At 38.3% G+C, this 70786-nt stretch overlaps 9 protein-coding genes and 1 pseudogene across 9 annotated transcripts; 5 read left to right on the forward strand and 5 right to left on the reverse strand.

Moving 5' to 3' along the window:
- Positions 1–1710: 1710 nt before the first annotated feature.
- On the reverse strand, positions 1711–2468 carry LOC121760272 (17.8 kDa class I heat shock protein-like). The gene has a single exon (XM_042155920.1). The coding sequence runs from the start codon at positions 2322–2324 to the stop codon at positions 1854–1856; it is 471 nt and encodes a 156-aa protein (XP_042011854.1). The 5' UTR covers positions 2325–2468; the 3' UTR covers positions 1711–1853.
- Positions 2469–5416: 2948 nt separating this feature from the next.
- Positions 5417–6188, reverse strand: LOC121761368 (18.2 kDa class I heat shock protein-like). Its single transcript, XM_042157027.1, has one exon. The coding sequence runs from the start codon at positions 6084–6086 to the stop codon at positions 5616–5618; it is 471 nt and encodes a 156-aa protein (XP_042012961.1). The 5' UTR covers positions 6087–6188; the 3' UTR covers positions 5417–5615.
- A 1001-nt stretch (positions 6189–7189) lies between these two features.
- On the forward strand, positions 7190–8007 carry LOC121761486 (18.2 kDa class I heat shock protein-like). The gene has a single exon (XM_042157130.1). It carries the CDS (start codon positions 7234–7236, stop codon positions 7699–7701), a length of 468 nt encoding a protein of 155 aa, XP_042013064.1. The 5' UTR covers positions 7190–7233; the 3' UTR covers positions 7702–8007.
- An 8823-nt stretch (positions 8008–16830) lies between these two features.
- Positions 16831–17587, reverse strand: LOC121761466 (17.3 kDa class I heat shock protein-like). The gene has a single exon (XM_042157111.1). The coding sequence runs from the start codon at positions 17483–17485 to the stop codon at positions 17036–17038; it is 450 nt and encodes a 149-aa protein (XP_042013045.1). The 5' UTR covers positions 17486–17587; the 3' UTR covers positions 16831–17035.
- A 2489-nt stretch (positions 17588–20076) lies between these two features.
- LOC121760901 (receptor-like protein EIX2) lies at positions 20077–21146 on the forward strand. The gene is made up of 2 exons (XM_042156494.1): positions 20077–20266; positions 20317–21146. The coding sequence occupies exons 1-2, from the start codon at positions 20077–20079 to the stop codon at positions 21144–21146; spliced, it is 1020 nt and encodes a 339-aa protein (XP_042012428.1).
- A 1453-nt stretch (positions 21147–22599) lies between these two features.
- On the forward strand, positions 22600–28586 carry LOC121760902 (annotated as a pseudogene).
- A 1298-nt stretch (positions 28587–29884) lies between these two features.
- LOC121760331 lies at positions 29885–32358 on the reverse strand. Its single transcript, XM_042156010.1, has 5 exons — positions 32022–32358; positions 31706–31948; positions 31317–31605; positions 30599–30736; positions 29885–30507 (listed from the first exon to the last, which is right to left on the reverse strand). The coding sequence occupies exons 1-5, from the start codon at positions 32178–32180 to the stop codon at positions 30389–30391; spliced, it is 948 nt and encodes a 315-aa protein (XP_042011944.1). The 5' UTR covers positions 32181–32358; the 3' UTR covers positions 29885–30388.
- Positions 32359–56347: 23989 nt separating this feature from the next.
- On the forward strand, positions 56348–59198 carry LOC121762836 (rop guanine nucleotide exchange factor 5-like). Its single transcript, XM_042158841.1, has 7 exons — positions 56348–56836; positions 57038–57154; positions 57243–57397; positions 57588–57662; positions 57769–58059; positions 58142–58480; positions 58550–59198. The coding sequence occupies exons 1-7, from the start codon at positions 56641–56643 to the stop codon at positions 59042–59044; spliced, it is 1668 nt and encodes a 555-aa protein (XP_042014775.1). The 5' UTR covers positions 56348–56640; the 3' UTR covers positions 59045–59198.
- A 1184-nt stretch (positions 59199–60382) lies between these two features.
- LOC121762838 (putative lipid-transfer protein DIR1) lies at positions 60383–61283 on the forward strand. The gene is made up of 2 exons (XM_042158843.1): positions 60383–60793; positions 61093–61283. The coding sequence occupies exons 1-2, from the start codon at positions 60466–60468 to the stop codon at positions 61107–61109; spliced, it is 345 nt and encodes a 114-aa protein (XP_042014777.1). The 5' UTR covers positions 60383–60465; the 3' UTR covers positions 61110–61283.
- Positions 61284–61571: 288 nt separating this feature from the next.
- Positions 61572–63261, reverse strand: LOC121762837. The gene is made up of 6 exons (XM_042158842.1): positions 63025–63261; positions 62408–62480; positions 62198–62307; positions 62033–62108; positions 61849–61903; positions 61572–61739 (listed from the first exon to the last, which is right to left on the reverse strand). The coding sequence occupies exons 1-5, from the start codon at positions 63163–63165 to the stop codon at positions 61887–61889; spliced, it is 417 nt and encodes a 138-aa protein (XP_042014776.1). The 5' UTR covers positions 63166–63261; the 3' UTR covers positions 61572–61739; positions 61849–61886.
- Between the last annotated feature and the right edge of the window lie 7525 nt (positions 63262–70786).

The raw sequence follows: 70786 nt of genomic DNA on the forward strand, positions 1-70786 counted from the left end.
CATATTGTCGATAATCCAGGAGAAGACTATCAAGTCTATCTCCTCCCAATCGGTATACCCTTTCTCCCCCGGCTGTGGTGGAGGTGGGACATCAGATATATGGCGGTAGACTCCTCGGTCGCCTATGGATACCTTCATTAAACGCGCCCATAATGCATAGTTTGAGCCGTTTAGTTTGAAGGCTACGGTAACACTCTTGCTCGATCTTAATTTCTCGGCCACTGGTTCGACCGTCTCTGGTTTGTCTTCTGACATTTTGGCTGGTTATTGTTCTCGCCTTCTTGGTCGAGAAAGGTATAGGTTTGGGCTATGATGATAATTTCCTGAGCCCCTGCTCGGAGTCGGATGCCATGTAGAAATTGAGTATTAGGGATAATTCTTGTATATTTACACTAACATTGGTACACTGTTAATATAGGCCTAATGAGAGCTATACAAGGTAAGCTTAATTATGGTAGAACCGTGTATAATATCCCTAATTGGTGTGATTGATTTCCCCTAATCTTCTCCCTTGATTCTATGTAATCTTTGCTTCAATTGTGCAGGATATTTTGGGGATCTTCCTTCCAACACCATCAGATAAACTTGATTCCACCATACTCAAAACAGAATGAGGATAGTAAAATCTGTTGTCGGAAAGAGATATTGTTGCATATGCGTCGGAATGTAGCTTCGTAGGTTTCAAAGCCACCTGAATCATACCGACATGAATAAGCCCATCCCCGGTACAAATTTGATGTGCTCTTTTACGACACTTGGTGATGAGGGGAAAGGCTGCGCTCCCTTCATGTAATAAAACTTCTTTCTCAACGGTTTTGACTCTACAATCAGGGAAGAAGCAGCCACTACTGCTTCGCTCAAAAATATCTGAGGCTGAAGAAGGAGGAAGTTTCCAATCTTGAAGAGATTTTTCGAGATTTCGAGACAACATTTTTTACAAAAATTGGCTATGATTTATGCTACCTGAGCATCAATCTAACAGCATTTGAGACCTAAGTAAGTGAGCTAGAGAGAGTTGGAAAATGAAATGATTTGCTTATATGGAGCAGATACTATCTAGAGGTACTTAAATTAGGCCATTTTAAATTTCATGATCAATAATTGTGTCGAAACAATACATACACTTGTTAATTGAATATGTTGAATTTGAAGCAAATAATTGGAGAGCGCACTAAAACTAAAGAAAATGAAAAAAAGGTGCTACTAAGCTAGTGAGACTTTTTACAAAAGCGAAGTCTTGGTCATTCTATAAACTATAAATTTTCCATCATTAGCATGACAAGGAAAATCGTACTATCTAGGAAATTTCTACACAACATACATGAAGGAATAGAAGTACAGAACCAAATCAAAGAAAAAGACAAAAAAATAGAGGAAAATATACTCTTATTGTATATAATTAACCTAACTTAAATAGAATGAATGCATTATCCACGTATGTACCGTGTGCTACATAATATTAGAGTGAATCATATTGTCAAGTATTATTTTTATATTCAATAATCTCACTTTTTAGTGTAGAAAAAATTAAACATATTTTAAAATTTTCGAAATTAGACTACTTTTTCCCATGGCTGATGATATTATCAATGAAGCCAAAAGATACTCGGTATTGATCTCGTATAGCCCATAGTTACTGAAAATCACCATTTTTTTGATAAAATAAGAAATGACCGTAATTCATATACATGTTAGGAAAAGGGCAAAAGGTTACAAAAATAAAAAGGTGGTGGATGTATTAAAATTTCATCAATATCACTCTTTGATCATAAGAAATTACATTACACAACTTCATTATTTCGTGGATGGATTATGGATACAGAGAAGCAAGAAAACCAACAGTTGATATGTGATTAACCAGAGATGTCAATAGCCTTCACTTCATGCTTCTTCACTTCCTCTTTCGGAAGAGTAACCGTGAGCACCCCATTCTCCATGGCCGCCTTCACCTGCTCAAGCTTGGCATTCTCCGGCAGCCTGAAGCGGCGGCAGAACTTGCCGCTGCTCCTCTCAATGCGGTGCCACTTGTCATTCTTCTCCTCCTGCTCCTTGCTTCTCTCTCCACTGATTTGCAGAATGCCACCATCTTCAACCTCAACCTTCACTTCTTCCTTCTTCAATCCGGGAACATCAACCTTGAATAGATGGGCCTCCGGCGTCTCCTTCCAGTCGATTCGGGCATTGGCTACCGCCGTGGTTTCACGCGCCGAGGAGGGGAGGTTGGTGGAGAGAGGAAAGTCCTGAAAGGGATCCCATACATCCAGGGAGAATGGATCGAAGACGTTGCTGCTGCGGCGCCCGAAGAAGCTCGGAATCAGAGACATTTTTGCTTCTAATCACAGAATTTATGTATGCAATTGATTGATTGATGTGAGGCTTGAGATTTGTGATGATGAATCGGGATGAAGGAGGAGGAGAATTTATAATAATCAGAGGAGAAATCGAGCCGTTTCGTGCGGATTCTGGAATGCTCTGTTTTGGGATAGAAATGGAGGGGGAGGTTCTAGATTCTGCTGCCACTTTCTACACGTCTCTGGTTTCTCTACTATTAGGAATAGAATTATAAATTTGGGCCCATTTCAAAACAGCCCAAACTGGAGGGTAATTCTCTTAGTTCTGGCATATATTTGTTGGTTAAATTTTAGAGGAACATCTTTTTTACTTTCCGAACTTTGTCAAAATATCATTTTAAGTTCGTGAACTTTGAAAATATCATTTAAAGTCCGCCAACTACGAGTTAATATCAGTCGAATTTTTTTTTACTATTTTCAAATTTTTTCAGATGAATACCTGATATATTTTTAATAAACTTATCGCATACTCATATTTTTAATAAATATCTTTACTATATATTTTTGACGAATTTTCTAAATATAATTTGACTTTCAATATTATCAATTAATTTTGAGACATGCTAGAATAGTTCCTTCTTCAACATTTTATAATTAAAGAATTTTAATATTTTTAAGATATATATATTTGTAAAAATTAATATCACAGTCAATAACGATACTTGAATATTGAGATATTATTTAAAAATTAAATAATACTCCCTCCGTCCCTGAAGTTTTGTCACGTTTTCCATTTCCGTCTGTCCCACAAAATTTGTCACGTTTCACTTTTTACCATTTTTATTAATAGACTCAACATTCCAGTAACTTATTATCACTCACATTTCATTATAAAACTAATACTTTGAAAGTAGGACCCACATCCTAACAACTTTTCAACCCACTTTTCATTACATTTCTTAAAACTCGTGTCCGATCAAACTGTGACAAAATTTGGGGGACGGGGGGAGTATCACTTAATATATCCATCTTAAGTTTAAACATTAAATAATATCAATATATAAAATTTAATGAAAACATTAGTTAAGCCCAACTTAGTCTGTCTTGAGTAATGAAAAGTATTCAATTCAAATTTAGCTTTTTAAAGTAAAATTTACAAGTGAATTCGGTTACGTGCGAGTTGAATTCAAGATAAAATTCAATAGCCAATTTTGGTTTTACGTGCGAGTTGAATTCAAGATAAAATTCAATAGCCAATTTTGGTTTTAAAGTAACACATAAACTAATGAGCAAGTTAAACGCGAGATAAACGAAAAGGGAAAAATTAACCTTTTAAATACTCTCACCGTCATCCATTTGATCCTGCTGGATTTTAATAAATGGAATATATAAGAGAAAATAAATTGTGAATGTTGGTTGGTTGTTTATATATTAATTCAATAATAGTATGAGTAGAGTGATTTGTACAACATGAAGAGTAGAGTGATTTGTACAACATGAAGAGTTGAGAACCATGCCTGAAATAGTACAAATAAAGTAGAATGATTAATAAGGGATATCTCAAAATAAAAATTTGGGATACGATAACTGAGGGAGTATCTTTTCATTTAAATGGAAAGTGTCTGAACATGATATCACTTATTCAAATATTAATTTAATCAAGCAAAGGAATACAAAATTCTTATGTTTGTATAAATGGAAAGTGTCAAACATGAGAGACTTATAATTTCTGAGATAAAGTTTAAGAATGAATGTTTAGTATATTAAAGTGGGTAGGTAATAAAGTAAGATAAAAAAGTAGAGAAAATAAAATTGAAATATTAATAAAGTATAAAGAGAAAGAATGAAGTAGAAAAGAGAAGTGAGTTAATTATTTTTATAGTATATAAAAATGATTTAATTATAAAGAAACTTTTCAAAATAGAAAAGCAACTAAGCTACTCCCTTCGTTCCGCGGTGATGGAAGTATTCCTTGTCTAGAGGTGCTTTTTTCGCCATGAAGATTAAGAATATTGTATTAAGTGCACAGTGAATAAAGTAAAAGAGAATAAAGTACTATGAGAAGAAAATAGAATAAAGTAAGATAGGGGTTCACTTTTTTGCCAAAAATAAAAAGATTCAATTAACATGAAATTTTTCAAAATAGTAAAATGACTCAATTAACATGGAACGAATGGGGTATGTTTTAATGTTTGTAATTTCAATTTTCGAATGAAGAATGAATTTTCCGTGTTATAATTATTCAACGTTTTTTATGTTACGAGTAAAATAGCTTGTAGTTGCGAACAATTTAATTTAATAGTTGAGGCCCGAATGGGATTTAGATGAGGCTTGCAAGGTTGTGGGAGTTGTGGTCTAGCGCAGAAAATTAGGGAAATGATGACGTGGATAGAACTTGGGGCCTGGAACTAGGATAGGGTTGCGGATGCTCTTACTATAAAAGAAAATGATTTCACTACTATAGAACGTACTCCCTCCGTCCCATGCTACTCGCATTTTTCACTTTGACGGCGTAAATTTAAACATTAGTAATTAGTGTAATTAAATTAGAATTTTAAATATAATAAGACAACACTTAATAAGGGACACACTAGACTGTAATATCTTAATTAAAATAGAAATAGTGCAAATAATTTGGAACAGTTTAAAAATGAAATGTGCAAGTAGCATGGGATAAATGAAGTACTAAAATAGCAAAATTACTCCACTATTATGGAACAGAAGGAGTATGAAGAAACAGAAGGAATATTAATCTTTGAGTACTAATCTTGTTTGATCTAAAATGAATCTGCTCTGATCCTGTATGTTCCTAGAATGGATCTTGTTTAGGGTTATGCTTTACTAGTAGATTGTAAGGTCAGATTACTCCTAATTAAGAAAAGTTGTATTGTCACTTGTATTATCACTCGTGGAAGTATTAGTGGAGTGGATTATACTATTTAAGCCAAAAAATATTATCCCACTAGTGTTTTAAGACTGTCCTAAAAGATAAAATAATTTCATCTTACTCCACTTCATATCTGATATGTACCAATGAGTTTGATGCAACTTTCAGAAATTGGGCAAACAAACTTTTTATGTTGCTAAATTAAGAATGCGATTTGTTTAAAAGAAGACTTTTAAACTTATAGTAATATGTACTGTATTAGATGTTGTTGAGGATAAAAAGTTCAAATATTACATCAGAACACTCTGTTTATTTAACAATATTATACAACTCTCTGAGGATAGTTTACGTTGAAATTAAAAAGAAGACACACAAACAACAAACATCAATCTTCACAAACTGAAAATCAACGAAAACTCAGGCACCAAATTTTCCACTTAACCAGAGATATCAATAGCCTTCACTTCAGGCTTCTTGACTTCCTCCTTTGGCACTGTCACCGTGAGCACCCCATTCTCCATCGCCGCCTTCACCTGCTCCAGCTTGGCATTCTCCGGCAGCCTAAAGCGGCGGCAGAACTTGCCGCTGCTCCTCTCGATGCGGTGCCACTTGTCATTCTTCTCCTCCTGCTCTTTGCTCCTCTCTCCACTAATTTGCAGAATGCCACCATCTTCAACCTCAACCTTAACTTCTTCCTTCTTCAATCCGGGAACATCGACCTTGAATAGATGGGCCTCCGGCGTCTCCTTCCAATCGATGCGGGCGCTGGCCACCGCCGTGGTTTCACGGGCGGAGGAGGGGAAGTTGTTGGAGAGAGGAAAGTCCTGAAAGGGATCCCACACATCAAGAGAAAATGGGTCGAAGACGTTGCTGCTGCGGCGCCCGAAGAAGCTCGGAATCAGAGACATTTTTGAATTTATGTGTGCAAATGTTTGATTGATGAGGAAATTTGTATAACTCGGATTGTTTGAGAGGGAATTGGGTGAAGGAGGAGGATAATTTATAGCGCGAGGAGAGAATTCTGGTGATTCTCGAAGAGTCGAGGTTGGTATAGAAATATGGAACTCATGATTTAGCTAGTCGTTTCCAGATGCATCTATTTATTCTAATACGAGTAATAATTTACTTAAATATTTCTTAGTCGATACACATTAACTATTTTAAGCATTCAGCAATATTCGGGACTTTTAGAATTTTTTTAAAAGCTGCTCAATATTGCAAACTTTTCGGTTCACTCGGATTCGGATTTAACTATAAAAATAGTCAATTTAAGATATTTTGGATCGATTGAATTTATATTCTCTTAAAATTCTCCTTTTGTGTTTATGATAATCAGTTTGCAAAGCAAATCAATTGTTATTGTCAAAAACTATGGAAGCAACTATCGTAGTTGAATATGAGAAATTTGGCATCTGAGCCACTAGATCATGATCATTCCCGAGGAAAAATGTATAAAAGAATCATGACTTGAAACATATGTAAAATGATTACTTCTTCATTGTTCCATATTTTAAGAGTTCCAATTAAGGCTAATACAAATTATAAGAAATGTATGAAAAATATAATGTTGATATAATATAATAAGAGTCATATTTTATATATTAATTTTATAATAAAATATAATTAGAAAGAAGTTGGTGAAATTTGAGATGATTGTTTATAAAAAAAAATTGGGACTCTAATATGGGATGAAATAAAATTAACAATCAGACCCTAATGTCAGACGATTGGAATATTATATATTACTCCAACAATTTACATCGTTAAATATGTGAATAAATTAAAAGATGGGCTCATCAAACGGGCCTTACTCTTCATGGTCTAAAAATAAATATGCTGATACGAAAGCCAATTTTGTGATAACTATGAACCGAACATCCGAGAATTGTCCAGAATCTCCCGATCTAAACTGATAAAATTTGCAATTCGCAGATATTACTAGAATTATCTAGAATGATCACTAGCTGCTATAAATGACATGTTCACTTGACGATAGATTATCATCAAATTCCGACAACTTCTTCAATAATCAAATCCAACTATCAATTCTTCAAAATGTCTCTGATCCCAAGCTTCTTTGGCAACCGCAGCAACGTGTTCGACCCTTTCTCCCTGGATGTGTGGGATCCCTTCGTAGGCTTTCCTCTCTCCACCAACTTTCCCTCCTCCGCCCGTGAAACCAGCGCGGTGGCCAACGCTCGCATCGACTGGAAAGAGACGCCGGAGGCACATCTCTTCAAGGTTGATGTTCCCGGATTGAAGAAGGAAGAAGTTAAGGTTGAGGTTGAAGATGGTGGAATTCTGCAAATTAGTGGAGAGAGGAGCAAAGAGCAGGAGGAGAAGAATGACAAGTGGCACCGCATCGAGAGGAGCAGCGGCAAGTTCTGCCGCCGCTTTAGGCTGCCGGAGAATGCCAAGCTGGAGCAGGTGAAGGCGGCGATGGAGAATGGGGTGCTCACGGTGACTGTGCCCAAGGAGGAAGTGAAGAAACCTGAAGTTAAGGCTATTGATATCTCTGGTTAAGTGAATAATCATCTCAACAGAATTTCTAATTTCATGTATTTGATGTTAATAGAGTAAAACGACGATGTAATAAATTGTGTAATGTGTGTGTGAGATGTTAATAAGAAACTTTTTTTTTAAAAAAATCTTGCTTTTACTCGAAATATATAGTAAAAATTATTACGACTATTTACTTATTTAAAGTTGAGGGTCTAGTCAATTTTGAAGTTTATGTTTAATAAATTAATGGCATTAGTCGGCATCTACTGACTACCTATATCATCATCAATTTAATATTTTCCACCCTAGATAATTCATGACATATAGGCCACCAGAATTTACTTTATATGAAAATTGCAAAAAATTGAAATATCAGATTGAGACACGTATGTGCCATGTGTACAGTTCTAAGATACATAGGCTACTGGACTTTCTATCGTGTCATAATTGCAAAAATTGAATTTTTTTTATCGCGGGACAATTAAAAAATATCATGACAAGTAGCTAATACCAAATTTATGAAACTAAATAGAATTTTGAGATTTCTTGGAAATTTGTCAACCAATAGGAAATTCATTGACTGTTACCAAATTTGCAGAATTCGTTTTAGAAGAAAAAGACGATATCAAACGACGTGGTTTGAGATTTTTTAATTTTGATTTATAAAATTAAATATTATTAAAATGAAATAACTATATGTACATCTCGTTTATTCACTTCTATTAATTTCGCTCCTTCTAAAATGTATACTAGATTCTCATGTAGCATTGTTAACAAAGCAAATCTTGTTTGATCCATCCAAATTGCAACTTAGGGTGCGATTGATTGGTATGAGAGTATAGTGCAAGAAAACTAGATAGAGATAGTATTTTCGGACCGAAAATAAGATAGTGTCAAGATAGTCTTTTTAAAATGTTGTTTGATACACAAATTAGTTTTGTAGATATAAAATTGTAAGGACAAAATTACCCTTTTATATTCAATTTCTTTTATACATCTTAAATATCTATTTTTGTAATTACTTTAATTATATAATTGATTATTTAAATAAATTAAATGACTCACGATTGATTGATAAATATTATTATTAATTACAGCAAAATTGATTTGATTATTCTTAAGGCACATAATTAAAGCTTACTTATATACATCTTAATATATTTAATAAAATATTACTACAAAAATTGCATAAAATTAAATGACTCACGATATTTAGTAGGAGTATTAAATATCTAATGAAATGAATCTCAATTCCCAAGTTCCAACAGTATACTGTATACCCAAAATCCATTATGCAATTTGTCTCATTTCCCACTCCTAACTCTCCCTCCCTCCCTCCCTCCCTCTTGCCCCATTTTCTCGTTCAGCCCATTCTCCACCGCTTCGACTCCTCTTTATGAAAATGGTCGACGGCACCGGCTAAGCCCCTGCTGGAGGGGCTTGGCCTTAGCTGGTTCCGCCACTGGATGGAAGCACTGTGGTCTTCTTGATAAGGTAGAGAGAGGGTGAGAGGAAGAGGGAATTACAGAAGAGAGAAAGTGGAAGTGAGAGTGGGTGAGAGAAGAATGTTGCAGAGAGAGAAAGGAGGGTAGTTATGACTATCATGGACAAAAAGCTTATTATCAGAGGTTTTTTGTGAGATAGTGTATTACCAAATTTCTGGATAGTCCACCGGGCCGAGACGGGCTTTTCACTTTTTTCGGACTTAGAGATATAGATATCATACCAACCAAAAACTACATAGAACCTAGATAGCAGGCTATATCTATGGCTATCGTACCAATCAAACACGCCCTTATGAATAACAATATACACTACAATTCGTTTCCATGATCATCCAACATATAGATGATGGATTAAATTGATTAAAACCTTCATAAAACCGTAGACTTCAAGAACTCAATCAATCGATTCAAATTCATATACGAAGAACCTTCATAAGGCCAGCATAGCATCGGGACCCCAATCACTATACCTTCCAGAGTCGAATTCCATCCACTGTGCGTGAAAAACGCCCCAACCGACTCATGCCCTAGAACTAACTCTTGTGGGACCCATTCCACCATCAACCCCCTCAACCTCGTACCTTCTTCAATCTCAACCGGGATCTCGTTTCCATCCCCGATAACCGAATCCGGTCTATCACCCACAAGAATCTATACCCACTATTAACCAAACCATACCAAAACTCCAACAATTCATCTTTTGTCAACATTGTGATACTCCCAAAGCTCACATATATCACAGATTTGGGAGGTTGAGAATCTAACCAGGCAATGCAGGTGTTGTCTTCCTTCCAGAAGCTACTAGAATGATGTGATGATTCGATTCCTTTTGCTTTCAGTTTAATGCTTTCAAATGGGAGTGTAAGGGGCCGATGGAGTAGAGATTGGGAATGTGTGCGGATTTGATCGAGGATTGGACCTTCTAAATCTTCGAATGTGTTGAGTATGAGAGCGGTGGCTTGAGCTGTTCTTTTGGTCTCTGTTTTGATGGATTGGAAGCCGGGATCGTTGACGTCTTCGACTCTGCAGAAGGCTGGGATGTCACGTCGCCGGAGGAGGTTCTCCATTCCCGGGACGCTGGTGACCAATAAGTCCATCTCTTTCCTTTTCCAGTGTGTCAGTTTGTCTTCATTTTTATCTGAATTAGATTCATCAATAGTTTGGATGTGAGTTTGGAAAATACTATGTTATGAAGTTTAGGTTATCAATAGATTGTGTTTAATGAGAAACGGTATATTAACTATGATATATATAGAAGCATTCTTTTTCCTTGATTAAGTGTTTTTTCCTAGTGTTTAACTCTGAGATCTAGTTTTTGTGAACTTTGTACTATTGAGTTTATTAGACTAAAAAAGGGTTGTTTAGACCTATCTTTGAGCAAAATTAGTTGATTTATTGCTAAAGGTGTTTAGTGTGCATGAGTGATTTATTTTGTAGTTTCCTTTATCCCACGCGGAACATATTTTTACGATAAAACACTGTGTTGAGTAAGTAAAATATATAAAGAGAAAATAAGATAAATTGAATTAATACTCTTTTATTAGTATAAGGGAAATTTTGAGGGGGGTATGCTCCTCCTAATGAAGTGAAGTACGTTGCAATATTGAAATTCAAATTGAATTTTGAATCTCTGATAGTGTTTAATGAGAAATAATAGTAGTACTACTAATGTCTAATCATTATAGTATATAGGTATTCTTTTTCTCTAATCTTTTTGCTCGTAATTTAATTAGAGTGTAATTCTAGTTTTTGCTAACTTCTTTATACTACTACCGAATTTATTTGGCTGTGATGTTGTCGTTTTATGTTGATGATTTCAAATTCACACCTAACTTAGAGGTGATTAATGGATCTTTAGCTAAAGGTTTAGTTTTTTTTTAGAGTAAGGTATTTTGTGGTTCTTTGAATAATTAGTAAGTACTACTATTTTTTTCCATTTGATTATTTGATGACATTATATTTTGGAGCTTTACTTTTTTTTTAAAAGATAAATGTAGCTTACAATTATCGCCGCTTCCATAAAATATGCAAACAAAACATATTAAACAAAATAGAAATGAATAAATACGTAAGAATATACTCCCTCCGTCCACTATTAGTAGTCGCATTTATGGGCGATAAATCGCGCGATACAAGCGGCCTTGAAGCAGCAGCAGCAGCCGGTGGTACCTCGACCCATCCATCGTGGAACTATAGTACCCCGGGACCACATCGCTGCACACCGTCAGTTGTATGAGGACAACTTCAGTCCGGAGCCGTGGTTTGGGGAGAACATGTTCCGGCAATATTTTAGGATACATCGTCCGCTATTTCTGCGTATCGTGGGCACTTTAGAGCGTCGATACGAGTATTTTAAGATGAGAGGGGATGCGGTTGGTAAACCCGGTCACACGCCTATACAGAATGCACTACCCTAATCAGGCAGCTGGCATACAGAGGTGCATCCGACATGTTCGATGGGTACCTCCACATCGGCGAGACGACTGCCCGCGAATGTCTGAAGTATTTTTGTGAGGTCGTTAGGGAGATATTCGGGGATAGGTATCTTCGGAAGCCTACCCCCGAAGATTGCCAGGCTCTGATGGATATGCACATGAGTCAGCACGGGTTTTCAGGAATGTTGGGCAGCATAGATTGTATGCATTGGAGGTGGAAGAATTGCCTCGCCGCCTGGAAATGGGTGTTCTCTACCGGCTTCAAGGGCAAGAATCCCACAATGATCCTTGAAGCGGTAGCTGACTACCGGCTGTGGATTTGGCATGCGTATTTTGGAGTAGCCGGGTCGAACAACGACATCAACGTCCTCCAGTCGTCGCCCCTTTTCAACGACCAGTGCATGGGCGTTGGTCCGGCCGTCAGTTTCGTCACCAACGACAACCAGCACAATATGGGCTATTATTTGGCGGATGGGATATACCTTATGTTGCATATCTTTGTGAAGACGATCAGATGGGCAACAGACGAAAAGAAGATATATTTTGCGGGTCGTCAGGAGGCAGCGAGCAAGGATGTGGAGCTGGCATTTGGTGTGCTCCAGGCTTGATGGGCGGCAGTGAAGGGTGCATCACGGCTGTGGTATATTGACAGCATCGCTGATATCATTTACGCATGTATTATCATACACAACATGATTGTCAAAGATGAAGGTCCAACACTTACTGATTGGGTCAATGATGATGTTGATGCTGCCGGTCCAAGCCACGGCGTGGCCACCGCCAATGTACGTATGGGGATACCCCATGAAGAGGCTGATCGAGTCCGTGTATTTGCCGACATACGCCAACGACAAGCCCATATTTAGACCTTTTTTTTTGTTGAAATGTACTTTTTTATTTTTTTATTTAATGAAATTATCATTGCACTTTCTCCGTCCGTATTCGTGTCGAAATTTTAATTCCGTAAATTGTTTAATTTGGTGAATTGGTGAATTTTTATTATTGTGGATGTCGGTCGGGAGGTCCTTGGGGATGTCCGTCATTGTGCAGTGGGATGTCCTTATGACGTGGCATGAGGTATTTTTGGGAAGTCCGTCGGGATATCCACCGGGACATCCGTCCCACTGTGGATACTATTAGGCAAGCAGTGTTTAATGGAGTAGTATACTTGATTAAATTAAGTGATACTAATGGAGTTGGGAATATACTTGTAGATCTCAATTAATGGCTCTTTTTTTCTTGGTTGATATATGTCAATAGTTTTGGACTTTTGTGTGAGGGAATCTCGTACACTTATATGCTTTTGCAATCTAATTCATGAAATAATGTCTTATTTCTTAGTTTTGGGATGTCCGGCTATTTAAAATTATTTAGAGTTTATTTGGTACATGAAATTGGAATTATAATTCTCTGAAATTGAATTAAAATCAGATTCTATGTTTGGTAAATTGAATTTGAAGAATTTGTGTATACACATATAATATATACAGTAATACACATTTATGCTTGTGTGCTGTGTAAGTATATTGTGTATATTATGTGTGCAGAGTGGGTATTTTATATATAGTGTTAGTGTGTGTATGCACGCGATGGATATATGTGGAATTCCAATTATCTAATTGACATATAAACTTTAAATCGTTACCCAAACATTGGATTTAAATTATACTCTCATTCCAATTCCACACCCTCAAATTCCATATTCCCAAACGGAGAATTTTTTTCATTTTTGTTCGATATAAGGTGTAGTTGGATTAAGTTGAGTCCAACAAGTACGTGGTACCACTATTTAAAAAGAAAATGACCAATCAAAATTCTCACTTGAAAATGAGATTTTCAAAAAGTTGAACTGTCCAAATTACTAAAATACAGACACATGTAAATGAGAGAGAGTACATTTTCAAATTTAACCGTAAGTTCATTGTAAATTAACAAAATCGAAAATGATAAAATAATAAAAACAAACGTTAGGTAGGAGTACTACATTAGTGTTTAGGGTTTAGAGTGCTACAACTACATTAGAGCATCCACAACGGGGTGGGAGTGAAGGCCGCCGCCCGTGCCAGCGGCGAGGACGAGGACCGCCGCCGCTGCTCTCGCGCCGTGCCAGCGAGCAGGCGACGTGGCGGCTTTTGATTGGGCAACGGCATAGCCGTTGCCTTTGAATTATTATTTTTTTTAAAAAAAATCATTTTTAAATTATATAAAATGATTAAAAAAAATATTCCAAATCCCAAAAATATGGCCGTTTTTTCCCCATTTTTTCTGACTTTTTTTTAGTTTTTTTTTATTCCCCCCCCCCAAAATCATCTATAAATACACACATTCATCATCCATTTATCACATCAATTCATCTCCCATTCATCTCTCATTCTTAAAATTCTCATACAAACTATCAACACATTCATCCCTCATTCAAAACCTCAAATGGATTTTACCCATATTATGGCGGAAGCGGAACGCGAAGAACAAGAATACTACGAACAACATCGTGCCGCTTACGAAGGATATGTCGCGGCGAATACCCCCGCTCCTCCTCCTCAACGAACCAGATCAAATCGGCGCTACATCCATCGTGACCGGGAGGGAGCCCACGAAAGGCTCGTTGCCGACTACTTTGCCGACCAGCCGCGGTTTCCGACAGATTACTTCAGGCGCCGTTTTCGCATGTCAAAGCGCTTGTTCATGCGAATTGTCAACACATTGTCCGCACGTGTTGAATTCTTCCAAACAGGTCAAGATGCAGCCGGCCGGCAAAGTATCACGCTGTTGCAGAAGTGTACGTGTGTCATCCGACAACTCGCTACTGGGCAAACGACCGACATCTTGACGAGTATTTGCATATCGGTGAGTCCACTGGAATCCTTTGTCTAAAGAATTTTTGCGAGGGCGTTCGTTCAGCTTTCGGGGATGAATTCCTTCGGGCACCCAGCACCGATGATTGCCAACGGTTGCTGCGTCTTCACGATCAGTCCATGGCTTCCCCGGAATGCTTGGCAGCATTGACTGCATGCATTGGAGATGGAAGAATTGCCCGAATGCTTGGAGGGGGCAACACTTAAGCGGTCACAAAGGCGGCGGCCCAACACTTATCCTTGAGGCGGTCGCCGACTACCGCCTATGGATTTGGCATGCATATTTCGGCGTTGCCGGAGCCAACAACGACTTGAACGTGCTCTATTCTTCACCACTCTTCAATGATGTGATGAATGGTGTAGCATCGTCGATCGACTTCACCATCAACGGAAATACATACCACATGGGTTACTATCTCGCCGATGGTATCTACCCAAGGTGGTCGACGTTCGTGAAGACGCTCCACAACCCGCACGACCCGAGGCGGGTTCTTTTTGAGCAGCGTCAAGAGTCCGCGCGGAAAGACGTTGAATGAGCCTTCGGGGTCCTTCAAGCCCGATTTAACATTGTGAAGGCCCCGGCTCGGCTGTGGTACGTGAATAATATCGCCGACATCATGTTCACGTGTATTATCTTACACAACATGATTATAGCCGACGAAGGGCCAAGGGCGGCTAGCTTCTACGACGAGGATGAAGCCGGAAGCTCAACAGCGAGGTCTCCCCCACGACGAGGTGAGCATACGACGGTTGGCCAGAGGATCGAGACAAGGCACACAATGCGCGATACCCGAACCCACATTCAGCTACAAGAAGACCTAATCAAACACATGTGGGCGAAATTCGGCAACGAGTAGTGGTTTTTTTAATTTTTAGTATTTTAATTATGTAATTTTTAATTTTTAGAATTTTAATTATGTCGTTTTTTATTTTATTTGTCATTTGTAATATTATTTATGTTTTTTTAATGAATTTTAGTATTATGGAAATATTTATGTTTAATTGAATATTAAATTAATTATGTTTGTCCTTGCGGAAGAGCACAATTGTGGGTGTTGTGCTCTTGCCAGAGAGCATGCATGAATAGTACTGCCCGGGCCCATAACCGTGCCGCTGGCAAGAGCACGGTTGTGGATGCTCTTAGTGTTTTCCTTTCTGAAGGAACTGGCAAGTGATGTGATCAAATTGGAACAGAATCACACACGTGACACTCAGTAGATGCATAACATATTGCTATACGCCTATACCATTTTGTCGTTATTGCATTTAATATATGGCTTAAAATATATACTCTATTTGTTCTATAAAAATATGTGCAATTTCTATTTTAGTGCATCCTCTAAAAATATGTGTATTCAATTTTTGAAAAATTATATCAATTTAATAATATAAGTCTCACTATCCACTAACACTACTTTAACTACTATTCTCCTCATCTCTCTTACGTTACCATACCATTCACATTCTTTCTCTTACGTTACTAAATTTATTCATCTCTCTTACTTTACCATACCATTCACATTCTCTCTCTTACGTTACCAAATTTATCTTAATTCTAGTGTCATACTCATTACCCATTACAGCAAAAGGCGATTCTGTCGCCTTAGCGGCCCCCACACTCCGGCCCGACAACATGTGAGGGGGTTCAATCAGGGTACGCAGTAGTCCGTTAAGGGAGAGGTCTTAACCCACTGGCTGCCAGAAGCCTATCTCCCAAAGCCTCACACTTGTGCCTGAGAGATGGAAGCAACTACACATGTGCATGAGAGATGGAAGCAACTACACGACAGCAGTGGGATTCGAACCCAAGCTCATTGCAGCAAGATCTGCCCCTCCGTTGCCAACTGCGCTACGCCTCTGCGGGCGTGCGCTACTCCCCTGCGGACGTCATACTCATTACCCATATTTTTATGAGACGGAAGGAATAGTTTTCTATATAAACTATAGCTTGTTCTTTTTCTACATAAATTTCCCATTAGTTCTTGTCTTATAGTCTAAAAATAGTTTCTCCGAAATTAACGAAAATATGCTAGCCTATGATTAAGATATTCATATAAACTTGGACCATACCGGTATTAATTACTAACCATGCTTTAATATAATCCTTCAAATAATAGTTCTAATAGGGTTGTGGCACATATGTTTTGACCCAACATATTACCCAAAATTCACTGACTCATAATCTAGGAGTACTAGCTTTACTACCAAGTTCTTGCATCTTGTGTTTGTTGTAATGGATCTACTAGATTTACTACTAAGTTCTTGCATCTTGTGTTTGTTGTAATGGATCTATTACCTCATCAAATTACTAGCAAAGAAATTCCCAATAATCAATGAATCTTGTAGATACGATCCTTACAAAAAAAATCATATAAAAATTCTTTCATATCAAATTAAAAACTCCAACCACATAAAACATAGTACGAGTACTCTATTTCATTTCTCTTCTTCATTGCACATTCGACTCAATACATATCCAAACACGATTACAAAATAAAACACACACTCTTTTTTAAATAAAAATTCATACATATGCTTATTCAAATTCCAACCACACTTATCAACCTGAGATATCAATAGACTTAACCTCAGGCTTCTTGACTTCCTGCTTCGGCACAGTCACCGTCAGCACCCCGTTCTCCATACTCGCCTTCACCTGATCAACCTTCGCATTCTCCGGGAGGCGGAAGCGTCGCAGGAACTTCCCAGAGCTCCTCTCCACGCGGTGCCACGTGTCGTTCTTCTCCTCCTTCTCGCGGCTGCGCTCGCCGCTAATCTGGAGGACGTTCCCTTCCTCCACCTCCACCTTCACCTCCTCCTTCTTGAGGCCGGGGACATCGGCCTTGAACACGTGGGCCTCCGGCGTCTCCTTCCAGTCCACCCGAGTCGCCGCGAACTGCGACGTCTCGTGGCCGGAGGAGGCGACGGGCCAGTCGCGGAATGGGTCTAAGAGGTCGAGGGAGAATGGGTCGGAGCTGCGGCGGCCGAAGAAGCTGGGGATGAGCGACATTGTGATTGATGATTTGTGAGAGTGAATTACTATGAAATGATGCTCAAAGTGTTTCTGATGTTGTTGATCGGTGAAGTGGAGGTGCAAGCTATTTATATGTCATGAAATGGTGAATTTATGAATTTTAAATTATTTGCTAGAATAATATAGTGTTAGGGAGAATGTTATGGAGGATTCGAGATTTTAAAAGTTGTTTCTAGAGAAGAACTCGTATGTCACGTATGTTGGCCGTGGCGACGGCCAATCAAGTCTTAACACGTGTTTATTTTTGCCATCCATTTCTTTATTTATAAAAATGACGTGTAATTATTAATTCTTTTTTGTGATTCTTTTTTTATGTATTTAAACTTTATGTTCTCATATTTCATGAAACAGTTATACAGAAACCATTAGTAATTTACAAAAACTCATGAATATTTAAAAATTTGTGATACTTTAAATTTAGTATCTGAAAAAAAATACACTGAAAATCACTTGTGCACTTTCCGTTGTCGTCCGTCCTAAAAAATATATATGCATTCCATTTTTGAAAAGTTATTACTACAATTTAATAATGTAAGTCTTACTATCCACTAATACTACTTTAACTATTATTCTCATTTACTCTCGTACTTCCATATCATTCTCCTTCTCTCTCTTACTTTACCAATTTTGTCTTAATTCTCGTGCCATACCCAATGCCCATATTTTTATGGGACAGAGGGAGTATATTTTTCTCTTTTTTATACTGCTCACTAAACATCTGAATGACTCTAAACGTGAATCTCTACTCACTCAAATTGATTGAGAACATTCGCATTTTTTTTCAGATGAGTTTATGCAATGTTTATTTGTGCTCTCTAGTGATTCTATAATGGTATTATCGATTAGTAACTGAAAAAACTAAATGGAAAGTCTCTACTACATAGGAGTATAAAGCATTTCTAGATTATGCATTCAATCATCAGTAATTGTAGTGATAAATATTGACTAATTTGTTGGGAGTCTACAATCACAAGAATAATTCGTTTTGTGCTCATTGCACATCTACTTAGTTGAATTCTGCATATTAGGGAGACTTTTATAAATTATTTCTCATATCATTGTTTGTATATTCGATGTGGGATACAATGATGAAACTTAACAAAGGACGGAGATGATTCAGTGTTAGTTATCTACGTATAATTAAATTGTATCTTGCTCACAATATGAATCTAGTCTTCATAATAGTTCTTACCATGGTTAATTAAATTATATCTTGACAGAATCACCATATTCAAGAAACAATTTCAGAAACCATGGTTTATGAGCTTCAAGTTAAACTAAATATTTTGGAACACCACCAACTCCATGAAGCAATCTAACCATGAAGCAATCCTTAAAAATCACCAACCACACCCTCTCCTCATGGAACACCACCAACTCCAACTGCTTCTCATGGAACGGCGTCGTTTGCAGCAATCTAACCGGCCACGTTCATCGCCTCCATCTCCGTTCCCAATCCTTACACGGCAAGCTAAATCCCTCCACTCTTCTTGATCTCAAGCACCTCACATATCTTGATCTCAGCCAAAACAGCTTCCAAGGATCAATCCCTTCATCCATAGCTTTACTCAAGAATCTCGAGTATCTCAATCTCTCCAACGCAGGATTCCACGGAAAGATTCCTCCGACGATAGGGAATCTTTCGAACCTACGCACTTTGGTTCTAGAAGTTTCTGGCCAGAAAGTGCATGGGCTCGAATGGCTGTCTGGTTTAGTCCGTTTGAAGCATCTCAACATGAACTTCGTCGACATCGGAAGGGATAACAAGTGGTTGGAAATCATCAACGCTCTTCCTCGTTTGGTTGAGCTGCATCTTCGTGGCTGCAAGCTTCTCTCACCTAGAATTGATCATGTGAATGTCACTTCTCTAACCTTTCTTGATCTCTCTAGGAATGAGAATATGAGATTGCCTCCTTTTCCATTGCAAGGTGAATTTTCAGACAAGGTAGCCTTCTGTTTCTTGATATGAGTCGAAACTATTTCGAAGGCAATATTCCATCTACTAGCAATGCAACCAAATTGCAACACATTGATCTCTCATGGAATAAACTCAGCTCCCCGATTCCGGATTGGATTTACTCATGCCATGGTCTGGAGTTTGTGTATCTAGGAAACAATTTCTTGAACGGTGCGATTTCAAAACACGTAGCGAATCTAACGTCTCTTGACACTTATGATTTGAGATACAATGTGATTTCGGGAGAAATACCAAGAGAGACTGGTAGTCTGTGCATGATGCGAGTATTGGACTTGTCTGGTAACAGACTGGAAGGGAATGTATCTCGTTTATTTGAAAATATGTCCAGCTGCTTCTTAGAAGCAGTCGTGATATTGCGCTTGAGGCAGAATAAACTGTCTGGTCACTTGACGGATCAGTTTGGTGAGTTCAAGAATTGAAGGTTTCTTGATCTCACCAAGAACTCAATATCCGGAGTATTCGTAACAGTTTAGGTAAATTATCGCGCCTAAGGAGATTATGGCTGGGATTCAACAAACAGAGAGGAGAGTTGCCAGTGAGCATAGGGCAGCTTTCGAAGTTGAGAAGTCTTGCATTCGGGCGTAATATGATGGAAGGAGTTGTGAACGAGACTCGCTTCGAAAAACTCACTAAACTGAAGTACTTGTTTGCATCTGGCAACAACTTTACTTTGAAAGTGAGCCCGGATTGGATTCCACCTTTCCCACTTGAGGAGATTGGCCTTGGTTCATGGAATCTTGGGACAGTTTCTGAGATACCCTCATGGATTCAACTACATTGTAAGAATGTTTTAGTTCTTGATTATCTGATACTGGGCATTCTGGTGAAGTTCCAAGATGGGTTTGGGATGTGATTTCACTCAACCTTTCTCACAACCATTTTCATGGAGAAATCCCGGATTTTAAACCATGGGGAAATCGCCTTGTTTTTCCTTATTATCGTCATGTTTATTTGAGTTCCAATCGATTTAGTGGCTCGTTGCCTCAGGTATCATATGATACATTGGAGTTGGATCTTTCCAACGATTCTTTCTCAGGCAGTTTGTCACACTTTCTATGTGATGCCACAAGTGATAGTACTAATATAATGAAGATTCTCCATTTGGTAAACAATTTGGTAAGTGGGGAGATTCCAAATTGTTGGATGAAATGGTCTTCTTTGGAATACATCAATCTAGGTAACAACTTGTTGTTTGGAAGAATCCCTGGCTCTATAGGGTCTTTGTCTAGTTTGTTATCATTGAATCTTGATGGAAACAATTTCTCTGGACAAGTACCTTTGTCAATACAAAATTGCACCAAACTAATGAAGTTTGATCTTGGTGGCAATAACCTTGTTGGGAAAATGCCAACATGGATTGGAACAAGCTTCTCCAATTTGATGATTCTTGTCTTGAGCTCCAATAAATTTAGTGGTGACATTCCTTCAAGTATATGTCACTTAAACACTCTCCAAATATTGGATATTTCAAGTAATGATTTATCTGGGGCGATACCTCCTTGTGTTCATAATCTCACTGCAATGGCTACAAGAAGAGGTTTTGGTGGTGGAAACATACAATATTCTCAAGTGTTTGATGCATTTATAGAGAGTGTGTTAATTGATGCAAAAGGATTAGTGCTTCAATATGATACCATTCTTGTATTGGTGACACTGTAGAAGTGTAGATATATAGCATTCGTTTTTCTCAATTGAGTAATAAATATAGATCACATGATTATGAATTAATCACCAATAAATATTCTAACAAGCGAAACGGACACGTGCCCATGTAGTAACAGTCGATATATCTAGATTCACCCTATCTGGAATTGGAATATGGGATAAACTTCTGGAATCCTAAATTTTGTTTCAAATGAATAATCAAATTGCGGAAATTCCCCTTATTACATAGTATTATCATGCCACGTGTCATTAACACCTATATTCTATTGCGAAAAGTTAAAACAGTATGTTGTCGACATTCAGCATATTGGATATGCGTACGCCTACACATTAGCATTACACATTTCCAAATTATGCATTATCGTCAGTAGTAATAGTAATAAATTTAATAAATTTAATAAATTATTGCATTAAAATCATCCTACTTTTATCGAATTATTTTCAGCATTTGAGCCCAATTAAAAGGGCCTACTTTAGAACAATGCGAGAATCCACTCTTGGTATGATTGAGCCCAATTAGTTTCTTTACCTTTTTTAAGATAATTCCAGTTACCATTTTCCAATATATAGTTACATGTCACTCAATTACACCCATTTGAATTTCTTATATTTAGAACATAGTGATTATAGACTATGGTAGAGCAAACCATATCCCACATCGGAGAATGAACGAGCTTTGCAAGCATATAAATGGGCTACCACAACTCCATTAGTATGAGGCCTTTTGGGGAGTACCCCAAGAGCAAAATCGTGAGGGCTTTGCCCAAAGCGGACAATTCATACTAATGTTGAGTTCGGGTGTGCACCACCGATACCCAACATAGACTTTAGGATAAATTTTAAAGTACATAAGAAACTCCAAATTATGACCAAATTTTCAATTTTATAAGTCATTATCCCTTGATTAATCAGAGATTAATTAGTTGAACTTGAATTATTCGAGAGAATTCTTTTTGTATTTGAGATAAATGTTACTATCTCACATGTTCTTGAACTCTCTAAACTTCTCCACACAACTAATTTTTAAATCAAACAAATCTAAAGCTGCACATATATATAAATCAATGTGGATCTCCTACTCCACTCCTACTCCACACACTTACAATAAAATAAAATAAAATAATAATATAAACATGAGTAATTTTAATAAGTGATGCCGGTCCATTTTATTTTGATGATATAAATCAATGCGGATCTCCTACTCCACTCCTGCTCCACACACTTACAATAAAATAAAATAATAGTATAAATATGAGCAATTTTAATAAGTGACGTGGGTCCATTTTATTTTGTTGTGAATGTGGAGTAGGAAATGTGGAGTAGGAGATCCTCGTGGTATATAAATACCACAATCTCCCTCCTTAAAAATCACTCATCAAATTCGAACATCAAAAATTCATTATTCAAACATATCTCAATCTCAACATCAAATCAAAACATAAAAAAAATGTCTTTGATCCCAAGCATCTTCGGGCGGCAGAGCGGCGCAATCGACCCATTCTCCGGCGACCTGTGGTGCCCATTCCGCGGCGACGAGGCGTAGCAGTTTGCGGCGGCACTCACCGACTGGAAGGAGACGGCGGAGGCGCACGAGTTCAAGGCGGACCTGCCCGGGCTGAGGAAGGTGGAGGACGGGAATGTGCTCCAGATAAGCGGCGAGCGCAGCCGCGACAAGGAGGAGAAGAACGACACGTGGCACCGCATCGAGAGGAGCTGTGGAAAGTTCCTGCGCCGCTTCCGCCTCCCGGAGAATGTGATGATGGAGGTCTTGAAGATGGTAATCGAGAGGGATAAGGGATAAAAGGCTAGACATGGTGAATTGCAGAGAACAATGTTTATGAACTCTTATTTCTGTATTTTTGTGTGTATTGCATTGTATACAATGATCTCCTTTTATAGGAGAGAAATAGAAGTATATTTGGAAACATATCAATCTATTCTAGGTATGATCACTATTTGGTATTCTCCTAAAATAGATTTATTTCTTTCCTTGATTCTTTCCTTGAATTGTGTCTTTTAGGGTTTGACACTCCCCCTCAAGTTGAGTCGCGGCATCTCCGATGCTCAACTTGCCAAGAACTTCTTTGAACACTTTAGAATTCACAGCTTTGGTTAAGATGTTTGCCAGCTGATCATCTGACCTCACAAAAGAAAATTCTATGACTCATTTTTCTAGGTTCTCCTTAATGAAATGTCGATCTACTTCCACATGCTTAGTCTTGTCATGTTGCACTGGATTTTCTGAAATACTGATCGCCACCTTGTTGTCGCAGAATAACTGACTCTTCTGTGTTGGAGGAAATCCTATCTCCGTAAGCAACCTCCGCAACCACATAATCTCCGTTAAACCACTCTTGATTCCTCGAAACTCTACTTCCGCACTAGATAAGGCAACGACCTTTTGTTTCTTGCTTCTCCAAGTGACCAGGTTTCCCCCTACGAACGTGAAGTATCCTCCCGTAGATTTCCTGTCAACTGGATTGCTTGCCCATTCAGCGTCAGTGTATCCATGAACCTCCAAATCTCCTCATTTTTCTAGGAGTACTCCGTATCCTACAGTCCCCTTCAGATATCTTACAATCTTCAAGGCAGCCTCCATATGGTCTTCTTGCGGTTTGTGCATAAACTAACTGACTATACCAACTGCATAGATAATATCTGGTCAAGTATGTGAGAGATAGATCAACTTTCCCACCAATCGTTGATACTTCTCCCGGTCTGCTAGCTTTGCTTCTTCTTCTATCTTCAATCCATGGTTGGGTACCATAGGAATATCTGAGGGCTTGCAATCTAGTAAACCAGTCTCTGCTAGTAAATCCAGTACGTACTTCTTCTGTCTAAGGAAGATTCCCTTCTTCGATCTCAAGACTTCGATTCCAAGGAAATATTTCAGTGCCCCCAACTCTTTCATCTCGAACTCCTTAGATAGATTCTCCTTCAGATTCTTGATTTCCTCTTCATCGTCTCCTGTGATAATCTTGTCGTCCACATAGATGATCAGACATGTCACCTTGTCGTCCTTCTTCTTAATGAACAATGTGTGGTCAGAGTGGCTTTGTTCATACTCATGCTTGAACATTGCCTGGCAGAATCTCCCAAACCATATCCGGGGAGACTGTTTTAGTCCATACAAGGTTTTCCTCAATCTGCACACTTGTCCGTCTCCGAATTCTCCAAGAAAACCTGGTGGGGCTTCCATGTAGACTTCCTTATTTTCTTCCAACTCTCCATGTAAAAAGGCGTTAGTGACATCCAGCTGATGTAAAGGCCAATCTCTAGATGCAGCTATAGACAACAATGTTCTAACTGTATTTAGCTTGGCTACCAGAGAGAACGTCTCTGCATAATCCACTCCATAGACCTGAGTGTATATCTTAGCCACCAGTCGTGCTTTGTACCTCTCGATTGAACCATCTACTCGTCTTTTGATTGTGAAGACCCATCGACATCCTACTGGCTTCTTTCCCTTTGGTAGAGTACACTTCTCCCATGTTCCATTCTTTATTAAGGCATCTATCTCTTTCTTCATTGCCTTCCTCCAATGTTTGTGTTTCATCGCCTCCTCAAAGGATTGAGGAATCTCATCCTCATAGAGGGCAGCTTCAAAAGCTCTAGCCATTTCTGTGAGATGTCCCTACACAAGATTAGTTACAGAATATTGGGACTTTCGTCCTTTCCAGTCTGGAGAGTATCGCCGAGGAGGAACGCCTCTCGTACTCCTTAGCGGTAACTCATAACCCATGTCTGCTTGTTCCTCAATTTCCTCATTCTCCCTGTCACTATTAGTTTCTTCCACAGGAGTAATATTTCCAGAGTTATGACTATTTACCTCAGGATCCCTGACCGGGGTAGATAGCGAGGTGTCGCCGAACTCCTCGTCCTGCACATTAGAACTTGACGGCCCGGGGTTACCGCTAACTGTCTCTGGTGGACCGACGTTTAGAACAGGTTGACTTGGACTCGTCAAGTTTCCCCCCCCCTAACTGTTGTGATTCTCTTCCTGGTTTGGTGTAGGCTCGGGTATTGGTGTAGGTGTAGGTTCGGGTACGGGTGTAGGTGTAGGTTCGGGTATTGGTGTCGGTAGCCAACCTAGTGAGTCATTTTCCAGAATTTCTGGTCGACTCTCCCCCTGACCGCTAGGTTGGCTATAGAAGTATTATCCCTCAACAAAGTCGCAGTTCATGGTGGTATACATGGTTCTTGTTTTAGGATCATAGCATCTGTAGCCCTTTTGATTCCGGCCATACCCTAGGAAAACACATTTAACAGCACAAGGGGAAAATTTAGACCGCTCGTGTTTGAGAATATGGACAAAGACGGAGCACCCAAATATCCTAGGTTCTAGATGAAGAGATGATGGGATAGTGGCTTGGGCAGATAGGATGTCCAAAGGTGTTTTGAAGTCCAGGATTTTGGTAGGGAGACGATTTAGAAGGTAGGCAGCAGTGGCTACGGCTTTTGGCCAAAAAGATTTTGGGATTCGGGATTCGATTAGGAAGGCTCGTGTGACTTCTAGAATATATCGGTTTTTCCATTCTGCTACCCCATTCTATTCAGGAGTATGTGGACAGGTGGTTTGGTGGACTAATCCATTTTCAGTGAAGAAAGACTGCATTTTAGAATTGACAAACTCCCCCCCATTATCGGATCGAAGGATTTGGATATTATGTTTGTATTGAGTTTGTACGAAGGTATAGAATTGGGTGAACTTGTCAAAAACTTCAGATTTTTTTTTTAAGAAATAAACCCAAGTCATGCGTGTATAATCATCAACAAACAACAAAAAATAGCGAAAGCCCGATCCCCCAGTAACAGGTGCAGGACCCCACACATCCGAATGAATTAATGAAAAGGGAGTTTTCACTCTAGTATTATTTAACTTAAACGAATGTCTATGGCTTTTGGCCAAAAAACATGTTTCACAATTAAAGGTAAAAGAAGAATTCAACTTGGGAAAAAGCAGACGGAAATATCCTATAGTTGGGTGCCCTAACCGGCGATGCCAAAGCCAAGCCTGCTTATCGGTCAGTCCGTGAGACAGCAACGCAGTACTCTGATGGGCCACCTCATCCACATAGTACAGTCCGTGTCGTTCAGTGCCACGCCCAACTATCGTCCCCGTTTGGGTATCCTGCAGTAAACAGAAACGAGGTTGCATTAGTAACTTGCAGTTCAATTCTTTAGTCGCATGACTAACTGACAATAATTTGTGAGATAGTGACGGAACAAATAAGCAATTCGAGAGTCGAAGGGTTTGGGAGATAGTAATGGTTCCCGCCCCCTGAACAGGTGCCAGATCTCCACTCGCAGTTTGAACATGGGTTTTATTTGACTTGGAAATACTTTCAAAATCAGACATATCAAAAGACATTGTGTCAGTTGCACCACAATCAAAAATCCAATTTTTATTCTTTTCTCCTATTTCTGAGGTAGATGGCATGGCCAAGGCTTCAAAGGAATTTTGGCATTTTATTGTGGGATGTATCACAATATTTTCACAAGGTTTAGGGGTTGGAATGTGTTTATGAGGAATTTTGGGGAGTTTAGAGGAGTTATTTTCGAAGTGGGGTACGGGGTGCAATATGTGAGGAGTTTTGGGGCTGGAAACAATAAGTCTATGGGGATGGGGTAAAAAACGTGATTTGGCAGAACTTGGAGGGTTCAAATGAGAGAACCCCCTTTTACCTTAACTCCAAACCCTAGACGGGTCCGCCGCGTTTGCTTCTCCTCCAATCTGCACTCTCGCCGCCATGACAGTGGCCACGGCTTTCTCCTCCCCGCGTCCGCCATAATTTCCGGTGGTGGTTGGAGTACCGAAGCCACCCGCCGCGTGCTCGGAGTAGGCGGCTTGGCCTCCGACCGCCGCTGCTGCTGATGCCGATGCCCTCGGTCCGCCGCGATTCGCCCTCTAGAGCTTGGATTTCTTCATTTCATCCCACCATTCGGGATACCCATGAATGTGGAAGCAGGTATCTTTTGTATGCCTCTTTCCTCCGCAATGGCTACAAAACAATTTGCTTTTATATTCGTCGCCTTTGCGGTGATTGGATGGATACCGGGACGGCGCCGGTGGTGGCGGTGGAGGCTGACTGGTCCTGTTGCGGTCGAATACGATCAATCCCGCTTCAATTCCGGAGCCTGGTTGTTCGGTAGGTTTCAATATTCGCGCATTGTCGGCATTGCGCCTCACCATCGCGTATGCCTCTTGAGGAGTCAGTAATGGCTCTTTGTTGATGATCTCCTTCTTGATTGATTCATACCGTTCATCGAGTGCGGTAAGAAACTGATACACCCTCATCCTTTGGGTCCGTTGATTGTCTTTCTCGATTGACGGAGGATGGTCAATCGTGCTTGGATCTCGGGCGTCTATGGATATCCACAGATCCTGTAATTTTTGCCACAATGCTTCCAAGGTCATTCCTCCTTGTTTGATCGTCATACATTGTCTGTGTAGGTCGTACACCTGAAATGGATCTCTCCCGCTGCCATACGTGATTGCCAGGCCCTCCCAAAGGTCCTTGGCGGTCGCGTATTGAGAAACTTCGTTTATAAGGTCGGATTCGATGTTGTTGATAATCCAATTGAAGGTGCAGTGATCTCTCTGCTGCCACCTCGAGTAATTTGGGTCGGTTATCGGCGGTTCGGGGTCTGAAACTCCTATTATGTGAGAGGTCAGCCCTTTACCGCCAATAGCCCTCTTCATCAGGTTGGCCCATAGGGGATAGTTGTTCCCGTCGAGTTTTGTTTTGATGGTTACTTCCCCCAGCGATTCTTGCTGGGTTGAGGGGTTTTTCGAGCTCTGTCCTGATGAAAATTTCTTAAATTTCAGGAATTCGGCAAATTGTGCCGCGAAATCTGGTGGAAAATTGGTTTGGTTTGAAGTGTTTGTGTTATGTGGATCTGTGTTTGAACTCTCGGTGGTTTCTGACATTTTGTTTGCTCACAGGGTTAAGGACAGACGGTCGGGAAATGTAGCCTTGGGACAGTGATGAACTCTCTCTGAGTCCCCACCTTAATAACCTGCTCTGATACCATCTTGAAGATGGTAACCGAGAGGGATAAGGGATAAAAGGCTAGGCATGGTGAATTGCAGAGAACAAAGTTTATGATTCTCTTATTTCTGTATTTGTGTGTGTTTTACATTGTATACAATGATCTCTTTTTATAGGAGAGAAATACAAGTATATTTGGAAACATATCAATCTATTCTAGGTATAATCACTAATTGATATTCTCCTAAAATAGATTTATTTCTTTCCTTGATTCTTTCCTTGAATTGTGTCTTCTAGGGTTTGACAGGAGAAGGTGAAGGCCGGCATGGAGAATGGGGTGCTGACGGTCACCGTGCCAAAGGCGGAGGTCAAGAAGCCGGAGGTGAAGGCGATTGAGATTTCCGGTCGGGACAGCGGAGGCTTGTTTTTTGTGATTAAATAATGAATGTGTTTTTGTGTTTGTAATATACTTCTACTTTGTATTGCAATAAATAAAATTTACTACAGTTTAACTTTTTATTTTGTTTTTAATTTGAATGATTAAAGTGATGATTCGACATGTTAGTTTTAGAGTTTCATATGTTTGAATTTGATTTATTGTTTGAACATGGGATATGATGTTACTTGTATTGAAGAGAATCTATAATGAAATATGAGAAACTTTATTTCAGAACAATGACTTTAGATTTTACATTTACATGTATTTCAGAAATAATGTGACTCGTGTTTAAGATTATTTATAAAATAGAACATGAGAATCATGTTTCGGCATGGAGGAGAAAGGCATTCAAGTTTTACGTGTATGCATATCACGCCTCACGCAACCATAAACGAATATTTCGTATCATTTGAATTGTATCGACGATTTAATGTGACCAAATTACCCTGATTTTGAAAATTCTATAAATTCTGTTTTGTATGCTATATAATTATAAAAATAAATTTATTGATTTTATTACGAGTATATTAAGTTATTTAAGTTTAATCGATTATTTACATGTAAATTCAGATATGGCACTTTGCCACTTAGACAAAAATATTGGTAACCCAAAAATGAGTCTTGTGTTGATATTCCGTCAAATTTTACAAAAATACGAGGCAAATCTCTTGTTCATTTTTAAGAAAAACAAAAATTAATAAATATTCTTCTCATTTATTTTTATACAAACATCATCTCATTTTCAAACTAATCTTCCAATTAAGTATCTAATTATGCTTATAATTTTAATGTAAATAGTTTATATGTTGGGCCATATTATTAACGATACAAGAACATAATTTTCTACCTTATTGTTTTCTATCTATACCAAAATTCAAGCCCATTTCAAAAGGTACAGTGTATGAAATCTAAACACTAAAGAAAACATATCTCTTTACTAGTGTCCAAAAATGGAAAAGGCAAATAAACGTAAAAAAAATGTTATTATTGATTTTATAATAAATGCCCATTGACGGAGAGTAATTTTATCACCTGCCATGACATGAACCATTCAAAGAACCTAATCATATAATTTAAACCGCTAAGCCAACTCCAAATATCAATAATTGCACTTCAATAGCATACCTACTACAAATAAATTAATAATAGTAATAACAACAGTCACAACTGATATAACACAATCCCAATTACTATTCATGATTATTGTCATTCAATAATAGCCTCCGATAACATTAAGAATTATATTCACATTTCTATCTACCATCCACCAACACAAAGGGTAATAATTTAAATAGGGCAGATTGGCAATAAATAGATAAATATGATACATTAATAAGCAAAGCTACCATTCTTATTACATTATACTTCAGCAATTAAATACTCTATCTTACAACAGCAAAAGGGGGGCTGTGGATTTTCCTTCACTAAAACATTTTCCCAAAATGTAACTAAACCCAATTTTTTCCAACATACCTATTTCACACATAGGAATAAGCCCACTTATTTCTTCAAAACATTACTAAAAACCACCAACTACAAACTAATTTTCTTGCTGTTCTATACTAGTACTACTCCATACCCCCTCTTCCTAATAATCTTGTAAAAAGGATAAAATCTCAAAAAAAGGAAAAATAACATGGGATTATCCTATTATTACCCTTCCCCTAACTACAATCATTCAAATTTGACTGGTAAATCTTCAAGAACCCAAACACCATATAGCTAATTATAGCTTAGCATGTTTCTTTTCTACCATCTTCAAAAAAGGCTAAAACACCGTTCCTAGATGAACCTGCAGGGCATCATCAATAGGTCCACTCCTGAGGGAGATAAGCACCACGGTTGATCGGAGACGAACCCTCGAGCAGAAAGCTCCTACGTTGCTGTTGCAACAGCAACGCGTTCCTTCGCGCCATCAACAGATCTGTTTACATCATTTTTCCGAATGTAAGCAACACAACAAATCACTGAACAAACCACATCTATGCAACATGTTAAGTTCCGGGATTACACACCATAGTCGGAGATGAAGCCCCTGTCTAGCTTGGGGTGGTAAATTGGTTGAGGTTGAGATTGAGCAAAACCATTCATGTTTTCCAAATACTTTTTCAAGGCATGAACATTTCTAATTGGAACGGTAGCAGCTGAGTAACCTGAGATTTAGGGGAAAAGGAATATGTAAAACTAAAACACAACTAGCAAAAAGAACAGTATAAGAGCATGTGAATCCAGTCAAATTATCACACTTTTGGAATATGAACTAAAATGGACATATTCTTTTGGCATAATAGACATTGCAACCTCCAATTTCATACTATATTCATGATGCTATTACTATAACTTTGTATGTTTCCTTAGTGCTTTAACATGGAATCTTGTGCTAGCACAAGACAAGAGGCGTGGATTTGAATTGTTTTGGAAATATATGTATAGTCAAAAGTTTGCTACAAAACCTAAACCTTTGAAAAGAAAATGGTCAAATTAAGGGCCCATTCCCACTGGCTAGCTATACATGCTTTGCAGTGTTGGAGACAGAGCCGAGTACACTATTTTTCTTTAATTAGTATTTCTTCCTCACCTATACCAACAGATAACAGGCAAGTTTTTGAAAAAGAAAACAAAAGTAAAAGGCATGGACGATTCCAAGATCACTTTTTTATCACTACCATTTCATGAAAACACAAAACTAATCAAGAAAAGGAAATGAAGAGACGGTGGAGTGTGAAAATATACCTGCAGACTTCTTCCGAGTATCCGAAGCGTAGGCGTTACAGTCATTTTTAATAATAATGTTATTACTAATAACATAATTATTATTAGTATTCGTATTAGTACTATTCCCATATCGCCGTGGCAGAAACACCCCTGTGCCAGCGCACCCCCTTTTCACCGCCGCACCGCCGCTACCAAAAGCCACCGCCCTTCCGCCCGACCCGAGGACCCGGGTCGGGTCGGGCTGAACGGGCCAGGGCTCTTGACCCGTTCTCATTTGGTACTTCTGCTTCACCATTTGCTGCTGCAGCTGTACCCCAACATTTCAAAATTAAAAATTTTAAAAAAAAGTTGAAAAACAGAACACGAAAAAACTGTGTGAAATTTTTTTTTTCAAAAAAAAATCGTACATAAATGCTGTGGACGAGAGAGGGATTGGTGGTTTTTGCAGCTGTGGCGTGAAGGCGGTTGTCGGAGTTGAGCTTGAGCTTGGCGAGCTGGCCGGCGGCGAGGTAGACCAGGTCTCCGACGTCGTCGTTTTTGGGGGTGGTGGGGGGAGAGGGGAAGCCGTTGGGGCTGCCGTTGGTTGACCCGGCCCAGCTGCTCAAGTGGGAGAGCGTCGACTGCGGCGACGTCGACATCACCCACCGCTTCTGCAAAAAATTGAAAAATGTGAGAAAAAAAAAATCAAACAAAATTGAAAAGCGTAAAGTGAAAAATTGCTACCTGAAGAAGCTCGTCGGTTTTAGCGCCGAAATCGTAAGGGAACTCAGTCGGAAAGCAGAACTCGGGGTCTGACTCAGTGAGGTTCTCCTTGTCGAGGAGGAGGTCGTCTAAGAACTCGGAGGGCAAGAAGAACCCAGCTGCTTCGGCGTTACTTGACATTGTGTTTGTAGAGAGAGAGAGAGTGAGTGTGTTGAGTGAGTGAAAAGGTTTCTGCTTGGAGAAGCTATAATAATGAGGCGGTAATGGGAATGAGTATTTTGTGAGCAGAGAGGGACCCAGCGAAGATAGAGAGAGAAATGGTAGAGAGAGAGAGGGAGGAATGTTGAGGAAGACAAGGGAGAAGCATTTATTATGGGTACAGGGCTATTTTTGGACAGAGAATATAAGAAATTCAAAAATCAAATGGGTTTCTTTCCGCTTGTTTTTGAGGCTGCGGTACTCGCTTTTTAAAATTTTAAATTTAAATTGCATAATAATCGAATCAGGGGGGGAAATATTTTTAAAAAATTGGTGAGGGCGTGAGTGTGTGTCAAGAGCCCTAAATTCATGCAGGGTTCAAGACATTTGTCACACTTGTGCTCCACTAACATTTCGGCATCTATATCCGTGCTCATTGGCAAGAGGATGGATGTGGGCCCAGATCCACTTTTACTCTCTGCTCTTAGTCAAGAGCACAACACTCATATTCATACTCTTCCGTAAGAACAAGTTCAATGGTCCCACCATTCTATTATTCAATTTAAATAAAAACATTTCTGCAATATTAAAATGCATTAAAATTACCCGGAATAATATTACAAATTATAAAAAAAATTAAAAATTTACATAATTAAAATCCTAAAAATTAAAAATTACATAATTAAAATCCTAAAAATTGAGATTGAGAGAGTTGTTTGGTATAGTGTCATTTTTTGTGTTTGAAATGAGAGTATTTATAGATGAAAGTATGAATTTTAGGGTAAAAATACTGAAAAAATAAATTTTAAAAAATGGATATATTTTATTAGGAAGTGGGAAAATATTTTTTTTATTATTAAATCTGATTTTTTCAGATTTTTTCGATTTTTTAAAAAATAATAAAAAAATAATAAACCAGCGGGCCAATCAGAGCATGTCACGTCGACGCCTCGTGCTCTTGCCGTTGGCACGGACGTGTGCTCTATGCATAGAGCAGCGCCCTGCCGTCGGCAAGAGCACAGCGGCGGACAGGGCTTGTCCTTGCCGACGGCAAGAGCACGTCCGTCGGCAAGGACACCGCTGTGGATGCTCTGATATTAAATGCAGATATAATTTGTTGGGAATTAATGTATACTTTTATTTCATAACTTCATAAAAACAATTGAGTTTACAAGAACGAAGTTACTTCCACTCCGAAGACTATTATTCATCCAACCTCATTTCGTATCCTAATTTATATTACAACTCACAACATTCCGTTTTACTTAAATCACACAATAAATCATAACCCCTACCTTTTACTATCATATAGTTACACTTTATATCTATATTTCATCTTTTATAATTATCAATTTTTATAATTTTTTTGTAAAAAAAAGTTAAATAATTCAAAATTGCACTGGTGATCATAATCACAATCTAGTGTTTGCCCACAACGACTTCATGTTGCTGTAGTATGAGGCGATCTTCTCCCAAAAGATTTTTGCCTTTTAGTTGTTGTCAAGAATGGATTTTTCGAAACGTCAACTCTGATGTAAGTTGGCATATTCGTCTTCAAGATTGTGTACTTTTTGGCTGCCTTCTTTGATGGCTGCCTTCTTCCCGTTTCTAGAAGGCTTGTTGATGGTTCCATGTCGAAGACTCCATAGCCTTTGATGTTCACCCTCGTCAATTAAAAGGGATCTCGGTTTACCCCTATCAACGGATATTAAGAATGGGTATTATTTGTCTCACAAGCCAACTTTCTAGTTTAACCGAATCTCATCTCCATTGCTGAACAAAATTATTGAACCATGCATCCGTATTTGGGTCGAGCAAGAAATTAGGATTGTTAGGATCCATTCAAGTGAAATGAATTGCAAGAAGTGAGTTGAAGATGAAACTGAAAGTAAGTTGTATGAATTTATAAATGTAACTTTGAAATTGAAAAATAATGCTACACATCCTACTTGATGCACCTCATTGCTCTCGGTACCAAGTGGCCATCACCCAACCGGTATCGTACTAAGTACGGCATCGTGCTCGCCATCCGCAACACGAGCCACCACACTATCAATCCTAGCGGTGTGGGTGGTACCATGGTTTTTTTTACGGATCCTAATAGACACATAGCCCATTCTTTCAACCACCAAAGGTGGTCTTTGTCACACTCTTGAAGATTAACTTTGCATAGAATTCGAAATTATGTTTAGAATGCTTCCCTATGATCATAGGTGGACCATGTGAAAATGTCAAACACAATGATGAGAAAGTATCCAAGAATTATTATTTTGAGTCAAAATGAATTGATTAACTAGGGTAACAAATCGCTTTCTATGAGGACATATGCAATTGTGGTTGCCTCAACATGCATAATTCTCACCCTTTAATTGCGGCTAAGAAGGACATGTTTGGCAAAAGTTGGTGAGTCTCTACTGTTCTAATTAGGTGAGTAATCATATGCATTGTGGCCTCGACATTGACATTACATCATTTATTTCTTATCGTATAATTTTCTATCAATATAAGTATAATGTATGTACATAGATGGATAAACATGAAATGATAACACGAGGGTTGTTCGTGCACAATGGGTCATGAAGAAGATTGTTGTCAATGTTAAAAGACAATGACTATACGGCGGTTGTTACTAGCAATGGACGACAAACAAAGAGCATAAACAAAGTTGAGTCAGATTCTCTTTTGGGATATCCCAACTAAGATTAGTCATTTATTTTCTCTTATTTTTGACAAAAATCAAAACATCTAACAACTCGTACTTTATTCGATCACATACTTTACACTCTCTTTATCTTTCCTATTTTATTAATCTCTCCTACTTTTTAACACAATTTCTTAATTCCTGGGACCAAAAGTTTTGGTTCAAACTTAGTTGGAACGAAAGTGTGCTTTATTTCTGAAATACACACAAGTCTAATATTATTACTCCTATTTACTAAATGATTCTCCAAATCATTGCCTCTCGTCATAAGAAATGAAAAAAGTGGTGGATACTCTGATGTACGGTCCATCCTTTTTAATTCATGAGATTCACTAATTCCTAATTAAATTAATCGATTATTGAATAGTACATAATTTATTACCAATTCTCAGTTAATAAAACTAAGATTTTTCAATCTATATTCCGTTTTTTTTTGCAATAATTAAATTGCACTCAACAGTATCTTTGACACTAGAGATATTGTTCATAGATTTTAAAGACCTTAGATAAACATATTCCACATGTACTATAGGATTTCGGAAGATCATTTGAGTGAAGGTGAGTTGACAACTACTAGCTAGTACTATCCTAAACCCTAAATTAAGAATGATGATACACTACACAATTAAATTAGGCTTTAGGCATCCGCGGCAGAAATATATAGAAAGGGTGTGACATTTAGTAGGCAGAAGTGCATAGTAGCTAGACTGTGATAAAATAAATGGGGCAAATCGATACAAATAAGAGTGTCCATTATAAGCCGGACAACTCCAATAGCCCAGCCTTTTTTTGTCCACGGTCTCAGTTTTTTTGTCTGCGCCCAAAATAAAGGTTTCCGCCATTATAGGCGGACGCTTCCAATAGCCCCAATTTTTTTTCGTTTATTTTAATTCAATTATAATTAAAATTATCGGACTATTCGTAATTAGAAAAAACGGCTATAAGTGAAAAAATTAAAATTAAACACTACATTTTCGTCATATTAAAGTACTGGAAAAATTATACAACGAAATATTAATCTATTGAACATCACGATGGTGTTCACACTGTGCCGCCACCTCTGCTACGTGCCCAAACTTCTTCAATCAAACCGGCCTGGAGTGTGGTATGTGTTGTGCTCCTGTGCATATCAGTGAAACGTTGGATCAAATATTCATTGTTCCGTGGTATGCCCATCTGGATCGGCGCAGAGGCAACACCGTTACTTGTACTTGCGCCATCTTCCGGTGTCCAGCGCTCTGCAACAAATCATTCATCTTCTATTATCATATTATGCAATATGATACATGCTAACATAATATGGGTGTAAAAATAATGAATGAAGAATTAGAATGGTGTAAAAATAATGAGTGAAATGAGGTGTATTTATAGGTAAATTAAATTGAATTAAAAAAATAATAAAAAATCAAAAATCGCCCGCCCCGCCCTCCGCAAACCGCCCCCACTCTAGGCCGGCGCATCCTCGCACATTTCTCGGCGGAAGGCCTTCCGCCCCCTTTTTTTTGTCCGCTTCGGGGCGGACTTCCCGCCCATTATAGACCGCCCCGCCTTCCCCCAGCCGGGGCTGCCGGCGCGCCTATACTATAGTGGACACTCTAAGTTACTAGTAGTCTAAGGCCATCCGCAACGCTGTCTCTTATCCGTCTCATCTTTTAACTATTCATGAGCCTCACTGTACTTTTCACTCTATCTCTTAACTAAGAGACAGAACATGCAACCCTCCATCTCTTATTCATCTCTTAACCATCTCATCCCTTAACTATTCATTCAATTTTATTTTTTATTTTTATTTCCAATAAATTCAATTAATAAAAACACACTTCATTAAATAAAATAAAATTACAACTTAAAATCCTAAAAAAATACATAATTAAATTCGTGGCAAAATAAATAAAAAAAGACATAATTTAAAATACAATTTTATAGAAATTATAAAAACCAGACCCGAAACCACCCAAGACATTGTACATGCCCTCCAGTCGCCAAACGCGTTGATGTCAAACCCGCCGGAGCCGCCCTCGTTTCCGTCGCCGGACATTTTGTGATGAAAATTGGATAGGTTAGATGAAAATTGGAGAGGAAATGGAGATGATTTGGGAAGAATAGATGTGTGTTTGTGTGTGTAATGAGGATGTAATATGAGTATTTATAGAGTAAAAAAATAATAATAAACGGTCGAAAAAATGGTAATATTACCGTTTTCGTTTTTTAAATTTTTTTTATTAAATTCAAATTTAAAAAATGATTTATCGCGTCAGCGTGGCGAAGCTCACTCGCGGCCCGGAAGTGGGCGTCACGCGTGGCGCCAGCTCGCGCCACGTGGCGCAGGCGCGTGGCGAGCCAGCCCGCGAGACGTCTCGGTGGGACGGGCGTCTCGCCGAGACCGGGACAAGACGGGGCGCTGCACCGCGTCTCACCGTCGTCTCGTCTCGGCGGGATGAGATACGAGCCACCCGCGGGACGCGTTGCGGGTGGCCTAAGGATTTAGATAATTGGAATTACTATAATTTCTGTTTAAATCTAAATATTGTGATAGGAGTATTAAGATGCTCGATTAGATTTGGAATTGAAAGTTTTAATTCCATACTCTCGTGGATAATTTAAATCCAAATATTTTTATGATGTTAAAATACTCTATTAGATTTGTAATTGAAGGTTTTAATTCCAATTTCATACTCTCAATTCCATGGTAACAACAGAATATTTAAATGATCTTATTCATAATATTCTCTCTGTCAAATAAGGACATTTTTCATTTTGAGATGTTCTATAAAAAAGTCTTATTCTATTTTTGGTAACTTCAGAGCATCCGCAACGGTGGCAGCCGTCGCCACCGCCGTCCACGCTGCTGGAACGGATGTGTCTCGCCGCCGCTGCGCTCGCGCCGCGCCAGCGAGCAGCTGACGTGTCGCGCGGCGATTGGGCAACGGCTTTAAATGTTTTTTTTAATTTAAAATCGTTTTTAATTAAAAAAAATGATAAAAAATTAAAAAAAAATTCACTTCCCCAAAAAATTATAACCGTTTATTACCGTTTTTTACACTTTTTTATTTTTTTTATTTCCCCCCCCCAAAAATACACACTTTCATCTATAAATATCCCCACTTTCACACCCAAAAATTCACATCAAACTACACAATTCTCATCTTCATTCTACAATATCCATTTTTATCTTCATTCTCCCATATCCATTTTCATCTTCATTCTCTCATACCCTAACAATGTCCGGCCAAGGCGATGACAACCCGCCCTCTCACGGTTGGAACCCCGAATGGTTTGGTGCACAACCGTTTCCTAGTCCGGAAACGGAATATTCGGCCCCTCCTCTCACCCAAGATTCGGCCGTTCCGGGTGGCTACCGGCCATACCCAATAGACGACCAAGGTGCCTCCGAAGGGCGATACGGGTGGACACCGGAGCCTAGGCCGACCGCCCCCTCCCAAACTCCGTCGGCTCCTACTCGTAGCGGTGTCCGAAGACCATACACTCTGGTGGAGATGGATAAATTGTTCAAGGCGTACTTCAAAATCTCCGAAGATGAGGCGGTTGGCACGAACCAATCCGGCGATCACTTTTGGTGGCGCGTCTCTCGCCGGTACAATGCAAACCGGCCGCCGGGGACGATCGAGCGCAACGAGAGTATGGTGCGCAACTGCATCGGCCGAGCCAACGAAGAAATTGGCAAGTTCAATGGCTATTTCCTCCAGGAGTCGCGGAATGCCGGGAGCGGCCGGAGCGAGGTCGACATCATCACTGCCGCGCTGAGCACCTACCAATCCTTGAACGGTAAGTCGTTCAAGTACCTCAACGTTTGGCAGGAAACGCGGTTCCACCCGAGGTATATGGGAGGCGTAACATCCTCCTCGAGCGGCTCCTCCAAACGGTCAAGGTCGGTATCCCTATCCGACTCCGGCTCCGAAGAAGTGGCTAGCCAACCACCCGGAGCTAACTTGGGTAGCCCCGACGCCGGACCAAGCGGTTCCCAACGCCGACCGCAAGGAAGGAAGAAGGCGGCGGCCGACCGACGGCGCTCCGCGACTCCATCGGGCCCCGCCCCCGAACCCGCACCCTATGTTCCACCTCCACCCCCGAACAACTCGTTGTGGGCCCTTTTGGCCCAACTCAATATGGTCGATAGGTCAACTATGACCCCACACAACTTTAAACGCACGAGGACATGATATTGGGTCTCAAAAAATAATTGGGGTTGGTGCCGCCGGATGCGTAGTCTTCCTCGGGTAATATTAGCCAATAATCATGTAATTTTTAATTTTTAGGAGTTTAATTATGTAATTTTTAATTTTTAGTATTTTAATTATGTAATTTTTAATTTTTAGGATTTTAATTATGTAATTTTTAATTTTTAGGATTTTACTTATGTCTTTTTTATTTTATTTGTAATTTGTAATATTTATTGTGGTTTTTTAATGAATTTTAGTATTATGGAAATATTTTTGTGTAATTGAATTTTAAATTAATTGTGCTCGTCCTTGCGGAAGAGCACAGCTATGGGTGTTGTGCTCTTGCCAGAGAGCAGGCAGAAAAAGTGGGGTTAGACCCACAACCGTGTCGCTTGCAAGAGCACGGTTGTGGATGCTCTCATGCTCTCGGTGAACTCCATTCTCCACTAATAATGCTATAATAATTTTTTCTAGCTATCTATTTCATATTTTATCAATTGTGCATTAATTTATGTGTCGTCCCAAATGTCTATATTTCTATAAGGCGGATGAAGTGGTTTAAAACTCCTTAAGTGGAATATTTAAAAAACTTTAAAAAAACAATTTTTTAAAATTTACTGACAAGCTTTGAGCCCTCCGAGCTGATTGAGAATGCGACTGCTGCAATGAAAGTCTTGGTGTGTGTCTCTCTTATTATAGAGCTATATTTATTGAAATTGATGTTTACTTTTTTATTTTCTTATAAATCTAGAAAGGTTAGTTATTGTGTTGAACTATATTATCCACTTTGATTCAAACACTTACTTGATTACATAAAATTAGATTTCCCCGAGAATGCTCAGATTGAATTGATTCATAAATATTAAACCTTGTTTCATATTCATCCAATCGAACAATAATTATAAAATATAATTTTATATTAGATAAATTTAAAAAAATCAAGTTTAATTAAATTATGATCCGCAATTTTAAAAATCAATCCAAAAAATTATGTAGTTTGAATTTGTCTTAATACAATATGATCATCATGTTCATATGCAATATACTCCATTATTCTATTTTAGAGTAGTAGTATCTTCTTCATATTGTCCACTTATGATTTTAAAAATTTAGGCAGAATTTGATTAATTTTTTTTTTCCAACAGCAATTTAATTTTATATTTTTGGCAGGGATTGAGTGAGAAATTTAGTTTGTAGAATACCATTTGCTTCGACGCTTTATTCATCAGTCTTTCATCTAACACCACCAATAACAATTGGGGAATTTACTGCTCTCTGAATACGACCTTTCACTTTCCCGCCCAATTTCAGCCGTCGCTTTCAATATCGGCTTTTTTTTCTTCCAATTTTCCAATTCTTACTCAGCTGTCTCCCACAGACACACAATCCCAAACTTACCTCAAAAACTACAAATATTACCCCTTTACTTGCAATAAGGGTGTCCACTATAAGGGCACCCCCAACGCGTGCCGCCGACGTTCCGCGTGCCGTTCCGTCGGAACGGTTTCACCGCGGAACGCGTTGCTGCGCACCGTTCCGCTCCCATTCCGTTCCCATTCCGTTCCGCGTGCCGACGGCACGGAACGCGGCACGGCTTGTGCCGCCACGCGCTCGGGCGACGTGGCGCTCCCCGCTTCGTGCGTGCTTCCCACTCGCCGGCCCGCGAGTGGGACACGTCAGCGATGACGCAATAATTAATATTTTTATTTAAAAATATATTTTTATAAATTTTTTTTTAAACGGTCATATTACCGTTTTTTTAACTTTTTTTTAATTTTTTTTATTTTTATTTTTATTTTCTTATTCTATAAATACACCTAATTTATTACATTTCATACACAACTACACATCTACTCTTCCAATTTTCTATTTCAATCTCCTTCACAAAATGTCCGGCGACGGGAATTACGGCGGTGGCGGCTCCGGTGGGTGGGATCTCAACGCGTTCGGCGATTGGGAGACCATGTACAACACACTAGGTGGTTCCGGGTCGTCGACGCCGGGCACCCAGGGGTCGGCGACGCCGGGTGGGTACCAACCACCCACTTTCGATGTGGATGCCTACGCTCGACCACCCGGCTCGCGGCTTTCTCAGGGTTTGTCCCAGATTCGGGAGGATATCCCCGTAGAACCCACCCAGGGAGGAAGCCGAGGCGGTGGAAGCTCTAGGGCTGCGTCTGAGGCACCCGAGGAGGAGGAGGAGGAACTGGAGGATCTGGGCCGGCATCCGTACAACAACGAAGAAACTAAAGCGGTGTACACCGCCTGGCTCACCGTCTCGTACGATCCCATCGCCGGGAACCAACAAGCCGCCAAGTGCTTTTGGGAAAAGGTCCGTGATGTCTACCACCAGACTAAGCCGAAAGGGGCCCGGAAGCGCAAATATACAATGCTCCGTGCTCACTTTGGCCGAGTCGACGCACAGGTCAAAAAATTTTGCGGCATCTACGCGGCCGAAGCGGCGAACTACCAAAGCGGAGCTTCGGGCGCCGACATTCTGAGGGCGGCTTTGCGCGTCTTCTACCAGGACACCGGCCTACAGTTCAAATATGTTGATATTTGGCAGCTCGTCAATGACGAGGAAAGGTGGGCCGGCGGTGTCCGCTCGAGCTCGGGCTCAACCTCAAAGCGCACGAAGCACACGGCGAGCGGCCGCTACTCGTCTGGTGACACCGGTGAGGCCAGCGATGGTACACCGCAGGTGTTTGGGGTTACGGGGGATCCAATGCCCGACGAATACGGGGGATCCAGCCGTGGGCGCCGTCGGCCGCAAGGGACGAAGGCGGCGAAGACGGCTAGAGCGAGGAAGGGCCGAGGCGAATCAAGCCAGTCGGCCTCGGGATCGGGCTCGCGGGGAGGCTCGGACACATTTATGGTGGCGTACATGACCGCCACAATGGCGGACACTTCCCGCTTCTCGTACGCCCAATTCACGGCCTGGTGGAACGGAATTGTGTATATGGCATCACAACTTGGCCTTCCGACTCCCCCTCAACCTCGACCGCCTCCGGAGGATGATTCGCCGGCGGAGTAGTTTTTTTATTTTCCCACGTTTAATTGTGTGTTTTTTATTTTGTGTTTTTTATGTTTTTAGGATTTTAATTGTGTGCTTTTTTTTTATTTTTTTTAAGTTTAAGTTGAATTTTTTTTAATGTTGTGTGTTTTTTAATAAAGTGTGTTTGTTTTTTATTAAAGTGTGTTTATTTAAATTGAATTGGGTTGGAAATAAAAAAAAATGAAATTGAATGAATAGTAATTTAAGGAACGGTTAAGGAACGGTTAAGGAACGAAGGGTTGCAGGTTCCGTTCCTTAGGTAAGGAATGGAGGAAAAAAGTACAGTGGGGCCCTCAAATAGTGGTTTAAGGAACGGTTTAGGAACGGTATAGGAACAGCGTTGTGGATGGCCTAATAAGCGTATACGCCAATTTTGTTGTCTATATAGCCCCAAAATTCTATTTCCGTCTCTATAGTGGACACCTCTAATAACCCTCAAATTTTATAATTAATTTTCATTTTTAAATATTTTTAGTTTCAATCAAGTGTAATTTAAATAATCGCAGTGTAAATAACTAGAATACGAGGTAATTAGGGCCGAATATTCGTTGTATTGCAAACCGGTAAAATTATACAACGAATAATTAAAATAAAATACAACTACAAAACTCCGCCACCGTCTACTTGGTGTCGGAGTCGGCTTCCTCGTCTTCCTCTTCCTCTTCTTCTTCCTCGTCTTCCTCTTCTTCTTCTTCTTCTTCTTCTCCTCCTCCTCCTCCTCTCTCGCTGCTGCCGGTCGCGGTATCCCCAGGCGCATTATCAACCAACCTCAGTCGACTCTCAATCCGATTGATGAGCCTCTTGTAGACGTTCCTGACGTACGGGTCAGTTTCCCCTGCGTATGACCTGCATACGTCTTGTAGTTGTTGCATCAACTGTACGTCTATGGTATTGGCCAATACCTCGTGGGATTGCACCGTGGGCTGTGGGATTGGGGAGGGTTGTTGGATGCGCAATCCGGACGCGCCCGCCGATAGGCGGGAGGCCCTTCTACCCCTTCTGGCGCTGCGGATAGAGGCATGTTGTCCCATGGGCCGTCGTCGCCTAGTGTGAGTATCGGCTGGCTCTTCGACTTGTTCGTCGGACTGCCCGAACTCTTGCGAGCCGCTACCACTGCTGTAGTCGCCGGCAAGGTTGTGCCTTGTGCGCTTTGGCCCAGGAGTTGTTCCCACCTCGTTCGCCACGATCGACCTGAATTTCGGACAATCCGCGAGGACAAGATACTCTTCCCACAAGGTGAACTTCGGCCAGCCCTCCGTGTGGTATTGGCCATCAGACAGGTTCTTAACATCTGCTGCGCTGCGGCCACTCTCAGCGTGGCGAAGGTTGTTCTCGTATATGGACGCGAACCGCTTGGTCGCATGGAGAATCCTACCCTACTTTTTCCGGAGCTGTTCAGGGTCGCGCCTCTCGGCGCCGTCGGGTTTGAACTCCTCGTATGCAAACATGACGCGCCTCCAAAAGCTCCCCTCGGCCTGATCTGTGCCCACCACGGGATCTGAAGTGATAGCATCCCAAGCCTTCGACACGGCAATGCTCTCGTCTTTGGTGTATGGCTTGCCCCGATTGGACCCAGAACCAGAGCCACCGCTACCGCCAGTGCCACTGCCCTCACCACTCGGAATGTCAGCCCCGCTGCCCTTGCGCTCACCGACGTGGCCGGTGCCACGACTGGGGCCTCCGCCCCGACTGCCGCTACCTCCTCGGGTCGGAACGGGCGTTTCCACCCGTGCTGCCGGTGTATCTGGGATGCCAGAACTGAGCAGACCCATCATAGTATCAAACGCGCCTTGATCTGCCTCGGTGAACGGAGATTGGCTGGCTTGGAAAGGGGAACCCGGACGCGGCTGGTGAAGCGTGTCTAGGTTGGGTCTGTAATCTCCAAATGCGGAACGACTCAGATTTCCGCTATAAAGGTGGCGGAGTTGGAGAAGACCTCCACGACTGAGATGGAGGAAGGGGTGGACTCGATGCCCACGGTGGGGGAGATTGATTCCAACTCCAAGGCTGGGACGGAGGCGCATATCCGCCAAAGCCTGACGGCTGAGAAGCATATTCGCCAAAACCCGATGGCTGCGAAGGATAGCCCGAGGGGTTTGATGGATTGCTGCCATATCCCGATTCCTGAGAGTCAGGTGATTCGTCGTCTCCTCGGTGCATTTTTTAGAGAGTGGTTGTGTAGATAGTGAGTGGATGGATTTTGTGAAAATGGTGAAAAATAGGTGGTGGGAAGTGGTATTTATAGAGGAAAAAAACAAAACAAAAATTTGAAAATCGCGCCGCATGCGCCGCGGCGGATGTCCACACTATGGTCGCCGCGCCTATACGCGCGGCTATGCCCCCCCCCCCCCCCCCCCCCCGCAGCGTCCTCGCCCCGCACCCGACGATCGCCCGTCCGCCCACCCTCGCCACGTCTGCCGCGTCCTCCCCCGGGGCGGACAACCTCGCCACTATAGCCCGCCCGCCGACCGCCCGTGGACGCGGCTATAGTCGCGTCCACTCCATAGTGGACACCCTAACATGAGGGAAACCAAATTTTATAAGACTAAAAACTAATTTATTTTAAAAAATAGGTTTATTTATGTATTTAATTAAAATATACGGATGTATATATAGTATATGAAAAGTGCATAATATTGTGGTCACATATTTATGATTTGTGTATAATTTTTTTACTTTTTAAAATCATAAATGTAATTAGTGCATACTTTAATTCAAAATTTAAAAACAATAGAAAGGAGATTCAAATATAAAAAATAAAAAAGAGGTTAAAAGCTAATAAGTCTTTTTAACTTATCCACTTACTACATTTATTATTTTAATATATAATTAATACATCAAATTATTAATATAACTTTATTTTGGTTGTACAAAATTTGATTGTATATCAGTCACTCGAATAAATACCCAATTTGAACATTTTTATTTTTCCTAATTTTAGTGCTAATCTTTTAGTACGTCAAATAATGTGCTCTGCCACTATTGAATCAAGATCCGATTAACCCAGCTAGCTCGAATCCGTTTTGAAAGAGTTTTGAATGAGATGACCAATTACTAAATTTTAAATTTGTCTCGTTTGAAAAAGATGCAACATTATTAAACTTGCTTTTGTCTCATTCTTAAACAATTCCAATACACAATTCATTCGGGACCTATCAACACAGACCTCTAAATTTGTCATATATCATGATATTTTCGGAAATCAAAATTTTTTATTTATGGGAGCAATAAATAGTACTCCTACATACTAGTATGCAAAAATTAACGCGGCAACGCAGAGTTGGGAGCATCAAAGCGATCGTCAATGACAATGCAGAATTAGGGGTGTTCGAGCAGTCGACACCAACGACATAGAGTTACGAGCATTAAAGAAACGATCTCACGTTTTCGCCAACAGAAAGAGGCCACCAACAATATGAATGATGGGGGTTGGACAATATTATAGTTTAAGAATAAAATAATAAGTGTGATTCAAACCGAGAGTTAGTTTTCTAATTCTTGGTCTCCATTCTTTTTGCCTTCTTGCTCTATGTTAAATCACCCTCATCTCTCTTTCTCTATTTTTTAATGTTGTGGAATATATGGGTAAAATGAGCTATGGACGGTAAAAAGGTAAAATAATAGAGTATTGGAATGGTTGATAATAAGTTGGTAGCATGTATATTGGATAATCGGTTGCGGATAATGGTTTCTTAAAATTTAAATTAAGGGTGCATAATTTAATTTATAATGTAATTTATAATTACAGTATAAAATAAATAAAATATTTGGGTGTGTAATAGTAAGTCCCTCCTTATTCCCATATATACAAGGGTTGCATTTTGCTCTTATTATAAGGCCATCCATAATGGGGCACCCTAAGGCGCGCCCTAAAGCCCCCCTTATGCACCGCCATGTCAGCATTTTATTCTCATGCTTTTCCACTTGTAGTGGGCGCCCTAAGCATTATCTTCTATTTAAATATTTAAATAACTACAAAAATTGGGATAAACCTTTATTTCATTTACAAAATTAATACATTACAATACGGATTACAAAAAAAATACGCAAACTCAGCGACGGCGGTTACTGGCCCACACTTCTTCAATCATATCATTCATGAGCTGCGCATGGTCGTGTTAGTTGCGCATTGAGGCCTGTCTAGATAGAACCTCATTGAAGCCCGTCGGTAATCCTCGAGCGGGGGGCGCGATCGCCGTGCTGGAGGAGCTGGATGCAATTTCGTCATCGGTCCAATCGGTGATGCTCCCACATTCATGTTCGACTATCATGTTGTGCAAGATTATGCATGCATACATGGCATCGGCGAGGATTTCCTTGAACCAGAGACGCCCCGGCCCTTTCACTATTGCCCACCGTGATTGGAGCACACCAAATGCCCGCTCCACATCCTTGCGCGCCGCCTCCTGCTTTTGCGCAAAGAAAACTCTCTTATCACCAATTGGGCAGCTGATCGTCTTCAGAAAAACAAGTCATTGTGGGTATATGCCATCGACCAAGTAGTACCCCATGTGGTATTGGCGCCTGTTGGCAGTGAACTCGATGGTCGGGCCGTTGCCGTTGCATTGCTCGGTGAAGAGGGTGGATGAGTTGAGGATGTTGATGTCGTTGTTCTACCCGGCTACACCAAAGTAAGCATGCCAGATCCAGAGCCGATAGTCAACGACGGCTTCGAGGATCATCATCGCCGGACAATTCTTCCACTCCCAGTGCATACAGTCGATGCTCCCTAGCATCCCAGGAAAGCCGTGCGCCTTCTCGTGCATTCTCATTAGGCCCTGGCAATCTACAGCCGTCGGCTTTCGCAAATATGTGTCGTTGTAAGCCTCGACAACTCCCCTACAAAATCTCTTCAGGCACTCGCGGCCTGTTGTATCACCGACGTGGAGGTACTCGTTGAACATGTTAGCGCTGGTGCCGTAGGCCAACTGCCGAAGTGCAACTGTGCACTTTTGCAACGGCGTAAGCCCGCCGGGTCTGCCGATGCCATCTTCCCGGTACTGGTAGTATTCATCGCGTGACTGCAACTTTTGGACAATGCTGAGAAAAAGGTAATGAGCCATTCTAAACCGACGGCGGAAAACAGTCGGGCCCCACCGTGGTGCTCGGCAAAATAGTCTGCAAATAGACGTTAGTGAGATGCGGCATGATCGCGTCGGACAGACTTCCGACGTCGAATAGGCCTGGGGATCTGCTCTGCCGCCGCCACCTCCTCGCGATGAATTATGGCTAAGCATTTTGCCATTGCGTCGTGCACGGCTGCATTTAAGGCTCGAGTCAAGGTCGGACTACCATCCTTCGAGGAACTCCGGTCGTCGTCGTGGTTCATTTTGGCTTGTGAGATTTGGAGAGATGTGAGAACTCATGCGAGAAATGTTCGTATGAAAAATGGAATGAGAATCGAGGTTTAAATTGACAAATTTCGAATTAAAAAAAAAAATAAAAACGCGTTGCATAGTCCGCGCCTCCCACAATGGGCGGACGATACCCTATCGTCCGCGGACTAAGCTTCGGGCGCCGACGACGCATCGTCCGCCGTCCGAGGAGCCACAATGGCGGACGATAGCGCGCCCGATGCATCAGACGCGCTATCGTCTGCCCCATTGTGGATGGCCTAAAGAAAATTTCATAGATAGGGAACAAGTTGATAATTTAAGATTGAGTGAAAATAATTAAACCTGCTGGCAAAATTAATTAATGCAAAGCTCAGAAGGCAGACAGAAGGTGTTTATCAGATCACTTAAGTTGAAGAATGTCTCCTACTATCATAGAAAATATAATTATAAATCATGGAAGATTAAATAATGCTAAGCCCATTTGAATCTGTCTTAATCATATGCTACATCATATATGTGATTCCATAACAATATTGTGTTTTTAGCAATATATTTATTATAGCTTTTCAATTTTAAATCTTTGTCTCATCATATGATCATTACATGTATGGATCATGCATCACATGATTAGTCTTTGGCATTATTTAGTGCAACATGTGATCGTATGGAACACAAATTATTTTAGTCAAGATCGAGATGTGAAAAAAATATTATACTATTATTCATTCGTAGATTTACTCATCAAATTTAAATAATGAATCTATTGTATAAACGCATGAAAAATATTCACTTCGTTCGAGATTCTAGGAGTAGACCATATCTATGTTCTGCATTATGATTATAAAATACTACTACTTCCAAAGACTAAATACATTTGTAACGCAATGCTTTATTAATTTAAATACTATGCTACTAGGATTGTATAGAATAACGTGTTAAGAGTACTCATTAATTATTCGTCGGTGGATATTACATTTTATACAATGTTTTTAATTCATCGCATTATATTTTCTTTGCCCTATTTTAACTTGCCACGATATTTTATTTGTTAATTAGATTAAGAGAGTAAAAAAATAGTAATCTCATTTAAAAAATAGTTCAAATAGCAATTTGAGTGGGATGCCTAAGGAAAGTATTTTATTTAAAGTAGAGAGGTGAGTAATATTTTGGATCATGCGTTAGAATAATGATTCGAATTACATGATTTTTGTACGTATGTGATACGATTAAAATATGAGTTTTCAATAAAATTGTTTTACAAGAATGAAAATTAAAGCTGACTCTCATTTTTAGAAAAGCAGACTTAACAAAAAATCAGGGAGAACTTAATTATATATTCTGAAAATAAATTACAAAGTTTAGAATTATTCTTCTTTTCCTATTTTGTAACTCAGTCTTTTTCCCATTTCCATACTCGAACCAAATAAGTCCAATCATATAACTAAATTCGATTACGAAGCTGTGATAATAATTCCCAAAAATGTATGTGAACACCTTTTTTTTTTGGAAAAGAGAAAATCAAATTGATCATGCGATTACGAAGCTGTGATAATAATTCCCAAAAATGTATGTGAACACCTTCTATTATCTATTTAGATTTCTTTAATTTTTCTTTTCTAAGTTCCATTTATGATAATTATCCCAAATATGTATGTGAACACCTTTTTTCTCTTGGAAAAGACAAAATCAAATTGATCAAGGTAAATAGGTCCCTATATTTTTGCTTTAGATTTCTTTAATTCTATTCTAAATTCCGATTGTGAATCATCCCCAAATATGTATGTGAACACCTTTTTTCTCTTGGAAAAGAGAAAACCAAATTAATCAAGGTAATGCTATTTTTCTTTACATTTCTTTAATTTTCTTTCTAAATCCCAGTTATGGTATTTCCCATATATGTATGTGAACACCTCTTTTTTCTCTTGGAAAATATAAAATTAAATTAATCCAGGTAAATGCCATTTTTCTCTAGATTCTTTTTAAAATTTTATTTTCTAGGTTTGAGGGATGGAAGAAGGCATGCAATTAGGATTATCATTTTCTTTCCACTAAAGACATTATTACTGCATAAGCATGGGGTCTGTCTTTGGAGGGACATAACTTCATTGATTCCAGAGATAAAAGAAGGCAATATGTCGGAGATTCACACCCAAACACACCTTTATTTTATGATTTTTTGCCTGTCTTCCACTTAAAGTATTTATTTATTTATTAGTATTTTATATAGCAATCCCATTCATAATGTTATTAAATTATAATGTGACTTCTGTAATTGTGGTTCCAATAAAAATTAGCCTATTAGTTAGTGGTTGAATGACACATTCACATTAAATTCACATAAAAACATATTCCTTTTGTCTTAAGGTTTCTTTTTTTTTTTTTGAAAAATCTCAAGGTAAGTAAATGTTTCCATCTTTTGATAATTTTTTTTAACGTTTTTAACTTTTCACACTTTAATTCTTTTTCCTATTATGTTCTTTATTATTCTATATTTAAATCAGTAATTAAACATAATTTTCTTAATTATCATGACAAAAAATGTCTTGACAGAGATTAGTAAAATCCACATTAAATGTTTCTTTTCTACAGAGTATATAAAAGAGCCAAATTACTACTCCCTTTATTCCATTAAAAATGAAACGTTTTTCTTTTTTGATTGTCTCATTAAATCTAGTGACAGAGGCACCTTATCTTATTAGTCTTCATGCATAAATATTAAGTACTCCTATATAAAGAAATACAACGATACACTGTCACACCTTAACTAAATTAGGGTATCAGGATATAATTTGGTAGGAAAAAGAAACATAATCAATCTGACAAATCCAACATACTACTTAATAAATATCAAGTCCATAAAAGTATCCAAATATTGGATCCGAGCTCTATCATTCCTTGAAATTCACCTCAGTTACGGTAAAGGTCGTGATTCATGGAATTATAGTTTGGTTGTTAAGTAATTTCCTCTTCGTACAATAAGTCATAGATTCGAGTCATCACGCGGGTAACGAGGAATCAATCATTTAAAAAAAAGACAATAAGGTATACCTTATCAAATTTATACTATCAAATTGTTGATTAATAAGATAACCTTCAAATTCATTTTGCATTAGCCCCTTTGAAGAATGAAGTGACACTTAGGCCCAGCTCACTATATTAGCCCATCATTACAAAAGGGCCCATTTATACTAAATTACTCTAGTACAGTATATTAGATACTCTTATTTGTAGTTAACAAATTTTATTAGACGATAGAGAAAATTACTAATAAAATTAGACAACCTTAAATAATTGTAGGAGTAATAAATTATTAACTGAACTTAGTAAAGTTTTAGTCAGTGTAATTAATGAATACTTTTAATAATTAAATGAAAGTGGGATGCTCTCATGGTCTTTGCAGTTATATTTTCTGGTTAGCCCATTAGGCTGAAATATATTCCTGTCACGTATTAATTCTTCTTGGAAATTGTTTTTCTGGACTGTTGTTTTTATTATTTACCATAAAATAGTGTAGTTATTGTTATATTCAGCATTACACTACTACTAGTAATTAATTAAATAGAAATGATGCAATTCCTTTTTATTACAGTATTGTTTATGCATGAATAAAGTTTATCGGTCAAAAGTAACAGTGGCTTTTCTCTAAAAGAAAGAATTATGCTGTTCACATAAACCAGTTTCTTTTGTTTATTTTGTGAAATTACTGTATTTTGATCTCAATTTCAAACAAAAGTGACAAGCCATATTATAAGCTTAAATTTTTCGAACTTAAATAACCATATATTCCATTCAAATATTAAATGTTTTTGAACAAAAGTAAATGAAAAAACAATCTATTTTTGTTTTTGGGCGGCTGTGTGAGGTGTATAGTATCGAGGTTGTTGCTTGTAGCCTTATATAATGCATCGGTTATAAATTGTATTGGTAGGTTGCTAGCTGGTGGTGACAGATGCTCTTTGGAGTCGTTTGTTTGTCGGTTAGGCCATCCACGTTACCGTCTCGTCCATTAATTATTCATGATCCCACGGTACTTTTTACCCCATCTCTTAACTAAGAGATAGCACATGCAATCCTACATCTCTTAATTATCTCATTCCTTAACTATTCATTCAATTTCATTTTTTATTTTTATTTTCAACAAATTCAATTAATAAAAACACACTTCATTAAATAAAAGAAAATTACAATTTAAAATCTTAAAAAAAAAAATAAAAAAGACATAATTTAAAATAATGGAAATTAAAAATTGCACACTTAAATTATAAAAACTACTCCGCCGGCGAATCATCCCCCGAAGGCGGTGGCGGTGCACCCGTTTGAGGCGGAATACCAAGTTGTCTTGCCAGATATGCAATGTCGGCAAGATGGGCTTGATATTGGTCAGGCGTCATGCGGGAAGTGTTAGCCATCGTGGTGGTGAAGTACATGTACATTAGGGAGGCCGGCGGCCCTTGGGAGCCCGCCTGGCTTGATTCGCCTCAGCCCCTCCCTGCGCGAGCTCTAGCCGCCTTCGCCGCCTTGTTCCCTTGCGGCCGATGTCGTGTACCGGAGGAGCCCCCTGCATCGGATGTCGGGAATTCAACCTCTTGTGAGGCGTTGCCTTCCCCGCCGTCACTAGACGAGTATTGGCCATCCGCCGTGTGTTTCGTGGGTTTCGAGCTCGAGCCCGTGCTGGACTGGACAGCGCCAGCCCGCCTATCAAGCTCTTTGAACGACTGCCAAACATTGGGATTTTTGGAAATCTTTGCAGGTGTCGGCTTTAAAGACTCGCAAAGCCGCTCTCAGAATGTCGGCTCTACTGGCTCCTCTTTGGTAATTCTCCGCTTCATGCTTGTAGATCCCACAAAATATTTTGATATCTTTGTCGGCTCGCTCAAAATAACTGCGAAGCATCTTCATGTTGCGGCGGAAGGTCCCCCTCGGCTTTTGCTCGTTGTATACGTCGGTGACCTTATCCCAAAAACAGTTGCGGGTTTGTTGATTCCCGACGATGGAATTGTACGACGTGCTGATCCAAGCGTCGAATAGAGCCATCGTCTCCGCGGAGCTGTATGGATGGCGGCCTACGTCCTCCACCGCCTCGTCCTCCTCCTCTTCTAGCTCGTCCTCCTCCGCCTCCTCCTCTTCTAGCTCCAGTCGGAAGGTTTTCCAGAGTGTGTTCATCCGCAATATTCTCCCTAATTTGGGATGATCCCCGTGTTTGCCCATACTTCGGGGCGGAGGGACGATGGTATGCATCAATTGGAAAAGATTGTGTTTGATACGCCGGCGTCGACAAGCCTTTGGTGCCTGATAGAAATTAATATGAGATTAATTCCTATTGAATATGTTATATGAAAAGAGAGCACAAATGGAGGAAAATAGCGTAGATTGATGGTTTCTCCAAGAGAGAAAACCAAAGGAGAGAACGAGATTAGTAATTTAATTCTTCATTCTGCTTGATAATAATAAAAGACTCCACATAAATATGTGTGGTACAAAAAGATCTCCTATAAACTAGGAAAGTAAATAAAAATCAAATCAAATCCTAACCATTATGGAAAGTAAATAAAATCATAACAACTAAATAATACTAAAACATAAATAAACTAAATAAATATACGGAGAGAATATCAGCTCCTTTTCGGAATAAAATAGAATATTAGGACCCTGTCAACTCCCCCACTGTTGAAAACCACCTTGCCCTCAAGGTGGAAGTCAGAAAATAATCTTCCATCTCGTTGTTGCTATCTTTGTTTGGATCTTCGTCTGCAAACAAAATTGTATCGTTTGGGATTGCAACGAGTGATGGAGAAACCGTTTTTGGACATGAGATCTCTTCCGCGACTTTAGTGACATAACCAATGATGATAACAATGATTTTTGGGCTATGGGATTTTGTATCCACCAAAACCATTGGCTCATCCAGCTTTTGAGGCGATTCGTCATCAATTTTTACCATCTCTTCGATGATGGGATCAGACTTGACATTTGTTGTTTGCTCATCATCGTTTTTTGCAACAGGCTCGATTATAGAATCAGATGTAGCCTCCTTTTTAGCCATGGCCTCTTTTTTTGCTAAATATGCAACTACTTCCATAATTTTGTTGAGAAGTTTATTCGTCTCGGCGAAGTAGATGACATCCTCATCAAAGTTTTGATAAACAACATCCAAAAATTCTTGCCATGAACAATTAGGATTCGAGCTAGATACTCATGGAGCCATACAAATGTTGGATGGTCAAAAAATCTCGTCACAAAGAACAATCGAGCGACATCAGAGAACAAGTGATAATCAATATATTCTTGAATATCCAAAATCCATCTCACAGGGTTAACACCAGAAAACCGAGGAAGAGAGTCTGGAGGAGAGTTTGACAGCAAGACGGACATGGTGGTAGATATCCATAGGAGGATGAGAACCTAATGAAAGCACCAATTTGATAGGAATTAATATGAGATTAATTCCTATTGAATATATTATATGAAAAGAAAGCACAAATGGAGGAAAATAGCGTAGATTGGCGGTTTCTCCAAGAGGAAGAACCGAAGGAGAGAACAAGATTAATAATTTAATTCTTCATTCTGCTTGATAATAATAAAAGACTCCACACATATATATAATATGTGTGGCACAAAAAAATCTCCTATAAACTAGGAATGTAAAGCAAAAGCAACTCAAATCCTAACCACTATGGAAAGTAAATAAAATCATAACAACTAAATAATACTAAAACATAAATAAACTAAATAAGTATACGGAGAGAATATCAGCTCCCTTCCATAATAAAATAGAATATCAGGTCCCTATCAGTGCCTGGCGACGAACTGGAACCGGAAGCACCCAAAACATTGTACATGCCCCCAGTCGACAAACGCGTTCAAGTCGTAGCCGCCCTCGCCGCTGGAGTTTTCATCACCGGACATTTTTGCAGAAATTGGAGAGGAAAGAGAGATGATATGATAGTGATGAGAAGAAAAAAAGATGAGAGATAGTGTGTTTGTGTGTAAAATGAATGAGATAATGAGAATATTTATAGAATAAAAAAAGGAAAAAAATAAAAAAATTTAAATTCAAACGGTAATATTACCGTTTTAAAATTTTAATTTTTAAATTTTTTTCTTCAGAAAATCGATTTAAAAAAAATTATTTATTGCGTTAGCATGACGACACCCACTCGCCAACCGGCGAGTGGGCGTCACGCCTCGCGCCAGAGCTCGCCAGCTTCCTCGTCTCGGAGGGACACGCGACGCGACGGGAGGGTTGCTTCGCCATCTCGATGCTGGCTCGTCTCGCCGAGACGAGTCCAAGCCCGCATTGAGACGGCGATGAGGATGCTGTTAGCTTTTTTAAGTCCGTTGTTTTTGGACTCTTTTTCGTTTCTTGCGGCTCGAGTTTCTTTCAAATGACAATTAACAAATTTCTTAACGCTTCATTCTCTGTATATGTTGCTGTGAATTTAGTCATTTACTCATAAATAGTAATGAATTGGTAAATGGGTAAATTACTCCATACTTGTGAGTTGTGTTTTTTTGAAGTAATATGCTGGTTACGATATGCAAGAAATTTTTTTATGTATATATGCCCAATCAAAATTCACATCAAAGTGAGTGATGATCAATTCATATTTGAGTTAGGTGAATATATGAAGTAGCACAACATATCTCTTAAATTTCTACCAACTTTCTGTTAAAGGTTCTTAAAGCAATCAATTGTATGGATAATACCTTTCCATATTCCAACTCTAAGGAGAATATTTTATTAATACAGCAAATTACATTAAGAATTTTTATACTAACAAAATTAGATATAGAAGAGATAAAACAAGGAGTATTTCTAGTACTCTTATCATATAGCATTGTGTACTTCACATGAGATTTATGAATTACTATTACATAGATGTAACTCTGAAAAAATAATAGTCAACCAAAAATTGTAGTATTAGTAATTACTAATAGTTTCTCTTTCTTTTACAAGTTTGTATGGAGTATATTTTCTTACAAGAAAATCCCCACCTGCCTAACACTTGTACTACAAAAAGATGGAACAATTCAAAATTTTCTTGCTCCCTCAACATTTTCAAACATAATGTTGTTTTATTAAAAGTGAAAGGCCCATTTTCGTCATTTCGCAAGGATATGTATCACTACAATTTGATTAAACAACTATACAAGTTGTCGTAGCCCAAGTTTAAAATTTAAACTTTCATTTGCCCAAATGTCAACTCAATAAATCTAGTTATCTATGGCACTTTTGTTTTATGTTTCGATCTCTTTGAACAAGATGGTTTTCATCCATACTAAATACTCACTATACTTTTTAAGTTTAATTTTTTTTACTTGGCAACGAAGAAAGTACATTTAAACTAATGGTATGTTATAATAAATCTCATTTTTATGTAACATCTAACAAATACCAAAAATTAAACATAGAAGAAGGATACAATGCAATTGATAATGATACACATACTGCACTTCCATTCAATTAAAATATTGATTAATGAAACATTGGTAACAATGTAATGATAAAAGGTAATGTTATAAGTTAATAATATTAATTTGAAAATTTAAATTTTAAAGGATACCAATTTGAATTGGAGATGACTTTTGCAAAGGGAAGATCCAATTTTTGAAAATGAAATGGTGGGAATTTAGAACCTCACCATAAGTCGGCTCTTTTTTATCAATAAAATTTAAACTTATTATACTAATAAACCAAAAACAATTTGCTCATTCTAGTAGTACTTAGTCATATACAGAAAATTGATTTAAATGTGTCTTGCTCATGATTATAAAATCCAAAAAAGGGTTGAATTTTAATGTCCAAATTATTTGAATGTTGATTTCAAAATCCTAGTTCAAACAAGGATAATAGACGTTGGATTTGGCACTTGGCAGTTGTGGCTAACAAACCCTGAAAAGAAAATCTAATATCTGCAAATCTCAGTGCACAGTATCTATTAAGACAAATCTCACCCCAAAACCCTTCTAAATTCCTCTCCCATTTGAATTCCACCTTTTACACTCTTCCACAGCAATAAAGATTGGATCTTTACAGTGGAATTGATGGGTCTTGATGAACCCTTTTCGGGAAAGGCCAGAATTCAAACCGAGCTCTTCTTTTCTTGAACAAAATTAGCGGGTTTTTCCCCTTTTTGGCAACTTTTTTGTCGTTCTTCTTCTTGTTTAAATGGAGGTTCTAGCTGAAACTGAGTCAAGAGGTAGCAAACCGAGTTCTGATGATAATCCTTCTTCGCCCCAATTTGGATGGCCGATTGGAAAGAGGGGAAATTGTTTGAAAGTTGGGGTAAAAATCAAGCCTCATTTGATTGTTGAGAGTGGTGATGGCAAATCTGGGATTGAAAAGCAGGATTCAAAATTTTCAGGTTTTTTCAAATGCTGTTTAATTTTGTTACCTCCATTTATTGTTTTTTGCAATGAATTTTGTCAGATTCTGATTCATACATTATGCTTTGTACATGCATTGTATAGTGTTGGTTTACTGTGTGTGATGATTGAGCAATTTGATCTGAATTTATGAATTGAGCTGGTCAAGTAAAATAGTGGATTTTGTTTGGATTGGGTAGAAATTAAGATGATGAAGGAGCGGTTTGCAAAGTTGTTGCTTGGTGAAGATATGTCAGGATGTGGTAAAGGAGTTTGCCCTGCACTCACCATCTCAAATGCCATCACAAATCTATATGGTAATTCATGATTCTGTTTATGTGTGTGTGTGTGTGTGTGTTTATGTTGTATTGTGTTGAGTTGTTTTCGTGCAAATTTCATGTGTAGCTTCTGTGTTTGGACAACTATGGAGATTGGAACCGTTGCCTTCCGAAAAGAGATCAATGTGGCGAAGGGAGATGGAGTGGCTTCTCTCTGTGAGTGATCATATTGTTGAACTCAAGCCTTCTTGGCAAACATTTCCGAATGGAGGTAGAGTTGAGGTAATGCTACGTTCTTTGCTCGAGATTTCTCATGTAAACTCATTCTCAAACCACACTGATTATCGATATATATGCTATCTAGTTGGTCTCCAATTCCTATCTTGTTTTAGGAGATTGATATACGCTATATAGTAGTTGAGTTATTGACGATTATCAATTATCGTAATTTTGGCAATTTTCTATGGTTCAGGTTATGAGTTGCCAACAAAGATCAGATCTCTTTATTAATCTGCCTGCTCTTCAGAAACTCGATAACATGTTACTTGTAAGAGTTACCTAAGTTTGTAACCTTTTTGTTTCGTCGTTGTAGTTGTTGTTGGTGGTGGTGTTATGAATATCTGTCTTATATGTGTCCAATTCCCCTGTATTAGGAAATACTCGATGGGTTTGCCAAGGCCGAATTTTGGTATGTCGATCAAGGTATAGTTGCACCAGAAGCTGATGAATCAGTCTCCTTCCCGAAAGCTGTTCAACGCCAGGAGGACAAGTGGTGGCTTCCCGTCCCACGTGTTCCTTCCGGCGGTCTGCCTGAGGCCTCGAGGAAGCTATTAGGTCACAAGCTCGAATCTACGAATCAGATTCTCAAAGCTGCTACTGCCATCAATAGCAGCACTTTGGCTGAGATGGAAGTTCCAGAATCATACTTGGAAACACTTCCAAAGGTTTGATTTCGTCCAAGAAATATAATCTCTTTGATTCTGCAAAATGTTAAATCTGTTATTATTCTTTTGTTTCAACATTCAGACGGGGCGAGCCTGTCTCGGGGATGTCATCTACCGTTACATTACCACAGAGCATTTCTCCTCGGAGTGCTTGCTTGACTGCCTCGATCTTGCATCCGAACAAGCTGCTCTGGAGACGGCGAACCGCGTGGAGGCAGCAATATACATGTGGCGGAGAAGACAGCACCCGAGCCATACTGCTGTCAGATCCTCTTGGGATATCATGAAAGATCTGGTGACGTACAGTGACAAGAGTGAACTGCTCGCCGAGAGAGCCGAAACCCTCCTGCAATCCCTGAAGCAGCGATTCCCGGGACTCACGCAAACAACTCTAGACGCCACCAAAATACAGAACAACAAGGTTTGCATCTCGCAATAACAGCTTCAATTCATCACCAAACCCGTTTAATGGTATCATTTCCTGCTTCAGGATGTCGGGAAGTCCATCCTGGAGAGCTACTCGAGGGTCTTAGAGAGTTTGGCGTTCAACATTGCAGCACGCATCGAGGATCTACTCTACGTGGACGACATCAACAGGCAGCCGGACAAGCTCTCGTCAGCGCATTCCGCCAGCTTGATGTCTCACAAGAAGATACCACTCCCGTACCCAGTGTCCGTCTCGGGCACTCCTTATCGGACAGCTTACACAACGCCTAAGAAATCTCCTGGTCCCCCTCTGGCCAGTCCCTTGAGAGGAGATAGGACGCCTTTCCCGGACAACAAGCCTGCACGTCGAGGAGTAGGAGTGAAGAGAGTTCTCACTAACTATCTTGTCGGTGAAGGGAAGGCGAACTGCTGCAGCCAAAACCGCGAAGGGGTCGATGCTGTTTTGAACCGAGCGAGTGAAGGGAGAGCATCGTCTCATCTGAGTATGGCGTCGCCTTCGATCCAGAAAGAGTCGATTTCGCAGCTAATAGACCGGTAGTGTTATACATATAAGGCATAGCTTTAGTTTGTTTTACTTGGTTTGAGAAAGAGGCATATATATAAAGAGAGTTTCTGCTGGAAATTGAGAGATGCATTGAACCATACATATGTACATTTTCATATTCGAGCCAGTTTTTTGTATTGTCGTGATATTTTATGGTCTTCAAGTAGAGTCATGTGGTATTATTTAGAAATAAATTCTGACCAGATGAATCAGCTTTTCATGATCGAATATTTTATAGAAAATGCTGAAATTTGGGGGACGTTTGATGAAAAAGCGAAACATTTTTTTTAATGGATAAACGAATTTAAATTTAAAGACTTTCCGTTACCGAGTTTTTTTGTAGCGGGACATATAATGAAAATACTAAAAGGGTTTAACGGAGCCCATCGTCCAAAAGAGTGGCCCAACCTGACTTAAACTTGGATCACATTGTTGGGCCGGGCTAGGTTTGTTTAGAGGCTTTTATAAAACAATATTTAAAAAAAATTCGATTCATCCCAACATTTCAATAAAATAATCGTTTTTCTTTTATATTTTATCAATCATGCTATTCAACCTAAAATATTCTTCTTCATATCCAATAAAAACATGTCAAGTGTGCCCATGAAAGATGAATTGGTTGGCTTGGGTTGGTGATCCTACTTTGGTCACAATCGGTTATTGCAAAAAATATGAAAATTTAAATCCGTCCTCACAAGACCTAGATAAATTATATTTGCAAATGGAACTCTTATAGTTGTAAGCAATGAAGAAGGTTGTCATCAACGCCGCCATACAGGTAGCGCGACAATTGTTTTTGGCTATGAACGGTGGATGAAAAATGGAAATAAATCTAAGTTTCAGAGGTTTGGACGAAGGATGAAAGTAAAAGACCCGCTGTCTTGATCTCATTGTCGGCTAATTAGGACTGCAAAATTCCATCAAATTTGGTTTTGGCTTTAGGAGATGACGCTTGTGCCACATAGTGTCGATCTCTTAAAGCCAAAATCAAATTTGATGGACTTTTACGACCTTAATTAGGCGACCGACGATGAGATTGATCAACCCCAAACTTTTACATAACTATACTATGCTATTTTCAAAGAGTGATGAGAGTAGGTAAAAGGACTTTCTAGTAAAGTCATTCTCCACCACTCTACATCATGAACTAAATTAACTTCTGAAAATCCAACAACATGATTCCACTAAATCCCAACATTTTTTTGACACATACTCAATAATCCATTTTTCAATAAAATTACCAAGTAGTGCTCCACTAAAATGGTGGATTTCCACTCGTCGCATCTCCAAACTAAACCCTCCCAAAATCTCAACACTATATAAACACACCAAAACCACCTCTTATCATCACAACACAAACCATCACTACTACAACAAATAACATCACCAATCATCAACAAAAAAAAATCAAGAAAATGGAAGTGTCGGTGAAATGCCTCTTCGTCCTTGCAATCCTCGCCATTGCGGGGATCGCGGTGGATGCAACGGGCGAATGCCCGAAATCCACCCCGGACGCGGAGGCCATGAAGCTGTACCCATGCGCCTCCGCGGCGCAGGACCCGGACGCGGCGGTTCCGGCAAGCTGCTGCGCCGAGGTGAAGCGGCTGGGGCAGAACCCCAAATGCATGTGCGCCGTGATGCTTTCCAACACAGCCAAGAGCTCCGGCGTCAAGCCCGAGGTGGCATTGACCATTCCCAAGAGGTGCAACTTCGCTAATAGGCCCGTCGGCTACAAATGCGGACGTGAGTCGATCCTATTTCAAACCCCTATTTTATTTTAAAATTTAATATATCTTGAAACAAAAATCACCCTTATTATTTGGCAATATTACACAAAATGTCAATTCTTTTGACATAAAAATAAACAAAAATGTGGGATAATTATATTCTATCAACTAACAATTTCTTAAAACCCGAGTAGTCGTCACAGACATGCATACAAAAATCACCCTTATTATTTTATTATTGGATTAGTTATTTTCTCAAGAAATAATGCATTAGATGCATTGTTTATCTAATTATCGGTTTGTTTTAATTTGCAGCATACACTTTGCCTTGAGATGGGATAGAAGGTGAAGAAGATCGATTTGTGATTTCTAGTTGTGATTATGTGTATGTAAATGGGATGTATCGTGCATCCCGAGCTAGTTCTTCTAGCCTTTAAATAATGTAATTTATCACTGGAATAAAAAAAGTCACCTTTATAACATTAATATATAGTAGTAGCATTTTACTCTTGCGTGATGCATATATTTATCTTCTATTTTGTTAGAAAAAATGATATTTAATTATTATGGATTACATTTTTTATATATCATGAAAACGATATACAAGCACATTTAAATATTGAAAATTATTGTTCAATATTTCTCAAATAAATATATTCTAAATTTGCGTATAGATTGTATAATTGTATAGTGGATTAATGTATTCAATATGATAGTGCAAATTGACTTAGCCATTCATACCCAACTATATAGATATATCAAGGCTAAACTGTAATTTACCATATGTAGTAATAGCTATATAAACCAGGTAGAACTAGAAGTACTTATGCTCTACAATACAAGATAAAGGAAATAGAATGTTACCATGATTAATTAACTACATATATCTATTTATATAAACTTCTCTAATATTCTCTGCTCCTCTGCATAATGCTTGTGGTCATATATATTCATCCCTGTTCCTACAAACATATTAGAATAAGTTAGCAATTAACATTCCAATCAATATCAAAAGATAAATACCCCACATAAAAGTGTAAATTGAGCGAACAAGATCTTTTTCTAAATTACCTTCTCATTTTTAGTGGAAATTCCTAATTTTTAGATCCTCAATAATAGAGAGATCCTGCAATGTGTTATAAATTGAATTGTTCAGCGATTTTTTTGTGAAAAAAAAGGAAATACATATATAAACCGAGAATAGTTGTTAATTAAATAAAAATAAGCATAAAAAGGAAAAGTAAAATTCCTATACCTTGCCACCAGTTTCCTCTAGAAGCACAACTAGAATTGCTGTCATTTTGCTCACCATTTCCTCCATCTTTCTTGAACTGATCACCAATGATTGGTATTATCATTAATTTTCAAAAATAACAAAATTCACAATTCTTGAAATTTTACAAATAAATAGTAGACTTACATTTTGTGGAGGACTATTAGTTGTTGGAGAGTAACTTTCTTGGCCACCGTAATAAATTGAAGAATTGTAGTAGCAAGGTTCAGCTGGATTGTCTTTCACACTCTTATAATCTGATGTAAAAGCAACACTCACATAATTATATATTTTGATTTTATAATTAACTTTTTGAAGAAAACTACTAATATTTTTTTTAATCGTATAGTAAAAAACCTTTAGCAATTTCTTGTTTGCCATTTCCATAAGCATATGTGTAGTCTTTGTGAGAAGGATCTCTTCCAGGAACCTGAAATTTTTTAAAAAGTATAAATATATTTTTGAATTAATTTAATGTATAGCATGTTAAGTGTTCATCGTTTTCACAATAATACATGTTGTGCAAGAATATTCTCTAATCTTGCACTAAAGTAAAATATCTCAATGGAAGAATATTCACAAATTATATAATGCAGTTCTTAAATTTTATAATCCAAAAAGGAAAACTTCTTTAAATGATTTCCATGCTTGCAAGTTTCCTTTTCCTAACAACATTCATCTACATATATGGATATAAATCTTATAAGAATAATATTAGTAGGAGTATGTAGTTAATACCTTTGGCTTTCCAATATACTTGGAAAAAAAATGTTTCCATCTGTACATATATATTATAGCGCTATAAACACACAATTACTAATAAATAATCTAATTAACCAACTTCTTTTTTTACAATAAGTGGAATAAAAGTTAAAGGAGATTCGACGATTCAATACATTCTAACATGATAACATTAGTTAAAAATTACTCCATGATGCTAGAAAATAATAAATTTAAGATATTATGAAGAGTACCATGGATGTTTGTGGCCCAAAGATTGATCCAAAGTAACCTTGGGAGGAATTCGGAGGATTTGAGGAGTCTTTGGGACCAAACAGATCGGCTGCTAACGACGAGGGCGACGACGATCCCACTTGCTTGTTTGCTCTCTCCATTTGAAGTGTGATAAATCTTGAAATTGGAGGTGTGAACAAGATAATAAAGATTTTGGTGAAGAAGAAGAATTATGAAGATAGAGAGGGAGAGGACACGTGAAGTTGTGAGTGTGAGGAAAATGATATGCTCTATTGCCCATATATATAGATACTCTTTTGGGAGAAGAAGATAGGGTAAAAGTATTATTCTATCTATCTCCTACTTTATTTTTTTATTGGTATTTTTGTGTTAATTTGGATGGAGTCTTGATGGAAAATATAAAATATTAGAGTACATTTTGTGATCAAATTCATTCGAATATTGGTATATAATATTGGTCGGTTTCAATGAAATCTCACTTACCAAGTTACCATAAACAAGATCCCACTTGTGTAATTTGACAATTGCAAGCCTCATCTTATTCTCTTTCTCTCTCTTGGTTGAAAATCAAATTGTTCGTTTATGTGCTTAATAGTAAGGGTCAAAATTCAATGATGGTTTATGCTTTTGGGATTGGAGTTGTGCCTAAATTCTTTTTTTTTTCGGTGGGTTGGAGGCACATATATTCTATGCATGGTAGTTGAATTTTAGTGGTACTATATTTTTGGAAGAACCCATGTTTCCTTGAAATGTATGTGTATTAGATCCACAAAGTTCCATATACAAGGAAGGATTCGTTTTATAAAAACAAAATAAAGGAGAATTAAATACATTTATGATCAATGTTCTTGGAAAGGTAGTTTGGCATTTTTAGTTTTGTAAACTCATACCACCTCCATCTCATATTACTCGTACTTTTTTTTCGCCTCGTCCCAAACTACGTGCACTATTTATATTTTAAGTAAGAACTAGGGTATTCAATTAAGAAATTAGAGTTATTAATTAAGTGTTCTCTTATTACACTTAGGGGGTGTTCGGTTTGCAAGATTGTATCTCAGGATTAAATATGTAGTGTGTTTGGTTCATGATATTCAATCTCATAACTCAATATTAGATGGATAATCATATGATAAATAGTCATAGCTAACACTCTCCAACTAAAATAATTTCACAATTCAATCCTACATTATATCTTGGTACTATTTTATCTAGGAAACCGAACACCACATTAAAATACTAATTTACTTACATTGATTACTCAATCCTTAAGCGGCAATGAGAAAAGAAAAATGCAAGTAACATGATATGGAGAGGGTACTATAACATAACTTAAACTTGTATATGTATGTACGAAACATGATAAGTCCAATTCCGGTCTAATCTCGTTCAAATGGATATTCCATCAGATTAAGGGTATAATTCTGAAATTGAAATGTAATTAATTAATACTCGTACTAGTCTGCATTTATAAACTATAATGTCTAATAGAAAAATGACCATAAATGGTATGATTCATTAACATCTACATCTGGCAAATCCTCGATCTTAATCTAACATAATCTTATTCGGTAGATTGACTATTTAATCCAAATATTGAGCAATGAGAATAATGATGTACACATACACATGCACAAAAAAATGGAATATCATAAGTAATATTCTCCATTACAAGAGATATAAACTAGTAAGTGACCTTTCATTACTCTTAAACCATTTGTATGAGGAATCCTATCAACTAGGCATATACATTATAAATTTATAATGCTAAAACTACTACTTTGAAGCTTTAATTAATTTTTTTAATTATGGGTATATTAATTAAAGCAATCTTTGACCTATCTGGATGTATATACATGTTTCCAGACAGGGTGAGAACCTTATCCAATTATCTAGGATTATCTCCTAGCCACCCCCCCCCCCCCTACCCCCATCCAACCCCCACAACATTATCCATCACCTTTCAGACAGCAGTAATATATTCGGATGTCAATTTCATGATCTTGTTCAAACGGTTTACTCTTAATTCCTCCATTCTTTTTACTGCAAATGTTGCTTGAATGACCATGGGATCAATAAAGATATTAGAGCATCCACAATGCGGGCTCGTTGGCATGTCTTGTAGGAATGAGATGGCCACCACCCGTGTGGGATGAGACATCTTGCGGGGAGGGAAGGCTCGTGGCTCGCTCGCCACACGTGCATGTGGCCCACGAAACTATGAGGAGAATATCTGGTTTTAGTAAAAATGAAAAGAATTCTCTAAAAAAGAAAAAAATAATAAAGATAGACATTATTCTTAGGCTCAATTATTATTTCAACTATGTGACCTTGTCTTCATGTTAGTTTTTTATGAATACAAAATGCTCAAACCCGAATTAAAGGTGATCAATTAATAAAAGAGAAAAAAGGGTAAAAAAGAGGAAAAAGGGCAATAAATAAACCAGAAATAAATAAGTATAAGAACAACAAACTAGAAACACAAAAAATAGACTATGCTAACACTCAATCATAAAGAAGAACCCAAAAAAATATCGATGCCACTGATATTAAAGTGGTTGGCTTTAGTTTAATTTAATCTTATTTTTCCCTTAAAAATCTCTTCTTAATATAATGGAGTATTCCACATTAATTAAAATAAGTCTCCAAATTATATTGTAGTACTAATTAATCATATGTTCTCCGATAGAGTGTAAAACTGGTCGGTTCCTTGTGCCTTTAGATTGAATTTCATATGCAAAGCAAATTAAACCATGCATTTCAAGAAGATATAACTTTTATTCTTGGGCATCCAAAAACACATTATTCTTAGGGTATATTATTTCCATTGACGTATATTTAAAGAGAATATTTGATTTGAGAAAAGAAAGAGATCAATTCAACATGTGATAGTAAATTAATACTTCTTCCTTCAATTTCTTTTTAAATTGGAGTCCAAAACTATCTATGTAGATTTTTAAAAAAATTTCTTTTGTGGATTCATTTTTGCTAGCTTTTCATCCCATCCTTTTATTTTGGCCCTTGACCCCTATCCATTGCTGAAATGCAACGACCCTTTACTGAGGAATGGAGCCACAATAGTATATAAAATTGGAAATTATTAACACAAAGTTTTTTTGAATAATTCGAAATTTTCTTCATGATAGCTAGTCATATCACATATGTGATGAGCTATCTTCAAAAGTTGTGAATTGACTCAACTTTGTTTCTAGCTCATTTTCTCATATCATTGTATTTAAGGCCATACACCCACATGTAATTAAAGTGGTTGCATTTCACTTTAATTTCATCGATCATTTCAATCAAATAGTCTTATAATTAAAATAGGTCCACATTCAAGTGATCTTGATTAATTAGCCCATATTGCAATAGTTAATTAATTCGATTTGCATTTTAAATATTATGTGGCCCCCCTTAGATAATTTTCTTGCCTATATATCATCATACAAAGTAAGATAATTTTTTAATGTATTCATAATCTTTTCTTGGAAATTAAGGATATGTTATTTTTATACTACTATTTTGAGCACACCAACTTTGCTTTTGGATATCCTTAAAACTAAAAGTTGCGATTGCCATTTTTAAAAATGCACATCATTCACATTTATAATGCATAGAACACATAATTATTACATGGTGAAATATTGTAGCTAGAAGGAAAGAATCTCAACTAGATAGACTTGTTTGTAATAATCAATTAAAGCATGCAGAGGATAAAAAGCAAGAGATATGAGTAGTGCTTATCTCTTTGCCGCGATTGAAATACAATTGGGAGCAACTTTATGTTAATTACTTGAAATATCTAGCTTTCTATGATTCTATCTATACATAATTTTCGTTGTGTATCATTTGATTATAACAATGTATTTTAATACTATCTTGATTGGTATATAAGGTGACTCCTTCAGATTTATCCTTCTTCTTTTGGTGTTTTCTCATTAACATCTTCTGTTTTTTTGTTGTTCAGACACCTTCAAGTTTGTATTGTTGGTTTGCTGTTTGTTATAAGCTTCTTGACTGCTTGTGAAAATTATTGTATTGTTGAGCTTTCAAACTTTGTCATTCTTTTGATTTGAGCATTTTACTTTATATTAAAACATAGATTCAAGATGGTTTGATACGAGTCCATAGGAATATTAACATAGAAATGTTAATCAGACTAATTTACTTAATTATTGATTAGCTATTTTTGGTTTGGGCTGACATCGAAGTGAAAAATTACATCAATTTAGTGTCATATCAATTATGCAAGCCATTCATTGTATGTAGGTCATTTTTAATGAGCAACTCCTAACTCAAAGCTGCCATTATATATACATATCCTTTGGCATGTGAATTTTCTTCAGCATCATCCTTTCACCTTTTAACTTGTCATAAGGTGCGAATTTTTTTGCAGGTGAATAAAACCTAAATTACTAAACCAATCCTGTCAGTTTTTTAAATTTTCAAAAGGCCACTTCTCTTTAATAAAAACCCAAATATGTAAGGAAAAAATATAGTGAATCTTAACTAAAACACTCAAAACAATGTAACTGTAGAAATTCAATAGACAACAAACAACAGTAGTAGCAGTGGTGTAGTATTCACGAGACTAGAGTTGTCACCTGGACCGGGTTGACCCAACCCAGTTGGGCGCAACACTAGCCCACCAGAGAAATGAAACGGGTCTAGACTGGGCTGAGCTTATCAGTTGCGGAGAAATGAATCATGATTTTTTTTTCTTCTAAGTGTTATATGTGTATTCATTGACAATAAATTTTTTTAAGGAATTGACAATAATATTTACTATTAATTGACTAAAAATGATGCTTCCATGGAACACATTTAAGCTTGTTTTGACAGTTGCCCTCCCATTTGTCTTTGCACTCCCCATTTGCTTCATCGCAACAACGACACACTAATCCAATGCTCGAGAACGTTCCTGAATATTCCAAAGTAATGAGAGAAGAGCTTTGGCCACGTTTATTAATATAGGAATGTTAAATTGTTAATCGTGTCAATCCTCTCGAGTTTGGGCTACTCTTGTCGGGTTAGCTATTCATTCATATGCATTATGGGAGTCATTCCGTTTGTAACTTTTCCAGCTAGATATTTTCAATCCTAACCCTAACCCTAACCCTAACTTTCTGGTTTCAGGCTAACCCGACACAAGGGTTCAAAATAATTAAATTATTTGAACTGAATATCTTCTTGATAATTTTGTATTTATAAATAAACGAATGTACTCGTAAATGAGTGTCAGTTTTAACTTGAAACTAAAATGAAACTCTTAAATAGGAAAAGATAATGAGAACTTACTTCTTTTTTTTTAATATACGCAATATAGATGCACCAAAATGCTCAAACCCCCAATGAGAACTTACTTATTTTTTGTCAACTCTGCAAGACTCGCAATTCGGTTTATAGTAGTTCGAGTTATAAATTTTTAGTTATGTTTCTATCGGATTATTCAGGCCTACCCATGAGTTTCAGGCCCGACACATAAAGAGTTAACTAACTGCACACATGTATGTAAAGAGACTTACTCTGTTGATAATTAAGAACAGCAGCTGTGGCTTGAGAGCTCTGAATGTGATGATTGATGGCAATAAAAGATATGAGAAACAAAATCAAGCATTTTACTTGTTTGTTAAACATGGCTCTTTAATTTTTCTCAGCTTCAAGAAAAATATATGTATATGCTAAGAGGAATAATTAGAAGATAATATTGAACTTTTGTAAACTTCAGCTACATATTTACATATATATAGGTGTGTGTTTGAATTCAAACTAAAGGTAATTAAAGTTTTTCTAAAGTCCGATCGAAGTGCACGTTTGAATTCAACTCGCCCCAAAAAGTGATCAATTGGAAATAATTTTCAATTTCTGTATTACTAAGAAATTAATAGCAAATTTTAGCCAAATATTGGCACTAAATTTCTCGGAAGTAAATATAGCATATTTTCGTCGAATAATTCGTCTTGTAAAATAGCAAAACTTTAGATTAAAAAGACTTTGTATATGGAGTATATGATAATAATACTATATATCAGCCAAAATGTTAATACAAAGAACATCGTGTAATAGATGCAAACATAACGACAAAGGATAAATGGAGTATGGTTGGGACCAAATTGGTTATATATTTTCAAATTTGTTTTTTACAAAACGAAAAAGTAGATAGATGCTTCTATAGAAAAGGCCATGTTAGTCAAACTACAAGTTAAGGAAGATATATTTGTCTCGAACACGCATGATTTTCCAATGAATTTAATATGATTGGGTGCAAATTCATCCCATTTGTAGTTAGTAGTATAAGATTTTTTTGACTGTGACTTAAAAATAACTCTATGAAAATCTGGTCCAAAGCAAAAATACTGGTATTGATATCGGATGTCCATGACGAACCCTTCTACTTATACTAATGTTTTATCTATATATACAATAGAGGTTATGAACAAATAATATTATTCAATTTCGGTATGAAATTCGAATTTAGAATAAAAAAGTGTTGGCAATTGAAACTAAAAATATAACATATAACTGTCCCACATCGGTGTCAAGAGAAAACTGAAACTAGTAAATAAGTCTCATGGGCCCCTCCTCCTATCACCAATTGGTTTTAGGATGAAACCCATGGATTTCTATCATGGTATCAGAGCGGGTCACCGACTGTGGGTCATATTTAACTGACCCAGCAGTATATCTGGGCTGAAACCGAAAAAAATGACTGACCCAACAGTATAACTGGGCTAAAATTAGGGCCAAGTGGTCCAACCGATCGAAAAAAAATTGGGCCGATTGTCCAATCGATTAGAAAAAAGTCCAACCCCTCCAAGGTGAACCTTGAAAACTAGTATATAAGTCTCATGGGCCCCTCCTCCTAGAGAAAACTGAAACTAGTATATAAGTCTCATGGGCCCCTCTTCCTATCACCAATTGGTTTTAGGATGGAACCCATGGATTTCTATCAAAAAGCATAAGAGCATTTTTGGACCTCCTATCACCAATTGGTTTTAGGATGGAACCCATGGATTTCTATCAAAAAGCATAAGAGCATTTTTGGACGATGAAATTCTACTAGTTGTTAAGTCATTTTCCTTAAATTAAGTATATAAGTCTCATGAGCCCCTCCTCTTAGAGAAAACTGAAACTAGTATATAAGTCTCATGGGCCCCTCTTCCTATCACCAATTGGTTTTAGGATGGAACCCATGAATTTCTATCAAAAAGCATGAGAGCATTTTTGGACGATGAAATTCTACTAGTTGTTAAGTCATTTTCCTTAAATTAATCAATAGGTTTGGACTTTGGAGTTTAAGTAATTTCAAATATTTGAGTGGTGAGTTGTAACTAAAAATATTTTGTAAATTTCATTATGAGAGAAATCAATGTCGTTAAGTAATTAGCACGAAAATCATAATGAACAAATCGAAGGTATCGTTGGAAATTAATTTAGAGTATGTAGTTTTCAGGTTTCATTTATTCTATAGCGACTTAAAAGGGAAACAACCCATGTTTGTCGTTGTTCAATCTCAAGTTGAAAAAACAAGTGTAAATATGGAAACATGAATCGATTGGGCGTGTAGCATGGGCTCTATTGATTGACTGATGCAAAATGTCCAAGTTATATGAATACAGGAACTTAGTTACCAATTACGATTCAAAGCAAAAAAAAAGAACCTTCTTTTCGAGATGCACTGTGGGCAACACAAATACTCCCTCCGTCCGCGAATAGGAGTCCCGTTTTTTCCATTTTAGTCAGTCCGCAAATAAGAGTCCCGGT

This window comes from Salvia splendens, chromosome 13 (assembly GCF_004379255.2).
Source record: "Salvia splendens isolate huo1 chromosome 13, SspV2, whole genome shotgun sequence".
Classification (NCBI taxonomy): Eukaryota; Viridiplantae; Streptophyta; class Magnoliopsida; order Lamiales; family Lamiaceae; genus Salvia; species Salvia splendens.

What these genes read in the sequence shown, in the direction of transcription:
- LOC121762837 (XM_042158842.1), bottom strand. Translation starts at nt 63,165, where the DNA reads ATGGAGAGAGCAAACAAGCAAGTGGGATCGTCGTCGCCCTCGTCGTTA. An exon ending in CAAACAAGAAATTGCTAAAG is followed by an intron (nt 62,308 to 62,407) that starts GTTTTTTACTAT and finishes CTTTTACATCAG; the next exon opens with ATTATAAGAGTGTGAAAGAC. An exon ending in CTAATAGTCCTCCACAAAAT is followed by an intron (nt 62,109 to 62,197) that starts GTAAGTCTACTA and finishes ATTGGTGATCAG; the next exon opens with TTCAAGAAAGATGGAGGAAA.
- LOC121760331 (XM_042156010.1), bottom strand. Translation starts at nt 32,180, where the DNA reads ATGTCAAGTAACGCCGAAGCAGCTGGGTTCTTCTTGCCCTCCGAGTTC. An exon ending in AAACCGACGAGCTTCTTCAG is followed by an intron (nt 31,949 to 32,021) that starts GTAGCAATTTTT and finishes AATTTTTTGCAG; the next exon opens with AAGCGGTGGGTGATGTCGAC. An exon ending in TACTCGGAAGAAGTCTGCAG is followed by an intron (nt 30,737 to 31,316) that starts GTATATTTTCAC and finishes CCTAAATCTCAG; the next exon opens with GTTACTCAGCTGCTACCGTT.
- LOC121761368 (XM_042157027.1), bottom strand. Translation starts at nt 6,086, where the DNA reads ATGTCTCTGATTCCGAGCTTCTTCGGGCGCCGCAGCAGCAACGTCTTC.
- LOC121760272 (XM_042155920.1), bottom strand. Translation starts at nt 2,324, where the DNA reads ATGTCTCTGATTCCGAGCTTCTTCGGGCGCCGCAGCAGCAACGTCTTC.
- LOC121761486 (XM_042157130.1), top strand. Translation starts at nt 7,234, where the DNA reads ATGTCTCTGATCCCAAGCTTCTTTGGCAACCGCAGCAACGTGTTCGAC.
- LOC121760901 (XM_042156494.1), top strand. Translation starts at nt 20,077, where the DNA reads ATGGAAGGAGTTGTGAACGAGACTCGCTTCGAAAAACTCACTAAACTG. An exon ending in CTCATGGATTCAACTACATT is followed by an intron (nt 20,267 to 20,316) that starts GTAAGAATGTTT and finishes ATTCTGGTGAAG; the next exon opens with TTCCAAGATGGGTTTGGGAT.
- LOC121762836 (XM_042158841.1), top strand. Translation starts at nt 56,641, where the DNA reads ATGGAGGTTCTAGCTGAAACTGAGTCAAGAGGTAGCAAACCGAGTTCT. An exon ending in TGCCATCACAAATCTATATG is followed by an intron (nt 57,155 to 57,242) that starts GTAATTCATGAT and finishes TTTCATGTGTAG; the next exon opens with CTTCTGTGTTTGGACAACTA. An exon ending in ACTTGGAAACACTTCCAAAG is followed by an intron (nt 58,060 to 58,141) that starts GTTTGATTTCGT and finishes TTCAACATTCAG; the next exon opens with ACGGGGCGAGCCTGTCTCGG.
- LOC121761466 (XM_042157111.1), bottom strand. Translation starts at nt 17,485, where the DNA reads ATGTCGCTCATCCCCAGCTTCTTCGGCCGCCGCAGCTCCGACCCATTC.
- LOC121762838 (XM_042158843.1), top strand. Translation starts at nt 60,466, where the DNA reads ATGGAAGTGTCGGTGAAATGCCTCTTCGTCCTTGCAATCCTCGCCATT.